Raw genomic sequence first — 69478 nt, forward strand, 5'->3', positions numbered from 1 at the left:
TTGGACCCACTTGACAGCATGTGGAAAAAAAGTACTGTGTGTTGGATATGTTTGCCATGAGTTATTTGTATACATAATAAAGGCTTGATAAACAAACAAACAATCAGACGAAGTGGAATACAGAGGCCAACTCTCTGAGTGCAGGGAGTGGCATGATGGACTTAAGTTGCAGCAGCATGATGTAACTCTTTGGGTGCAAGATACACTTAGTGAGTTCACACCCTCAGCAAAATATGTGGGCAGACGGGCAACCCACAATAAACTGCAAAGGATAGGAATCTGAGAATTGTGGACTCGTAGTGTGCAAAACATTATCAACAGAAATAAAGTTTTTTATATATTCCTTTTTGGTGTGAGGGCACCCATGGGTTAGTTCTCCTATCCAAAAGAAGCAATAGGATTAATTCAATTCAGAACAATTTGCAAATGTGCAGTATTGCTGGATTCAGCCTGAACAACACATAGTAGGGCACACTGTATCCTGGTTCCTATTGCTTCTTAAGTGTGAGATGGAACTGAGAGATGGAAATAGAACTTAACCCATCGGCTTGGTGTAGATTCTTTCTTTGCAGCTCACATCTGGTGTAATGGATGCTGCTTCAAAATGCAGGGAGTCATTATTTGGACCAACTTTTCCTGGATTGTTGGAATCCATTTCTGATGGGTCACCCTGCCCAAAGGCATTTTTGAGGTTCTGGAAGAGGCATTTAAAAGACAGAAAGACGGAGACAACCTAACAGACAAAATTAATTATTTATTCAAAATTTATGGGCCATCCAATGGACCATGGATGGCAAACAAAACTAAAAAAAAACATCAAAAGAGCTATAAACAATACATCAAACAGACGGCCCAGACTTAAATAACCTTACAGAGGAGAGAAACAAACAAGCATTGAACAAATCATAAAGAGCAACCCCAGTCCTGGGACCCGGGTCAGAACCCCAGGAAAATGATGATAACTTGATAATGATAACTTTATTGTCACTTCGAATGTACACCAATCGGCATACATCAAAATGAAATTTCGTTGCATACAGCTCTCAAAGGGTCACCACCTCCGATATATACTTGTTCGTGGCCCGCTCAAATTTCACATTGTCCATTTTAGTCTCTAGGGAGTGAACGATGGCACACAAGACAGATGGAAATGGGGCTCCATGTGGATTAGCCCTCAAGTTAGCTTGTATTCTGACAACCTCACCTTCTTTCCTTTTTCTGATCCTGACTCTTCCACCTTTTCCTTAAAGAGGCCTTGCTTCTTTTCACCCACCAACTCCTCCAAAAGCCTCTCTCTCTCTTCCTCTGGGCCTGCCGACAGCCTCATCCAGTTCCTTTGCTCCATAAGCTCCAGGTCCTCTCCTCCTCTGGAAACAGCCCATGCCAGCAAAGATTGTGGGTCGTATGTTACCTTAGTTCCACCATGTTGCTCAAACACATTAAAATCTTCCTGATCATGTGGCCTATAGCCCTTACTATCCCTCCCAAAACTATTTGCCTTCAAGAGCCAATGCAGCCGCAGCCATGCCAGGCTTCCCAGCATCCTCGAGACGCCCGCCACATTTAATGGGGGGGGGGGACCTGGAGGGACCCCACTCTGCTGGCAGAAAGAGTTGGAGGGCCTCTCCGGCCCTAGGCCTAAAATGGAGGCTCTATCCCAGCGACCCTTCGGAGGGGGCCAGAGTCAAAGCCGGCTCCTCTCCTTGCCCAAGGGTAGGCAACCTCGGCTCTTTTATGACTCATGGACTTCAACTCCCAGAATTCCTGAGTCAGCTACGCTGACTCAGGAATTCTGGGAGTTGAAGTCCATGAGTCATAAAAGAGCCGAGGTTGCCTGCCCCTGTCATCCGGGTCCTGAAACGACCCCCCTCCCCGCCGCCATGAACTAAGGAAGGGAAGCTGCGCCGGCCCAGCCCCGGCAGCCAAAGAGAGGCGATGCAACGCGGTAGCGAGGGAGACGCCGCCACGTCCCGGGACCCTCGAGCGGCTCCGTCTCGTTCCCGCGGCCGGGAAGGCAGCTGGAGGCCTAACCGAGACCGCCCCGCTTTCCCCGACCCTCCCCTTCGCCTCCCTCTCTGGCCGCCGCGAGCCTAGAGCGCCGCCTCCTGCGGGGACAGACGCTCTAGCCCGGCCCGCCGACTTCCGCTAGGCCGCGCGGAACCTTCCTGCGCGGGCGAGGGGGGGAACCCGGGCGCAGGGAGGCGGCTTCCGGGTACGCCGCCGCCCGCCGCCCGCCGCCGCCATGGAGACCATCCTGGAGCAGCAGCGCCGCTACCACGAGGAGCGCGAGCGGCTGATGGACGTGATGGTCAAGGAGATGCTGACGCGCAAGTCCACGGTGGGCCGCGGGCCGGGAGAGGCCGGGGGAGGCGGGCGGCGGCGGCGGCGGGGGGCTCGCGGGGCCGGGCCTAACCCTTCTCTCTCCCGGGCAGCTTCGGGACCAGATCAACTCGGACCACCGCACGCGGGCCATGCAGGACGTGAGTGGCCGGGAGGGGAGGGGAGGGGAGGGGGCGCCGGGCCTCGGGGGGGGTTGCGGGGCGGGGGGGTCGGCGGACGACTGACGCGCCGGGCCTCTTTTGCAGCGCTACATGGAAGTGAGCGGCAACCTGAGGGACCTCTACGACGACAAGGACGGGTAAGCGCCGGGGAGGGGGGAGCGGGCCGCGGGGAGGGCGGGGAGGGGAGCAGCAGGGCGGCCCCAAGACCCGCTTGTCAAGGTATCAATCACCTTAGTAGAGGGCGAAGGACCGTGCTTCAGAGAATTTGTATTTATTTATTTATTTATTTTAATCCCATTTATATCCCGCCCTTCTCCGAAGACTCAGGGCGGCTTACACTCTAAAGCAGCGTTTCCCAACCTTTAGGAACTTGAAGATGCGTGGACTTCAACTCCCAGAATTCCCCAGCCAGCATAGCTGGCTGGGGAATTCTGGGAGTTGAAGTCCACGCATCTTCAAGTTCCTAAAGGTTGGGAAACGCTGCTCTAAAGCACAAATCAATGTGCTTAGCAATAGCCTTCATTCTATGTATATGCCTGCTTATTAGGGCTTTCGCCAAGCGGCATTATTACAAAGTCAGCTTATTGCCCCCAACAATCTGGGTCCTCATTTTACCTACCTCGGAAGGATGGAAGGCTGAGTCAACCTTGAGCCTGGTGGGATGCGAACCTGCACTAATTGCAGGCAGCTGGGGTTACTTAAGGAGGCATTAGCCCACTGCTCCACATCATGCATGATGTGCATGAAGGAAGGAAATAAAACACGACGCGTAATCTTACTAAATACCTTTTAATTACAAAAATATAAAAACTAAATATACAGTTGCAAGAAAAAGTATGTGAACCCTTTGGGATTATGTGGTTTTTTGCATGAATTGGCCATAAAATGCGCTCTAAACGTCATGTAAGTCACAACAATAGAAAAACACAGTCTGCTTAAAATAATACTACACAAACATTAGCTGTTGTCATGTTTTAATTGAAGATAAAATGGAAACATTCACAGTGCAGGATGGAAAAAGTATGTGAACCTTTGGACTTAATAACTGGTTGACCCTCCTTTGGCAGCAATAACCTCAACCAAACGTTTCCTGTAGTTGCAGATCAGACCTGCACAACGATCTGGAGTAATTTTGGACCACTCCTCTGCACAAAACTGTTTCAGTGTAGCAATATTCTTGGGATGTCTGGTGTGAATCGCTCTCTTAAGGTCATGCCACAGCATTTCAATCGGGTTGAGGTCAGGACTCTGACTGGGCCACTCCAGAAGGCGTATTCTGTTCTGTTGAAGCCATTGTTTTGTTGAATTACTTGTATGCTTTAGGTCATTGTCCTGTTGCATCACCCATCCTCTGCGGAGCTCCAGTGGCGGACAGATGGTCGTATGTTTTCCTGCAAAATGTCCTGATAAACTCTGGAATACATTTTCCCATCAATGACAACAATCCGTCCAGGCCCTGAGGCAGCAAAGCAGCCCCAAACCATGATGCTCCCTCCGCCATGTTTTACTTTGGGGATGAGGTTTTGATGTTGCCGTGCTGTGCCATTTTTTCTCCACACATAGTGTTGTGTGTTTTTCCCAGACAACTCAATTTTGGTTTCATCTGTCCATGTTTGAAGTTTGCAAAAGAGCACCTGGATGTTCCACAGCATTACTGGCAAAATATACTGTGGACAGATGAAACCAAAATTGAGTTGTCTGGGAAAAACACACAACACTATGTGTGGAGAAAAAATGGCACAGCACAGCAACATCAAAACCTCATCCCCAAAGTAAAACATGGCGGAGGGAGCATCATGGTTTGGGGCTGCTTTGCTGCCTCAGGGCCTGGGCGGATTGTTGTCATTGATGGGAAAATGTATTCCAGAGTTTATCAGGACATTTTGCAAGAAAACGTACAACCATCTGTCCGCCACTGGAGCTCCGCAGAGGATGGGTGATGCAACAGGACAATGACCCAAAGCATACAAGTAATTCAACAAAACAATGGCTTCAACAGAACAGAATACACATTCTGGAGTGGCCCAGTCAGAGTCCTGACCTCAACCCGATTGAAATGCTGTGGCATGACCTTAAGAGAGCAATTCACACCAGACATCCCAAGAATATTGCTACACTGAAACTGTTTTGTGCAGAGGAGTGGTCCAAAATTACTCCAGATCGTTGTGCAGGTCTGATCTGCAACTACAGGAAACGTTTGGTTGAGGTTATTGCTGCCAAAGGAGGGTCAACCAGTTATTAAGTCCAAAGGTTCACATACTTTTTCCATCCTGCACTGTGAATGTTTCCATTTTATCTTCAATTAAAACATGACAACAGCTAATGTTTGTGTAGTATTATTTTAAGCAGACTGTGTTTTTCTATTGTTGTGACTTACATAACGTTTAGAGCGCATTTTATGGCCAATTCATGCAAAAAACCACATAATCCCAAAGGGTTCACATACTTTTTCTTGCAACTGTATATTATAAAGAGAGCTAGCTCACTACATCCTAACGTAACAGACAGTAACAGCAAAGTGAAACACAATAAAGAAATAACTGTGGGAACCTTTTCCTAGACATGCGCACTAAACAGACTGAAACCGTAACATAACTGGTCGTATGGGATTCACTATGGTTACCAGATAAGTTATCACAACAGGTGCAGAGAGCAGGGGAAATGTACAGTTAGAAATGAACTTTCTGACGAACAAAAAAAAAACATGCAGTGACACCGCTGACCCCCCCCTCCCCCGTGTTGGGCTCCCCCCCTCTCCCCCAGGTTGCGGAAGGAGGAGCTCAGCGCGATTTCCGGGCCCAACGAGTTCGCCGAGTTCTACAACCGGCTGAAGCAGATCAAGGAGTTCCACCGCAAGCATCCCAACGAGGTCAGCGGGCCCAGGCCGGGCAGGAACCCCCACCCCCGCTTGCCTGGGCTTTCCCTTAACACTCTGGCGATTTTGATCGTTTAAGCAAGGAATTCTCCTCCTGGGGTTTTTTTTGGGGGGGTGGGGGAATTGTCTCAATGCATTAGTTTTTATAGAAAACGGAGCTTTCTACCTTACCTTGTATGCATTTACAGTTTTGTTTGTATCGAAATATTTAAAACCAAGAGAGCTTCCCAAAGCTCTTGCACCTTATGACACAATGTAAACATTTCACAGTTGACTTGGAGGAGGCCATCTCAGACCCACTGGCAGTGTCAAGCAGAGGCTCTGTGTGCTTCCCTCTGTCTTGCAGAGGTTCTGGGCTTTAGGCCATCCAAGGCCCTGAAACAAGGGCTGAGTGTGACTGGCTGTAGCTTTCCGTTTAGTGCAGGGGTAGGCATGCTGGCTCAGGAATTCTGGGAGTTGAAGTCCATGAGTCATAAAAGAGCCGAGGTTGCCTACCCCTGGTTTAGTAGGACTGTTTCCTTTTTGCCAAGAGGTGTGAGAGAACAACTCTTGCTCATTGAATGGAAGAGCTGGAAGTGACCACAAAGATCACCTCATCCAGCCCTTTGCAAATGAATAGTTGTAAGTCTTAAGATTACCTATGCTACGCTCTCATTCTGTTATTCTGGATATTGGCCAGACCTCCAATGTGACGTTACCTGCAAATTAGATAAGCAGCCCATCAAACTTGCTGGCTGCATCTTAAAAGAAAATGTGGAATGGTTGTGGCCTCAAGAGAGATCCCCAGTGATGCTGTCCATCAACTCCGTGTAGAGCAGACATGTCAAACTCACGATGTCATGTGACGTGCAACGTATCGGGACGGTTTTGCCATTGCCGGCAATGGGGTGTGCGTGGCTTCCGGGTGACACATCCGGCCCGCGGGCCAGCAGTTTGACACCCCTGGTGTAGAGCCATTGATGTCTTTGAATTCAGACTCTTCTTACTGTTGTGCAGTCTGCCTTCTCTCTAAGAGATGGCCGTATGGAATGTTGTAAGACGTTTTGCTGCTTGATTATTTAACTTTACTGCAGTTCCCTTTTCAAAGGAAATAAGAATTATCTCATGCAATCTTCACAAAGCCACACTGATATTTCTTTAGTTGATAATTTCTAGAATCTTCTTCCCCCCCCCCTTTTCTGCAAGAGGGGTGCCATATTTTCTCTTGTCCTCTGGCACCTCCCCAGCTCTCCTGAAAAATAATTAAGATTCTGACAGCTGTTCAGCCTTTGGATATATAGACAGACAAAAGTTCCTCTGCTTTCTCCATTTGGAATCAACAATGTGTTCACTAACTCATTGGTCTTCCTCTTATTGTTGACATGTTTGAAAGAGCTCTTCTTGCTGGCAGAGCCAGTTTGGTGTCACAGTTAAGGCACAGGCTTATCCCAGTTCAAGCATAAAACCAGGCTGGGTGACCTTGACCATTTACTGTCCCTCAGCCTAGGAAAAAGGAGGCGAGGGCAAACCATTTTGAAATTTTGCCAAGAAAATAGCAGGGGTGTGTCCAGACCAGACAGTTATCAGGTGTCAAGTTTGACTTGAAGGCATCCTCACCACCTTTCTAGATTTTGCCTCTCCCACTAGCCTTAAGTCATTTCTGACTTTGTCCTCCCGACGTTATTTCTTGGTCCTTTCTATCATTTCCAGTAAGTTTGAGATGTATCTTCAGCTACATTGACTTCTTTGTGTGTCTCTTTGTTTTTGCTGTTGTTGATACTGTTTGAAAAAATGCTGTCCTTAATTTCCTCTACAAGAAGTTCTGGTCAACTACAAAACCTTTGCCTTTAAGGCTTTCTTTCCAGAACATCTTTCTTTTATTTCTCTTTAGTAAAATTGAACTTTCTAAAATCCATGGTTTGTGTCTGACTGCTTTTTAAAGAAGAATTTTGCATTTGCCTCCAAGTAGTAGTCATGACTTCAGTCTCTTTAGGCCACACTTGAACTACTGCTACGGTTCTAGTCACCATGATAGAAAAAAGACGCTGAAACTCTAGAAAGTGTGCAGAGAAGAGTGACAGCTATGATAAGGGGTCTGGAGGCTAAATCGTATGATGAACAGGTGAGGAAGTTAGGTGTGTGTAGCCTATTGAAGGGAAGGATTATGGGGGACATGATAACTATCTTCCAGTATTTGAGGGGCCATCACAGAGAAGAAGGAATTGACTTATTCTCCAGAAAACCAGAAGGCAGGGCAAGAAGTAACGCGTGGAAACTTATCAAAGAGAAATCCAGCCTAGAAATGAGATATTTTTTGACAGTGACAACAGTTAGACAATGGAACAACTTGCCTCCTGGAGTTACTCAAAAGTAGACTGGACAAGCATTTGACAGGGACGGCAGGCCCAAGGTCTCCTGCCTTAAGCAGGGAGTTGAACAAGAAGACCTCTGAGGTCCTTTCCGCCCCTACGTTTAGCCTCCTCCCAGTTAGTAAGGACAAATTCTAAAGAAGCAGCTTTCCTGTGTCAACTTAAACTCTTGAAGACAGTATTCAAATCAATTCAAATCAGTAATGTGCCTGACACGTACTGTTTGGCAGAATTAGTTTTCCAACAAATGTTGAAATCTCCCATCACAACCAGTCCATGATTTGCTGAGTTCAGTTTAGCTTTAAAAAAAAGTCTTCTAATTGCCTTGGTCTACAGCAGACTAATTTTTCTGTTGGCTTGCCTTTGTTCCAGATGCTTTAAACTCCCATGAGCCTCTATACTAGCTAAATTCATTTTTTTATATATGCAGTGCTGTACATCCTCTCTTGTGTTTCCTGTTCGTTTGCAACAGTTGACATCCATCAAGCTTAATTATTTCCCTGGTGGGATTTATCCCGCCCTGTTTCTGTAATCCATGTTATCTGACACTTGTTCTTGTGCCCCATGATATTCAGCACACCTTGCGTGTTAGCAACACTTTTTGCATTGGTCCAGAGACTTTTAAGGTTATGGATCAGAACCCCTGGCTTCAGTCTGCCTTTTCTTTTTGGCCAGATTTTCTGTTATTTCAAACCACTTTGCTAAGATCTTGTGTTCTCTGTCCTCTCTCTGAATAAAGTCCTCCTGAACAGGTTTCCCAGCCATTGTCCATCTCCTCAACAAGACATATTCAGTCTCTACAGAACAGAATTTCCTTTGTGAACTTTGTACTATTGTTGTAAAAACCCAAACCTCTGTTACTGGCAGTAAAATTCACTTGAACGACTTGCCTTGCCTTTCGGCTTCCAAAGTCAAGAAGACCCTTTGGTCATGGCAGTGGTTTTACCTTGCAGTAAGCCTTGTGCTCATGTGGAAGACAATGGTTTAATTGTGTTTAAACACGGTCGAGTGACTTCCTGCATGCAGCACGGGTTTTTTTTTTCTTTTTCTTTCAGTTCTTGGGGAGGGGGGTCATGAAGCAAAACCAAAAACCATTTGTTACCTTTGCAGATTTGTGTGCCGATGTCAGTAGAATTTGAAGAGCTCTTAAAGGCCCGGGAAAACCCAAGCGAAGAGGCTCAGAGTAAGTCCGTGTGGCAGGATTCTTGTTTGGCATTCTTTTTTCCAAACGGATAAATTATGTGCTGAGGGTGGCTGTCCTAGAGACACACGGCTTTTGCTTCCTCCTCTGGGTTGGTTCTGGGCCGTCTTTCATTCTTGGCTTCTCGCAGACCTTGTGGAGTTCACGGACGAAGAAGGATATGGCCGCTATCTGGACCTGCACGACTGCTACCTGAAGTACATCAACCTCAAGTCATCTGAGGTGAGGCTTCCATACTGTTTTTTTTTCCAGATTTGGGGGTACAACTGATGCTGTCTCGTTTTGCGGATTGTGTCCTCAGATTTATGCTTAATAGAGTTATGTAAAAGGGAAGCCCCACTGAAGCGGCACAAAATGTTCTGGGACTGGAGATGAGGGAGGGAAAAGAATAGATTGAAGGTTGTCTCTTGCTGGGCTGAAAGGGAGGGGTGACCCATGTGCAAGGCCCTTCTCTCCCCCAGCCATAGAAACCTCTAGAGAGAAGTTGCTTTGGCCCTAGGATTTCAGAGAATTGTGTCAAACTCCCTTCTCCTTCTTCGCGCTATTGCAGAAACTGGACTACATCACTTACCTGTCTACTTTTGACCAGCTCTTTGACATTCCAAAGGAGAGAAAAAATGCAGAGTACAGAAGGTGAGGATTTCCTGTGAAAGGGGGAATGAGTCATCCTCAGGGCTATTAAGGTAAAGGTAAAGGTTCCCCCACACATGCGTCCTAGTCGTTTCCGACTCTAGGGGCCGGTGCTCATCTCCGTTTCAAAGCCAAAGAGCCAGCGCTTGTCCGAGGACGTCTCCGTGGTCATGTGGCCGGCATGACTAGACGCCAAAGGCACACAGAACGCTGTTACCTTCCCACCGGAGTGGTCCCTATTTTTCTACTTGCATTTTTACGTGCTTTCGAACTGCTAGGTTGGCAGAAGCCGGGACGAGTAATAGGCGCTCTCTCTGTTACGTGGCACTCGGGATTCGACCCGCCAAACTGCCGACCTTCTGATTGACAAGCTCAGCATCTTAACTCACTGATCCACCGCGTCCCTTTCTGGGCTATTAAAGCTAGTCAAATTAATTGACTAATTGTGTTAGCAGAAGTGGGTTCACAGCATCATTTCTCATTTTCCCACCTGGGTTACAGTAGCAGGCACAGACAGGTTTAAAGTTGCTTGACTTCTTGCCTGTGCATCGTGTATGGCATGGTTGTGCTCAGTTGCTGCCAGTTGACAAGAGGGATGGGCAAGAAGCCCATCGGGGTGGAGAGCGCCAGGCTCTCCTGCCACAGTCCATCTGATTTTTACAGGTACTTGGAGATGCTGTTGGAATATCTGCAGGATTATACAGACCGAGTAAAGCCTCTGCTTGACCAGAATGAGCTGTTTGGCAAAATCCAGGGAGATTTTGAGAAAAAGTGGGAGATTGGCACTTTCCCTGGTTGGCCGGTGAGTGCCATTCTGTGGTGGGTGAGGCTTATGTGAAGCACAACTGTTGTAAACCGTGTTAATTGTTCATGTTTCCGGGAGAGACGCCTCCTCCCAGCCTGGGCCTCTGCGTCCCCAGTCAGCCTAAATGGCTGGGAGAGTTGGGGCTAAGTGCAGCTGGAGGCCACTGGCCTGCAGAACCTCTGTCCATATATCCTTTCTGTCGTTTGGCAGAAAGAGACCAGCAGCGCCCTCACCCATGCTGGGGCCCACCTGGACCTCTCTGCCTTCTCCTCTTGGGAGGTTGGTAGCCATTCTGAATCTCTTCTGCATCCGGGATGGGGTGGGGGTGGGAGGGGGACTCCCTCCCTTGGGGCCTCTGGGAGTGCAGGGGGCCAGCTTCCTCCATGGCCTTGCAAGGAGGGAGACGGCTGCTCCCACTAGAGCTTTTGCTCCTTGCCCACAGGAGTTGGCCTCCCTTGGTCTAGATCGGCTGAAATCTGCCCTGCTGGCCTTAGGTCTGAAATGTGGAGGGTAAGTGGAAACAGCTTTTAGCGTTCACGATGACCTGGCAGTCGGTGTGTGTGTGTGTGTGTGCGCGCGCGCGCGCACAGAGAAGCGGCACAGGCGTATCAGCCCTGCCCTTGGCTTTCCGTGAAAGTGTGGACTCTTTCCTGGGTGGGGATGGCACCCCCTTGCAAAATTAGCAGAAGCATTTAATCTCAGCAATTTTGAAAGCCGAAATAGCTCTTGCACAAAAGAATTGAGCTGTTTTCTCTGCTTCCTACCCCAAAACACATTCTGTATATCCTGGGGTGACAAGGAACTTCCAGCATTTTTCAGCTCGCCCTTCCCTAGTTACACGCCTGGCTCTTATTTGCAATGCAAAAATGTGCCTGAAGGGTTCGTGCTTTTCTTCTCGCCCAGGACGCTGGAGGAACGTGCCCAGAGGCTCTTCGGCACAAAGGGCAAGTCCCTGGAAGCCCTGGATCCCTCTCTCTTTGCCAAAAACCCGAAGACAAAAGGGAGCAAGCGGTGAGTTTGCCCTGGGTTGGGGTGAGGGTGAGTTCGCATTGCCTGCTCTGGCCCTTCTTGACCGGGTCCTCTCCTTTGGTTGCCTCATGTCCTGGGGTGAAGGACCGTTGGTGCCAGCTGGGGTTGCTCACTTGCGGGCGCCGTCATTGTCTTGACAGGGACACAGAGCGGAATAAGGACGTGGCCTTCCTGGAGGCCCAGATCTACGAGTACGTGGAGATCCTTGGGGTAAGGGCCGCCCCCCCCCACTCCTCTGAGCATGGAGGTCCCAGGCAGGGACTGCTGCATTCACAGCCCTCACTCTCCCTTAGGAGCAACGGCAGCTGACACATGAGAATGTGCAGCGCAAGCAGGCGCGGACTGGGGAAGAGCGGGAGGAGGAGGAGGAGGAGCAGATCAGTGAGAGCGAAAGTGAGGACGAAGAGAACGAGATCATCTACAACCCCAAGAACCTGCCCCTGGGCTGGGATGGTAAGGTAAGGCCTCTGGCAAGAAGGCGGGCCTCGGTCTCCCCCCGGGACTGGCCTCGCACGGGGTGACCGCTCTGGCTCCTTACCTTCCAGCCAATTCCCTACTGGCTCTACAAGCTCCACGGGTTGAACATCAACTACAACTGTGAGATCTGTGGGAACTACACATACCGTGGGCCCAAAGCTTTCCAGCGACACTTTGCGGTAAGAAGTGCCATGGCTTGCTTTCATCTGGGAGAGGGTGGGATTCCTGAGGCCGGGGTGGGGGCGGCAGATGGGCTTTCCTGACTGGCCTGGCATCTCTAGCAGTCTCCGTGCTGCTGCTCGGGGCCTGGGAGAGAGCTGCTTTGCCTCCTGCCTCTCTGGTGCCGCAGCATTCTTTCAGGAAGAGGCAGAGAATGCATGCATGCGTCTGGGATCCTTTAATTGGGATGAAGCTGGGGGTGGACTCTGTGGCCAAAATGTCTCCTCTACACTCTAGGACTCCTAACTTCCCCAGGCCGTTCTCGGCTGCCCAAGAGCAGTCCTTGTTTGTGCGGGGGGGGGCACATCCTCGGTTTGATGATCTCTCGTGTTCTGTAGGAATGGCGCCACGCTCATGGGATGCGATGCTTGGGCATCCCCAACACAGCTCACTTTGCAAACGTCACGCAGATTGAAGACGCCGTGTCGTGTAAGTGGGACAAATCCTCACCTGTTGGCCCTGACCTCAGGGGTGGGAAAGATCCTGGGGGTGTCGAGTGGCGGGACAGGCAGAGTCAAGATGGCTGGGCTTGCACCAGGGAAAAGACTTTGGGAGCACTATTAGCATCTCAGAGGAGCTTCTGGAAGCTCCCCAATTGGTGTGTAATTATTCCTCCCCTCAGCACCAACGCACGACTTGGTTTTCCTCTCTTTTTTCAGTGTGGGCAAAGTTGAAGCAACAGAAGGCTTCAGAGAGATGGCAGCCAGATACAGAAGTAAGTTGGGATAGGAGGGGGTTCTTCCTAGCCCTTGTGTTGCAGCACCTGAGCCCTTGGACCAGACTGGAGGTTGAGTGTAACCTAAGGCAGTGGTGGCGAACCTTTTAGAGACCGAGTGCCCAAACTGCAACCCAAAACCCACTTACGTATCATTGGGTGCTGGGTGGGCGTGACTGTGGTGGTAATGGCAGACTGGGTGGGAGTAAAAAGTTCAATTCCAACTTTGCGAAATCTTTTTTTTTCCCTGCAACAAGTTGAAATTGATTGATTGATTGAACCTTTTTTTTTCACATGGCGGTGGTGGCCTAAAGCGAAAAGGTTTTATAAAACCCAGCTGAAGGCCTAGGACTGGGGCGACGCCACGTGTGCCCACAGAGAGGGCTCTGCATGCCACCTGTGGCACATGTGCCCTAGGTTCACCACCACAGACCTAAGGGGTTGAGGCAGAAAGAAAACCATTTGTAATGACTATGGCCATTCAGATAAACAACTGTTGAGCTGCAGTAAGATACTACTTTGTAACTCTTCTGTTTCATTTTGAATCATCCTTGTTATATTGTGTTACAAACTGCCCCTTTTCAAAGGATATTTTTGTAAAAAATTAAATTCCTCTCCTCTGGTCAGGGTCTCTAGGTTAAAATGCTTGGCCTTTCTTATTTTCTTTCAATCACTGCTGTCCCCGCTTCTGGTCTAATACAGTATTTTTAAAAAACCAGAAGTCAGATACTCACCTTTACTTTGTCTATGACTTCTAGTTTTGCCAGTCTTTATATCCAATTGTGACTCCAAACTTGGGTTCATTTATTAGGACGGGAATGGGCAAAAGGTCTTAAGTTAACCAATTATTTCCACAGTTGTCCGTGTTGGTTTTTTTTCAAAGCTGTTATTACATCCGATCAGTTTCTTCCTATTGTTGTAAGGCAGATTCTCCTACAGATTCTGCCCTTTCCCCTTTTTAATACATTGGTCAAAGATTCGACTGTAGTTCCACTAACAAATCAATTTCCCCCCCCCCCCAAGGGGGTCTGCCATTATTTTTTCTTACAGTGACCAAAGGGACAAAAAAGAAGCAACTCTGTTTAGTAATGGAACTGCCTCCAGTCACCTTCAACATTTGCCTGCTGGACCTCATGGGGTTGGGAGTGGCGGCAGGTTCAACACAGAAACCTTGCAACCCTCTCAGCGTCAATAGGGCCATTCGTGGTGGTGGTGGAGGAGTGGGGGGGTGAGGAGGAAGAGGAGGAGAAATGTCAGAGACGTCAAAATATTGGGTTTAGATATTTCCTTGCATTTATGTATACATTTACTATTTCAATTCACAAACCATAGAACTTATGGTGTGTCACAAAAAGGGCACTGAACAATTTATCCTGTAGAAGTATCATAAATATCTAGGAAATAACGTTAGCTACTTTTTCCCTAGTAACTCAGCTATGATCTTTAAGTAGAACCCCAGCTTTAGGTTATAGAACATTTCTATATTTGCTGGTTGTTGGTGTACTGCCATCGATTAAAAAGTCAAATCAACAGACTTATTAAGGTTATCCTGTTCAACATTACAACTTAAGGCCTTACATTTTGTGTAGGGTAATAAAATGTATCAAAGACAGCATGCATTCTGACAAAGGAGACGCAACTCCAACCAAGACATATGCCTCAGTTTCTGAATGGTATCTTAACTTCCTATTAATACTGTGTAACATTTAGTAGGGAATAGCACAATGAGAAATATCATTATGGAATGGCGAAGTAACTGCCTTCAAAACATTAAAAGGGAGGGAGGTGAAAAGAGACATCTCGGGGGGGTGTGTGATGGACCAGTCAAGTTCAACAAAGGAGTCATAAAAATGGTGCATGTGGGTCAAAAAGTAGGCATATAGGAACAGCAGCAGGAAAACAGTTGGCTGCAGCAATGGGCGGGGAACCGGAAATTGAAAATGCCAGACAGCAGGTGAGGAAGAGCCCCTCCCCCAATCAAGTCTTGCACTAAAATGAAAAAAGGAAACTGCATTCTTCACAAATGGACAGGCCCAGGGGCATCATCCAGGAGCATTCCAAGGTTACACCTGCAGCCCAGAGAAAATAGTACAGAAATGAAAGCTTTTCCATTCGGATGGGTCAAAATCCTCGTGTTCGGTCACAGAAAGAGAGTGCCTTGCTGTTGTGCTGTGTTGGATGTTTGGCTTTGCATTTGGCCGTCAGCAGCTTCCTTTATTGTTCCAGGAGGAATACGAAGACTCCAGTGGGAACGTGGTCAACAAAAAGACCTATGAAGACCTGAAACGCCAAGGCCTGCTGTAAGCAGAGGAATAACCCACCCCCGGAAAATTCGCTCATCTCCCCTTGCCTCTCTCTCGGTGACTGGAGTCCTTGTGGGCGGGCACTCCAGAGATGCTCCTAGTCAACAGAATGGATTTTGTAAGACCCTTGCTTTATGTGGAAGCGATATACAGAAATAAACTACTTTTAAAGGCAGAAGGGATGGGCATTTGGTGTGGTGTAGCCTTGTTTGATGTCATTAAACCTTGATTCTCGGTATTTGGAGGCCCACACAGTTCAAACCCAACTTAGATTCCCTCTGCAGGAAACGTGGAAGGAAAGTTCCTCTTATTTTAGGTAAGACCGTAGGAATTCCGTGCTTGTGTTCATAGCTGAGGGGCTGCCTTTGGCCCTGCTATTTCCCTCGCCTCTCTTTGCAGCCACTGTTTCTGAATAGTCGCTCCCTCGTTTCCATTTGCTGAAGAGAGCAGAAAAAAGCAAGCACTGGCGTATTAGACAACCTTGTTGGGGGAAGAGCTAGTGACGTTTTGATGAAAGGCTGCCATGTAGATCTTTTCCCAAACCCTCACTGGTGGAGAAGCAGGCTTCTCTTGCAGATGCCGTGTAAGGTAGGAGGTGGGCAGTTGGAAAGGGGGATGAACGGAAGCTGCTGCCCTCCTTCCAAGCGTATAATTTAGGGGCTACCCAGTACCTGCTACCCTCAGTTAAGCCTGCGTCAATCTGCCCCTGAACAGTGTTTTTCCTTTGTTGACACCGGAGCTGCTACTCTGAGACCCCTGGGAATAGAAAGAGTGGATCATTAAGTCTAATTGGGGCGGGTTTGTTTCTGTAATTGCCTCAGGAAGCTGAGGGCCCTGGCGGGGGCTTCACCAAAAACGACCCACAGGGGTGGAGACTTTTCTGGGAAATGGGGCAAACTCTTGCTTCCTTTCCAGAAGCACTGGGCTAAGCTCAAGCAGACTAGCAGAGCCGGTTACCCGGATCCCCTTAGGTGGGGGCAGGGAGCAGCAGCTGTAAGCTAAGGATTGGCTTCATAGTATGTAGGAAGATCCGTCAGGAGGCTGAGGCTAATCTGGAGCGGAACAGTTGATCAGAGAGAGGTCTTAACAACAGTTCCTGTCTGCCCTTGATCTTAGTGGGCTGGTCTCTGAAAAACGGCCTTTACTGGGGTTCGTCTTCTGTGAGATTGCCAGGAAGCAGCTACTGCCAGCCCAAGGAGCAGATCGAGCCATGGTGCAAACTGAGACAGAGGCCCATGGCCGCTTCTTGGCTCTCAGAAAGGAAAGGGTTTCACCCTTGGAATGGAGGAGGCAACCTTGTTTGGCAGAACTCCCTGTAGCAAGTGGAGTTTTCGGATACTCTGCAGAAACAGCAATGGCGGGCAGGTGCCCCTCTCTGTTCCCTGCCCAGTTGCCATAAATCAGGTGGCAAACTGGGAGGACCAGCGTAGAAAGATTTCTTGGATGAGCCGCAGTTGCTCCAGAGGCAGGGAACATGTTGCCCAGAGCATCAGGGAGCCAGGTGCCTCTTCTCCCCCACCTTGGAGCGCTCTCGGCTGGTTGGCTCCATCTCTACCTGGGCGGAGATGAGGGCTCTCAAGGGGGCATTTCTTCTGCCAGTGCTGCAGGCAGAGAGCATTCAGACAGACACCAAGGCTCCCTGCGAGCAAGGTAAGTGAGCAGAGCAGGCACGGGGTCCTGTGCAAAACAGACTGCGGGGGGGGGGCTGTCAGTTACCAAGAATGTCCAGGTTGGGGAGGCAGAAGCTGAGCTGATAGCAAGCCAGAACCTACGCACTTGATGCTGGGAGGAATTCCCAGGGAATGAGTTAGCCAAGAGACTGATCCTCTTTCTTGTGCTTGGATTGTGCATGTCTGCAGAGGAGCCAAAGATAGCTTACATGTGGCTTCTGAGCTGCTGCTAGGCCATTTGTAGCCCTCCGGAGCATTAAGGCAGGGGTCCTCAACCCCTGGGCCACGGCATGCCAGCAGCCGGTCTGCACAAACAAGCAAAGCCCCATCCGTGGGATGCAGGCAGCACACAAAACCACACACTCTCCGGTCCGCAGAAAAACCTTTCCACAGAACGGGTCCCTGGTGCCCGAAAGGTCAGGCACCTCTGCTCTAAGGGGACAGAGGCAGGTGAAAGACTAGGCTGCTGTGTCTTCACCCGTGGCCTATTTACTCCGATGCAGGCTCAAGCAGCAACTAATTCAGGCCAAGGTTGTCACAAAATCTGAGTTGCGCCATTGGGAAGGGTCTGAAAGGCCCTGATTCCTGGCCAGGTCTCAGCCTGGTTCCTGAAATAGCCAGAGGACTGGCTCAGAGAGGTGGGGATGAATTTGGGACTGGAGAAGAACTTGCTCAGTCAACCCCAGCAGCTGGGCGTTGGCTAGCACAAGGAGGCAAGGGGCAAATTTCTGTTTTTGATGCCTGTCTGGGCGTCCCTCTCTTCCCTCTGGGGTTGAACCAAACATGCGTTGCTGGGCCAACGCCACGTGTCACTAACCTGCAGCCCTGGGCCTTCGGGTTTGTCATTTTCCTGTCTCCCTGGCAGCCACAAGTCACTTTGGGGCCTGCCGGGCATCCTGGAAGTGAGCCCAGTGCCATCCTAGACCATGCAGTTCACTCAACAGGTTGCAGGTTAGCTACCTTCTGAAGAGCCAGAAGGCTTCCAATGCCAGCTTATGGGGTGCAGGCTGATGTAAATTGATAACGCGAGAATGGAGGGAGCAGAAACCTGGAGAAAAGGGCAGTGCCGGCCTCGTTAATAGAAAAAAGATCAGTTGCAAACTGATCCAGCAGTGTGATAGGACTGCAAAAAAAAATGCAATTCTAAGCTGCATCTGTAGAAGTCTTTTTCCAGATTCAAGAGATGATTCCAATTTATTTTGCTCTGGCAAAATCTCATCCCAAATATTAAGTTCCGTTCCCCATTTTAAGAAACCTTCAGAGACACCAGAACAGGTTCAGAGAAGGGGCCAAGGAAGACTCAGGATGACCACTTACTAAGTGAGTTTTGAAGGAGCTGGACACTCTTAGTGGCCTTCAGACTGAGGGGAATGTGGTACCATTTTCTTCAAGCAGCTGAACGGATGTCAAGCAGAAAACCCCAACTGGATTCCTGTCATTCCATAAATGGGAATTTATCAACTTTATATGGAACGTTTCACTTCAAGCGGGCAGATTTTGACTGAATGGGTGGGGGGTGGAGGTGAGCCGAGCCCTTGCTGGGGGACTTTGAGTCAGGCCCTGCACTGACCAAGGAGTGGCTCAGCCTTCAGAAATGACTTGGTCAGCAGCCGCCCAGTTAATGTACCTTCCTGGTGGGCGCCCCTTAGTCCTGGGTAGAAAACTTTGACTTTGGATCTCTTGCCATATAATTGGGGTTGCTGCAGACATACCGGGGGAGGGGGGAGCTCTTTGGAGGGTCTGCTTGGCTCCGGCCAAGGAAAGACCACCTTATTTGACTTGGATTCTCCATTTCTTAGCCCTGTGTGGGACATCAGGGTTATGGCAGCGTTACTTAGCAAATGCAGACACAAGTTGTTTCCTCCAAATAATAGATATTCATGTTAGTAAAAAATAGTTCAGAAAGTAGATAAATAGGAGAAAAAGAGAGGGAGGACATAGATTGTACATAGAGTTGGGAGGGATCTTGGAGGTCATCTAGTCCAACCCCCTACTTAAGCAGGAGACTCTATATTATTCTGAGTAAATGGCTGTCCAATCTCTTCTTAAAAGCCTCCAGTGATGGAGCACCCACAACAACTTCTGGAGGCCAGAAGTTGATTCTTCTCACCGCCAGGAAATTTCTCAATTCTAAGTTGCTTCTCTCCTTGATCAGTTTCCATCCATTGTTTCTTGTCTTGCCCTCAGATGCTTTGGAGAGTAGGTGCACCCCCACTTCTCTGTGGCACCCCCTCAAGTGTTGGAACACTGTTACCATGTCTCCCCTAGTGAAGGAATGCAGAGGGTGCTTTGTCAGTTCTGGCCACCGGCCACTGGTGGGATTGGAGGAGCCAGGAAGCTCAACTACTTGCTCTGGACTTTTCCCTAGCTAAGCTGGGGAAATACAGTCATGACCCAAGCACAACAGGGGCTCCTCCTTCGCCCTGGCTGTGGTGGGATGCCTTGACAAACAGCATTCCCACCACTGTGGAGCGCCCAGCGCCAGCGCTTGTGGCAGGACAAGCGGTGACGCTGCAGCGATCAGGATTCAGGAGCTGGTGGGATTGCCTTGTCCCATGTATTCAGCAGCCTGGCTGGGCGGCAGCCTTCCCGTGGCCTCACCTGGCGTGTGGAACATGTCTGCTTTTCCTCTGCAGCAAAAGAAACCCAAACCTCTGCAGGGAACATTCCTCCCCTCCATCTAGAGAAGCCAGTCATGTGCTCCAGGATGATCCGCCCCAACCTCCAGATCCTTTCAGCCCAAGGTAAGAGGCCTCTTCCATAGGTCCTTGGGGAAGATGGCTGGAGGAACAGACAGCCTGGCGCCAGCCAAGACCGAAGCGTGAACTCTACCCTTCCACTCTGCTTCCATTCCTATTCTACCTCTGCCCTACTGAATTTCTGCCTACCAAACGCTGACGTCTTGTCCTAGGGGGATCCCAAAAGATACACCTGGACTTTGAAAGAGAGGGCCCTTCAAGTGGGCCCCTGTAGATTACCCTCCAAAGAACTGGGAAAGTTGTTCTCTGGTTCTCCCACCTCCCTCCATTGAAAGCCCACCTTCTCTGTCTGTCTGCAGGCCTCCTTCTCCTCTGCACTCTTTCCTACTTTGGCGCCCGGGGTCCTTACGCAGAAGCAGGTGAGAGGGATGGCTGTGAGACCCAAAGCAAAGGCCCAGGCAGGCCTCGGTGGGCAGGGGGGAAGAGGGACCACTAGGCCTTTCTACCACGATTTCCCTTGCCGCTCCGAAATGCCCAACCTCGCTCCTGTTCTACCCTGCAAGACCCCCGTTGGTCCAGCTCCTCATCCCTCTTTGTCTGCTCTCACTTTTTCCAGAGCCAGATGCGATCCCTGGAGCAGCCATTTTCTCCAACCATTCCCTGAACGGGACAGGTGTGATACCTGTAAGGAAACTGGGCCACTGAGCAGAAGGGGGGCAGAGAAAGGGGGCCCCTTTGAGGAAGGGGGAGGCTGGGCCGGGTGGGAGCAGGCACCCGGGAAGAGCCATGGGGAGGCTTGTGGGGTGCCACGGAGGCATGGCTGGCCCCCAGCGTGTCGGCACAAGAAGGGGTTTGACCTGGTCGCTGTGTACCTCCAGCTCCCTCTTCCGTGGCAGCTGACTTGCCAGAGTTTCCAGTGTTCAGGAGAGAGATGCTATCAGGACGAGGCCCATGGCAACAATTCCCAGCTCTGCCACAATGCTTCACACTGTGAGGTAAGCCTCCAGGGATGCCTAATGGAGGAGGAGGGGGGTGGGGAAAAGAACCGGGGGTGCTCCTTCTTGAGCCTCAGTAAGGACTCCTGAAAAGCCGCTTGCCAGCTCTGTTCACGTGCTGCGGCTTTTGCAGCTCTATCGTCTCAACAGCACCAGCTACACAGCACGATGCAGTAGTGATTGTGGAAGTGCCAACGCCACGGAGATGTGTCTGCAGAATGGCGGGCCGGGCCTGGAGCTCTGCATTATGGAATGTTGCAACTCGTCCGACTGCCTGCAGCTCAACGCCACGGCATACAGTAAGCTCCTCTTTGGGGGGGGGGGCTTGCTCCCCGGGGGGACAGATCCCCATGGGCTTTCTGCCACTGCCTGACCCGCTTTGCCAGAGGGGGGGTCTGGCTGGCTGGAACTGTTGGCCAGAGGCATTCTTGGTCTGGCTTTCCCTGGCTCGCTCGCTCTCTCTGACCTCCTTGGAACAGGAGCTGCCCGCCCAGTGGTTTCAGTGCTGTTGAGGGCCACCCTGGGGGGGCTTCCTGGGGGGCCAGGAGGCAAACTTTCCTTCTCTCTTCCAGGTGACGTGGCAGCCACCACCACCCCAGTTCCCACCACTACCACCACACCCACCACCACCACTGCACCACCCCGCAATGTAAGTGTTCCGTGGGAGGTCCTCTTCTCAAATGGGGCCACATGGGAACCTCTTCTGGGCCCTCTTGTGGTTCTAGAGCAGGGGTCCTCAAACGTGGCCACTTTAAGAATCGTGGACTTCCAGAATTCCCCAGCCAGCGTGGATGGCTGGGGAATTCTGGGAGTTGAAGTCCACGAGTCTTAAAGGTTGGCCACGTTTGAGGACCCGTGCTCTAGGGGAAGATCTCCCTGCCGCACGGCTGAGCTGAGCTGAGCTTTTCTTCCGGCCTTCCTAGGGAAAGGTTTGCTCCAGCTTCACCTGCCATGGAGAAGGCTGCTACAAAGGTCAGAAGTCCTCAACCAACTGCATTGTGGGCCACGACTTCTGTGAGGTAAGATGTCTGCCAGGACCTTTGAAAGCCAAGCTTGGCTCTGTCAGCTGCCTCTTTCTAAGGACAGATACTAGCACAGCGAAGGTCACCTTCTCTTGCAACCCCTCCCCCCCCCAAAAAAGCTGATGGCAGAACAATGTCTCAGGTTGATACCCTCCAAATGTGAGCAGGTGCTCCTCCTTAGATACATTAGCTAGTGGGCTTTTTGTTGACTGTAAAAAGTTAATCTTTCTGTTGTCTCCGGATTTCCTGGTTAATTAGACTACCCCAGACCTTCGGCATTTATGATTGAATTGTTCAATTAGTAGCTGATTTTGTACCCAGCAGCTGAGGGAGGGTGAGGCTTCGGACCACTGCATCTTCCGTAAACTGACCTTCTGGATTCATGCAGCCAGATCCACAAAAGCCAGAATCTCCCTTTCTAAAAGAAAGATCCAGCCCTTGGTTCCCCCACAGCAGGGGTAGGCAACCTTGGCTCTTTTGTGACTTGTGGACTTTGACTCCCAGAATTCCTGAGCCAGCATGGCTCAGCTTGGAAACCTCTCGCTTTCCCCTCAGCATGTCTGGCTCAGGAATTCTGGGAGTTGAAGTCCACGAGTCATAAAAGAGCCAAGGTTGCCTACCCCTGCCCCACGGCATTGCAGCTCATCTCCCAGCTGTCTTTTAAAGGGAACAGGCTCTCCCACCCACTGCCCGGCTCCCTGGAGAGGGAGCATTGGCCATGGGGTCTGCTCCTGCCTCATGGGGTCTGCTCCTGCCTCATTCACCAACTCTCTCTCTCTCTCTCTCTCTCTCTCTCTCTCTCTCTCTCTCTCTCTCTCTCTCTCTCTCTCTCTCTCTCTCCTTCCAGATGAAAAAAACAGGCTTCCATTTTGTGGCAGGCTGTAGCCAACATTGCAAAACCAAGGGCCACCCGTGCACCCACAAATCTCCTGCTGCCTGCTACCAGGAGTGCTGCCAGGCTATGCCCAAAACCAGCTGCCTGAAGCTGGACGGGAAAGTGCACTTCAACAGGGCGAGTGGCCTGGCTTTGCCTCCTCTGCTCCAGCTCCTGGCCTGGGCTGCCCTGCTGGGTCTCAGCTGCTCCAGCTCCTTCTTAACTGGGATCAACTGATCCACCGCTTGGTGCCTTCAGCCCTCAGATCAGCTGGGCAGGAGGGAACTCCTTCCCCATCCTCACCCAAGTTGCTTCCCTTCTGTTCTCCTCGGCTCCTTTCCCCCAGGACAGCAAAGGGCATTCAGGACCGTGCTTCTCTCCTTTCTATGCTGCTAGTGCTCAGGTTATTCTGTTTTCACCTCGAATAACAGCTGCGTGTGCACAACGGAGTTCAAAGGCTCAGCGGAGGCACGTCATGTTCTTCAGCCAGGCTGTAGGGACTCTGGCACGGGCTCAACCTGAATGGCCCGTCATATCCTTGGAGCTGGAACGAGGGATTCTCTTGCTGCTACCACTAGGAAGTGGTCTTCCTTGGGATGACTGTGCTGACCCCCCCCCCGCTCCAGGTAGTCCTTCTGACTCCCTCACTGCGAACTCTTGGGTTCAGGCTGAACAGCAGAAAAGACCCTGAGCCAAGGGAACCATGCCTTTGAATAGAAAAAGACGTCTAGCCAACTCTAGTCTACACCTCCGTCTCTATCCCTCACCCTCTTTCTTCAAAGCTTTGCTTCTGGCTGCTTCATTCCTGCTAATGCTTTAAGCACTTTTTTCTTTGTCCTTTTACAGAGCACCACCAACCTTTCCCCAGCTTTCCCTTCCCTCCCGATTCAGTCTTTAGTCATAACACATGCCACCATTCTTGCTACGTCCACTCCAGGTTCTCACAAGACATTCAAGCTTCTGTACTTTTTATCATGTGCTGTCTCTAAATAAAGCAACATACAAATAACTTGCTTTCTGTCATTCATACATTATCCAATGACCGGCTGAACAGCAAAAATATGATTTGCATACTCCCTGCCCGCTTCTTGTACAGTTACAATCCGAGTCGTGTCGCTTGTTTTCCCAGGTTTGCTTAGGAAGCTAATGCCCGGATAGGTTTGCAATTTCCTCTGGTTACACTTCTCTTTGTATGGCAGAGAAGCAATCTGTCAGAATCCATTTATATCCCGTTCATAAATCCCCATCTGTATGTTCTAAAATCTTGGGGTGGGACCTTACACAATCTTCACACACATTGATTGCACCGTTCCCACGACCGCTTTCCCAGGAATACAATCTACTAGTTACATCAAATCTCTCTCTAGCTGTGCCATTTGTCAACATTCTCACAGCATGTATGGCTTGCTTTCTACCTTCTGTTTTCACCACTCGCGTTTATCTCAATTCCATATTTTGACATGGCACTATTGTTGGAATAGTCCTAAAGGCAATTTGCTCACGCCACTTTGGTCCCTTCCCATATTTAATTCCATTCACTCTGTCGGAGGGTCCTTCTTTGGCTGTCTTCACTCATGTCCCAAAGTGTTAACTTTCCGCAAATATTGCACTGCATTTTCTCTGCTCAGAGTAATCCCTTGGTGCCTTCTATTTTTTTTTTATGCTTTATACAGCCTTCCCTCCATCTCATTTCCCCCCCCCCCCCCGCAACTGTTAATTCTGTTATTTGCATTTTTCCTCCTCGGGAGCCAATTTCATCCTGACGTTCCGCCGAGCGTTCTTTTTGTCTTTGCCAGCAGCTGCTGTGACATTCTGCAAGATCAGACTTTGCACTCTTCCTCCCCTTTTCTCAGCGCCCCTTTCGACCTGTTTCGTAGCGCTTTGGCAGGACCCCAAAGGAAGCGGCGCTTTCCAGGCAGGAGAGGCCCCCGCCGCCCCCGCCCTCCAAGTGCAATACTCCAGCCAGGTTACAACGCGGCCGCTCCGCTAAAGCGAGGTAGCATAAGGGGAACGTGGTGGTGGTGGGGATGCAGGAGCTGCTATCCCTCCTCCCTGGACAGGCTCTTCTCGTTGCTCGCCATTCAACACGCGCAGCTTCCTTTATTCACCTGCGCAAATAAAATATCCAACACCCTGCAGCGATTCGGGCGTGTGATTCGCCTGGGAATCCGGGCTGGGGAGGGGGCCGCCACACAATTAGATTTAGATTTAGATTTTATTAGATTTATATACCGCCCTTTCCCGAAGGACTCAGGGCGGTTTACAGGGCATTTTAAAATCACATCAATATAAAATACAAAGTTAAAAGAGAATTAAAAGTTTAAATTATCCCTGAAAATAAAACCCCAGTTAAAATTCTCAGCCTGGGTCAGAGAGCTCAAAGAGCCAAGTCTTCAGGTCCCGGCGGAAAGAGCGTAGGTCAGGTGGCACCCTGAGAAGACCCTCCCTCTGCGAGCGCACTGGACGAAGGGAACTTGATGCTGGCAGCAGGTGTTCCCTCAAATATCCAGGACCCAAGCCATTTAGGGCTTTATAGGTCATCACCAGCACTTTGAATCTCACCCGGAGAGCAACCGGAAGCCAATGCAGCTCACAGAGTAGAGGTGTTACATGGGAGTATCGGGAGACCCCCATCACAACTCGGCGCGGCCGCATTCTGCACCAGTTGTAGTCTCCGAATGGCCCTCAAGGGCAGCCCCATGTAGAGAGCATTGCAATAGTCTAAACGGGAGATCACGAGCGCATGAGTGAATGTGCGTAGGGCATCTCCGTCCAGGTAGGGTCGCAACTGGCGCACCAGGCGAACCTGGGCAAAAGCTCCCCTGGTCACGGTTCGTATATGATCTTCAAAATTGAGCCGTGAGTCTCAATTTTGGTACCGGTTGATTACTGTGAAGCAAGCGCGTGATTTTTACAACAATGTTTTAAAAGCAACTCCATTAACGCTCCTGGAAGCTAGGAAAGGATCTGGAGAAGAAGAACAACAAGAGGAGGAAACAGAGGAAAGTGGAGTGGGAGGAGATCAAGTTGCAACTTCTTTGGATGATCCTAGAGAGCAAAGAGTGACGCGTGCTGCTTTAAAACGAGCAAAGAAAATAATAGAACAAGATCAACAAAAGTCTTCAGTTTCTTCGCAACGTACATACAGTCAAGCTGTGGGAGGAGCTCGGCCTAAAGAAGTTAGTCCTATCAAGGCTGTGGTCCATGGGCTTCTGGAGAATATTCATGGCAACTAAATTCTTAACTTGGAATGTTAATGGACTGAATTCACCGCAGAAGAGGAAGAAAGTTTTTCAATATTTAAAGCAATTTAAGATAGACGTTATATGTTTGCAAGAAACGCATATTAGTTTTGGATCAAAAGTATTTATTGAACGCGAGACTGGGTACGCATTTTGTTGCCTCTGCAGAGAATAAGAAAAATGGAGTAGTTGTTTATGTTAAAAGTGCTCTAACAGCAGATTTAATTGAAGCAGATAAGCATGGAAGATATGTTATGATTGAGCTGCTGTTAGAAGGTAAAAAGATGCTTCTAGTTGGACTATATGCACCTAACCAACAACAAGCTGATTTTTTTAGCTTACTTCATACAAAGCTTACCCAGTTGGATTATAAATCTTTTATTTTTATGGGAGATTGGAATGGTGTTCTGGATGTACACTTGGATAAAGCTGGAGCTTTTAAGCGTGTTCCAAGCCACGCCAGATTGCCTAAAACTTTTTTTGAATTGAAGGATGATTTGGAATTGCGAGATATCTGGCGTGAGAGGCACCTGCAGGAGAAGGATTATACTTTTTACTCTGACAGACACCAATCTTTCTCAAGGATTGATTTTATTTTGTTGACTAATGACTTCTTTTTGAGAACTAAAAAAGTGAAGATATGTGCAAGAACTATTTCAGACCACAGTCCAGTTTGGTTGGAGATTGATAAGGAGAAAAGAGATAGGCGCTCGTGGCGCCTAAATGAGAACTTGTTTAGAGATCAGAAAAATGTGGAAGAATGTAAACAGCGGATGAAGGATTTTTTCGAGATTAATATGAATAAGGGTACCTCGATGGATATGGTTTGGGATGCTAGTAAGGCCTATATGAGAGGGGTGTTGATATATATGAATAATAGACGTAGACGTGTAATGGAAACTAGAAGGAAAGAACTGGAGAATGAAATAAAGGAAAAAGAAAGGGTTTTGATTTTGAATCCAGGGGACGTGAAGATTAAAGAGGCTATTAGGCTGTTAAGAGGACAATTTGATAAATTAATGGCAGACCAAGTGGCAACCAATCTGCGGTTTGCTAGGCATAATACTTTTTGCAACGCTAATAAACCAGGCAGATGGTTAGCCTATAGACTGAGGAAGAAACAAAGGGCCTCTAACATAGACAAGATTGAATATAAAGGAAGGGTTGTGTTTCAACAGAATCTGATTAAGGATGCTTTTGTGGATTTTTATTCGAAATTATATACCAAAGAGGAAATTGAGGTAAAAGACATTGATAAATATTTGGAGAATGCTAATATTCCGGTCCTTACGCAAGCACAAAGAGAGGGGATTAACCAACTGATCACAGAAGAAGAAATCCTTACAGCAATTAAGGATTTGAAGGTTGATAAGGCGCCCGGTACGGATGGCTTGTCTGCGGCCTTTTATAAAAATTTACAATTTGAGATGATAAAACCGTTAAAGGAACTGTTCCAGACAATCCAGAGGGGGGGAAAGGTGCCACCGTCTTGGAGAACAGCTTTTATCTCATTGATTCCGAAGGAAGATCAGGATGCTACTCAAGTTAAAAATTACAGACCGATTTCGCTTTTAAATACAGATTATAAGATATTTGCTAAGGTTTTGGCTAATAGACTGATGAGGGTTCTGCAACAGGTGATTCATGGGGATCAAACGGGGTTTATTAGTGGTAGGCAAATGAAAAATAATGTTAGACATATAGTTGATGTGTTAGAGTTTTTGGAAAGACACAACCAGATCTCTGCAGCGCTAATCTTTTTAGATGCTGAAAAGGCTTTTGATCAATTGAATTGGCAATTTCTGTTGAGAATGTTAGATAAAATGGATTTTGGGGAAAATTTCTTGCAGCCGATTAGGGCATTATATCAAAAGCAAACTGCCCGAATCATAGTTAACAATAGCTTGACGGCAGTATGTAATATTGAGAAGGGTACAAGGCAAGGATGTCCGTTATCGCCCTTGCTATTTGTATTAACTTTAGAGATATTATTGAACAAGATTCGGAATTCGGAAAAAATTAAGGGGATACAAGTTGGAGATCAAGATTATAGATTGAGAGCATTTGCAGATGATCTGGTTGTTACAGTGACCCAGCCAGAGAATTCTGTTGTGGACCTGATAGAGATAATAACACAATATGGGAAGGTTTCTGGATTTAAAGTAAATGTACAGAAAACTAAAATTTTGGCTAGAAACATGACAGTTTCACAGAAGGCCTTCTTGGAAGGATTAACTGGATTTGAGATTGTTAAAAGGGTTAAATATTTGGGGGTAATTTTGTCGCCCTCGAATACAAAGCTATATAAAAATAATTACGAAAAATTGTGGGGGAAAATTCAAAAAGAATTGGAGAGTTGGCAAAAATTGCAATTGACTTTGTTGGGACGGATTGCAGCAGTGAAAATGAATGTCCTGCCCAAATTTTTATTTTTATTTCAAATGATACCGATTCTTAAGAAAGATTCTAACTTGGAGGAATGGCAGCGTGGTATCAATAAATTTGTGTGGGCAGGGAAAAAGCCACGAGTTAAACTTAAGATTATGCAGGATATTCGTGAGAGAGGTGGCCTTAAATTGCCTAATTTCAAATTATATTATGAAGCTGCTGCATTAGTAGGAATAAGTGATTGGATTAATTTGACGCAATCGAGGTTATTAAATCTTGAGGGCCATGATTTGTTGTTTGGCTGGCATGCATATTTGTTGTATGATAAGAAGGTAGGTACCGTGTTTAGGACGCATATTCTAAGACAGGCATTGCTGAGAGTTTGGAAGAAGTATAGACATAAGCTAAGTTGTAAGATACCATTGTGGGCAATTCCAAAACACGCAATAGAAAATATACATGCTGGTTTCAAACACGATGAGACTACCTACAAGGAAATTTTAAGTTTAGAAAGGAATGTTTGGTGTTTGAAATCATATAGCTTCTTGCGAGAAGAGAAGGTTGTACAAACATGGTTTCAATATACTCAGCTACGGGCCAGGTGGAAAGAAGACCAGAAAATTGGATTTGCAACGATTGATGAAAATTTGATAAAGCAAATTAGACATCAGGGACCTGCACACATTAAACGGATATATCTTGCACTGATTGAGATTGATTCAGAAACAGAGCTTGTTAAGGACTGTATGATAAAATGGGCCCAAAATATCCAGGAAGTTATTACTATGGATATGTGGGAGAAGATTTGGGTGAGGAATGTGAAATTTACTCAAGCTCAAAACTTAAGAGAGAATTTTTATAAGATGTTTTATAGATGGCATTTAGATCCTAAAAAACTTGCAAGTATGTACCCGAATTATCAGCCTAAGTGTTGGAGGTGCGGGGCTGAAGATGCAACATATTTTCACATATGGTGGACATGTAAAAAGGTTAAGGCCTTTTGGATTAAAATCTGGTGGAATATACAGAAGATTTTTAAAAGAAGGATAAAGTTTTGTCCGCAATTTTTTTTGTTGGGAATAATTGTTGATGCTACAGTGGTGGACTCTAAGTTGATGCTGAATTTAATTACGGCAGCAAGACTTTTGATAGGACAATATTGGAAGAAAGAGGAGCTGCCGACCATAGAAGAATGGACTTTAAAGGTTTCCGACCTGGCAGAGATGGCGAAGATATCGGCTTATTTGAAAGATCACTCGCAAGAACGTTATATTATGGAATGGAGAAAGTGGATTGAGTTTATCCAGAATAAGTATAGGGTTAAGAAGTTTTATCTAGCATTTGAATAAGTCTTCTTTCGTGTTTTTTCTTTTCTTTTCCAATTTTCTTTTTTATATATATTTAATAATGTTAAGTTTTGTTTGTTCTTATACAAGTTAGAGGGTGATGGATTTTAGAATTTATGGTTGTTAGTATATGGTTGCTTATGATTGTTTTTATATATATATACCTTGTATTTAGCTCTGGGAAGTCGGGGGGGGGGGGAGGAGGGTGGGGGGAGGTACGGGGAGGGAAGAGGGAGGGGGGAGCTGGGGAGGGGAGGGTCGGGGGGGATGGGGGTTTTTAATGGAAAATTGTATTGTAAAACTTTTCAATAAAAAAAAAAAAAATTGAGCCGTGAGTCCAGGACGACGCCTAAGTTGTGAGCCCTATCAATGGGGAGGGGGGGGCTGGCGGGTCTCGCTGGGAGGGGGAGGTGAGCAGGGCGGGCGGGAACCGCGAAGGCTGCGCGGCGGCCGGTGCTCAACGGGAACGGAGGGAGGAATGACGGAGAGCGCTACCACCCTCCCCCATCATTAAAGGTGGAATAGTTTGGTTAGCCCGAGATGCCGGTCCGCAAAGCCACTCAGTCTTGGCAGGATGGAGACGAAGCCTGTTCCTTCCCATCCAGACCTGGACCGCCTCCAGGCAACGGGACGACATCACGGCGAGGGCATCGCTGGGTGGGAAGGGGGTGCTCGCCGACCCCGCAGCAGGCACAGGACGGCCGGAGAGGGGCAAGGAAGGGAGCCAAGAGGCTGGAGCGCCGGGACCATTCCCTGGACCAGGGGTCGGCAACCTCGGCTCTTTTATGACTCGTGGACTTCAACTCCCAGAATTCCTGAGCCAGCTCTGCTGGCTCAGGAATTCTGGGAGTTGAAGTCCACGAGTCATAAAAGAGCCGAGGTTGCCGACCCCTGCCCTGGACGGAGGCGTCGAGAGGTCCCGAGAGTGCCGCGCCATCATCCCTCCCTCCGTTCCCGCCGAGCACCGGCCGCGCAGCCTTCGCGGTCCCCGCCCGCCCTGCTCCTCTCCCCCTCCCGGAGCGAGACCCGCCAGCCCGCAACGCTTTCGTCAGCCTGCCCGCCCCTCTCCCTCCCCCCGACGCCTCCCTCCCCCGTTGCTGGCCGGAGACGCCGCCGCCGCCGCCGCCGCCGCTTGGCCGGGGTCTTCGCGGTCTTCGTGCGCCCGTCGGCCGGCATGGACCAGTCGGGGGTGGTGCAGGAGGCGCTGCCCGCCGGGCAGACGTGCCTGGCCGTATCCTTGAGCGAGGGAGGCGCCGGCGGGCAGGGGCCGAGGCTGGGAGCCCGGAGGGAGCGGGCGGGGAGGCTGGGCGGCTGATGTGGCGGGCGGCTCCTGCGGCTCTTCCGAATGTCTGCCTTGACCGTCCGGCCCAGGCCGTGCAGGGCACCCTGCTGGTGGGCAAGGCGCGCCTGGAGAGCCGGCTGCTGGGCCTGGTGGAGAGCGGCGAGAGATGCCTGTGAGTGCCCGGTGCCGCCTGCCCTCCTCGCCTAGGGAAGCCGAGCCGAGCCGAGCCGGGCCGGGGGTCTTCCAGGCACCAGCCAGCCGGAGACGCTCGGGAGGGGGCGGTGGATTGAGCAGCCCCGCTTGGTCTGGCGTGATGCGGCTCCTTAAGCCAGTGTTTCCCAACCTTAGGAACTTGAAGATGCGTGGACTTCAACTCCCAGAATTCCCCAGCCGGGGAATTCTGGGAGTTGAAGTCCACGCATCTTCAAGTTCCTAAGCTTGGGAAACGCTGCCTTAAGCGAGGCAGCCCCGGCTCCCCAGAGGCGCCTTCGCCCGCTTGCCCGGCCGCCGCTTCGGATCGCCATCGGCTTCGCGCCCAGCGAAGGGAGGGAAGCGGTTCCCGCAGGCGGCCCCTCGGTCGTTTCAGCCTGGGGCTGAGCGGGTGGCGGGGCCCTCCATCCCTGCCGGGGAGAGCAGAGGCGGCCGCTGCCGGGCTGGAGCCGGGCCTGCCTTGGGGCCAGGGCGACGGGCCCGCGGGGGCGGGGATGGGGCTGACCGGAGAGGGGCTCTCCTTGCTGTGCCCGCAGGATCTGCCTCTACGCCCACCGCCGCATGGCCATCGCGGCCGAGGACCTGGCTCTGGAGCGGGTGCTGCGCCTGGAGGAAGGCTTTGCGCTGGAAGAAGGTTAGGGCTGTTGGGATGCCTGCGCCTTCTCTCTCGCCGGGATTTGGCCCCTTTGGCCTCCGGGCCTGCCGAAGCCATCCCCCTTTCAGGTCTAGGGAGATGAACGCCAAGCCATCCGTCCCCGGAACTGGGCCCACAGAACAGCCTTAGCCGGTTCCCAAATCGATCCAGATTCTGGGCTTGCAGAATAGGTGAAAGCATAAAGTAACCAGAGCAGCATGCCAAGCCTGCTAAAACCAAAGCAAGGGTCAAAGGGGCCGAGGCTAGCCGATCAGGAAAAAGCTGCTGCTATGGTGTTTCACTGGCTTAGTTAGGCACACCCTACGTAGCCAGGTAGATGGCCCTGCAGAGACCAAGGGCAACATCAGCTTTTGCGCACAGGTGTGACTCTTATTCACCAGTGATCTGTTGGGCTGTGTGTGTGTGTGTGTGCATATGTATGTGTGCGTGTGCACGCTTGTGGCAGTTCCACTAAGGCAGACTAACTGTTCTCTCTCTTCTGGCAGTGGTTACGGAGACGGAGCTGCCCACTCTAGGTAAGCAGACAGCCTGCCTGCTGTAACTTTTGCAAATGAAAATCCTTTTTCTTTTTTTTGGAAATTGCAACCTCCCTCTCTTGCAAGAAGGGCATTCCTGTCACAATTATGCACCAGAATAAAAATTGCCCACCCCCGCAAATTCTGCATCCAGGAAAACCAGCCTTTGTAGCCTGTCAACCAATACGCACAAGGCTGTTCCCGAGCGGAAAAAAATCCAATTGTGCAAATCAGGAGAAAAGAGGCAAGAAACTCTGAAGTCATAGAAGGAAACCCCCTCCTAGAGGGGAGAGACCACTCTAAACTTCACCAAGCCCTTTTTTTCTTTTTTCATGAGGGCTAGAATCGATTTATATTTATCCCATTTGTTTAGAGAGTCACTTTTGTCTTGATAATTTGACTTCTATAGCACCACTCTTCTGTACAGTAGTCCTCGACTTACAACCAAAATTCAGCCCAAAATTTCCATTGCTAAGCAAGACAGTTGTTAAGTGAATTTTGCCCCATTTCATGATCTTCCTTGCCACAGGGTTGTTTACTAAACCACTGCAGTTGTTAAGTTAGCAACACGGTTGTTAAGTGAATCTGGCTTTCCCATTGACTTGGCTTGTCCAAAGGTTGCAAAAAGGGATTCCCTGACCCCGGGACAGTGCAACTGTCGAAAATACACGCCAGTTTCCAAGTGTCTGAATTTTGATCACATGACCACGAGGATGCTGCAGTAGTCATAAACATGAAAAATGGTCGTAAGTCACTTTTTCCAGCGGTGTTGTATCTTCAAACAGTCCCTAAATGAACAGTTGTAAGTTGAGGACTACAGAGTACACAGAGTCAGAGAATATTCACAGCACTCAAAGGCTGATAATGGTGAGTTTCTGTTTTTAGCTTTAGCTCTGCAGATCGTAAAATCTCAGAATTTGGAGGCATCATTTAATCATGAAGCCAGATCCTTTGCTTCACAAATGATGGTTGTCCGGGCTGAACATGAACACTGTGGGGAATAAAAAAGAGCGTACCATTTCTTTGGGTGGCTGCCAGATTTGTTCTTTCTGTTATTACACTTTTTCTAATGTTCCGTTGAAAGCAGCTTTCCTGCAGCTTAAACTGATGCACATCCTTGTCCCAATGTGGAATAGAATAAATCGTGACCTGCGTGATTTCCTTTCAGATAAATGAAGAGTTGTCATCATTTGACTCCCAAGTCTTGTCTCTGAAGGCAAAACATTTCCAGTTTCTTCAATATCTCTTCAGAGAACTTAATTTCTCCCTTTCTGACCATCTTCATAGTTTTTCTGTGAACTGTTTCCAATTTCTCCCAAATCTTCTTAGATATGGTAGTCAGACCTGGGCATCATTTTCAAGTTTGGGGTCTGAACAAGTAGAAATGAAACAGAGCCAATTGTATCCCGTGATTGTGTCCTCTTCTTAGTGCAGGATCCACCTCTGCAGCATTCCTTGGGGCAGGTGGTCATCATCAGCCTCTGCTGTGACATCTCCAGCAAAGGAAAGTCTGTGGCCACCTGAGGCAATCAGTTCCAATGTGTTTCACCCCTACTATTACAAAATGGTTTCTGAGATCCAGCCTAAATCTACTTATTGTAATTAAAATCTTGACCTTTCTGCTGGAGCAGCTCTGAACGGTTCTACTGGATCTTTTTAGCCCTTCAGATACTTTAAGACCAGGGGTAGGCAACCTCGGCTCTTTTATGACTCATGGACTTCAACTCCCAGAATTCCTGAGTCAGCATAGCTGACTCAGGAATTCTGGGAGTTGAAGTCCATGAGTCATAAAAGAGCCGAGGTTGCCTACCCCTGTTTAAGACCATGATTATATCTCCTGTAGTCTCCACCTCTTCCTCTTCCTTTTCTCTTACCAGGTACGCATACCTGGCGCCTTCAAGTGAAGTTCCTTCTATGTTGTTTGCTTTGGAATGCTCCACCTGATCAAGGTCCTTCCTTAAATATGGTACCCATCACAGAATAGTTCTCCAGAAACTTCCATGAACCTAGATAGGAACAAGAGAGTTACTGATACACTGAAGTGCCCCCCATGACAGACCCTGGAGAGGAGAGAGAGTACAGAATCTATGGCCAAGTGCCAGCCGCACAAACAGAGGCCTCTGCCTTTCTCTGCTTATGTTCCCCCTCCTATCCAGGGACGCTGGTGGCACGTTTTGCACTCGAAAGACTCCTGCTTTCCTACCTCCGATATTTCCTGGAGGTTAGATTGGGAAAGTTCTGTCATAAATGATGTTAAGTTGTGGGCTCTTTGGTGCAGGAAGGAAGACACGAGGCTGAGTACAGGATAACACATACTTTATTCTTGCTAGAACTGTGCTGAAACTTGGGCTGCAACCAGCCACAATATATAGTCTAGCCCCCTAGGTGAGAGCCAATAGGTTTGAACCCACTCTTGCCGCCTGGGGCTAGCCAATTACAGGACAGGAGACAGCTAGCCTGGGTTGCTGGAGAGCCATTAGCTGCTCCAGCAACGCATGTGGTGTATCACCACAAGCCCAGTACATAACAAATGAAGCTGGGTCAAGTTTCTGCCCTAAGGAGATGCAACTTATCTGCAGGGGTCAAGCCATCTGGGAGACTACAGGGCCGGTGTTTCTCTTTCTCCTTGTGCAAGGTTCAGACTCTCCCGTTGGACTTCCTGCAGGAAGCTGGTGCCCATCTCTCTTTCTCCCCTGAAGGCCCAACTGCATCCGTTTCTTCTGCCATAGCCTTAAGAACAGTTCTGAATTGCAGAAAGATGTCCCAGAGTATTATCAGCACGAGCTCAGACACGTCACACGCAAAGTTGCTCCTGTGCCTGTTCAGTCTCTGGTCTGTCTTTCTTCCCCAGTTCATTGAGAAGTGAAGTTGTTCCAGAGGAGTGCCCTTGATCTTTGCTGTATAGCTTCCCTCCTCTCTGGGCAGTCTGCAAACGGTTTACATCTCTTCCGCCTGCAGCTCCTCAGCAGAATTGGTTGCTCAGTCAACCACGGCAGGCCACCCCCTCCCTTTGCTCATCTGCTAGACCACCTCTTCCTGCCAGCTGCCTTTTCCTCTCGGCCCTCTTACTTGCTCAGAGAAGCCCCAGCTGAATCTTGAAAGAGCACTCAGCTCTGCACGCCGGATCGGAGCCCAGGGGCCTCTCCTGCTTGGCCCTGAGGGAGCAGAGGGGCCGCCGGTCGGATGGAGCTGGTCTGCAAGGAAGGACCTGGGGCCCTGAGGCAGAGCTCCATCGCACACTGATGTGGCTGCAATGGAGGAGGCCCTCTTGCACACAGCAAGGCCACTCTTCTCTTGCCTTATTCACATGCAGGATCAGATGTCACCATCCGGATTGTCTCACCTGAGGCCAACTTGCTGGTCCAGCTGCCTTTTGGCTCCCAGACGCAGACGTTCTTGCGGGAGGTTAGGAAACGCTGTGGTGGAGGTAGGAATTGCTGCTTCTGCTGCTGCTGCTGTTGCTAAGGGGATTTGGCTAGCATCTAATTCGGCAGTGCAAAAAGGCCTACCCCTCCCCCCAGGTCCCAGCACAACAGGGGGGCTGATTGGAGAGCCACAAATGCCAAGCCACCCAGCCATTAGAATTGCAAGGCGCATGAGAACTTGGGGATATGCACGGAGAGGGAGCTGGGGCTGCCAAAAAAATAAAATAAAATAACAACCCCAGTGCGGTATAGCATCAAGATCACGAGAAGTGATAGTGCCACTTTATACTGCGCTAGTGAGGCCACACTTGGAATACTGGATCCATTTCTGGTCACCGTGATACAAAAATAATGCTGAGGCCCTAGAAAGTGTGCAGAGAAAAGCAGCTAAGATTATAAGGAGTCTGGAGGCTAAATCGTACGATGAATGGTTAAGGGAACTAGCTCCGTCTCACGAAACAAAGAGAAGAATTGGGGCGACATGATAGCTGTTTTCTGGTACATGAGGAGCTACCCCAGAGAGATGGGAGTCAACTTATTTTTCCAAAGCTCCTGAAGGCAGGACAAGGAATAACAGGTGAAAGATCATTAAACAGGGATCCAACCTACAACTAAGGAGAAATTTCCTGACAGTGAGAATAATTAATCAGTGGAAAAGCTTGCCTCCTGAAATTGTAGGTGCTTCATTGCTGGGAGTTTTCAAGAATAGATTGGACAACCATCTGACCAAAATGATGTAAGGTCTCCTGTCATGATCAGGAGCTTGAACTACTAGAAGACCTCCAAGTTCCCTTTTGCCCTTTTGATATATTTTTTTAAAAAAAGTGTTTTATTAATTTTTTAACATAATCACCTTGATATTTGGTAGACAGTGTGTTGTCTGGGTTTACATTAAACAAACATTCACTAACAAATTCTATACTCTATAATCCACACGATAACTTTACACGATTTCCTCTTTTCCCCATAGTGTTCTCTTTTACCAACCTTAAGTTAATATTTTATTTATTTTATTTATTTTAATTCCATTTATATCCCGCCCTTCTCCAAAGACTCAGGGCGGCTTACAAGCTTAGCAGTACAATTCTTATTGTTTTAATAAATGGTAATTAAGTATGCAAGTTTTCTAATATTTCTAGAAATAATAATCACAGCAATATAGCATTCCTTTTCTATCGAATCCTTCTGCTTGTCTCATCATATATCCTGTTTACAATTCTTGTTCACATTTGTTTCTCCCACATTCATCTTAATGTAATATCTAACCAGAACAGTTATTCTGCTTCCCAGAAATAAGTAAAATCCCAAAGGAAAGTTTTCCGCTTCCTTGTCCTCCTCTGGCTCCTTTGAGTGATTTCGGTCAATTGTTACTCCTGGTTCAGGCACAGAAATCTCCTCTCTTGTGTGCCAGAATTCAGCTGCTGCTCTTCAAAGAACAACACTTTACTCAGAGAGGAGAGATTGAGGGAATCTCCTGAGGATATGTGCCCCAGGCCATTCCTGCGGGATGCTGCCTGGCTGCTGGGCTGACAAGAACATTGGCAATTCAGCCACCAGCCCACCTTCTGGTTCTGCCAAAGGAATGTGATCCAGTCCAGAAGTGGTAAATTACTCAACCCCCTTCTCAGGGAGCCGCTCTCTATGGCTCCACTTCAACTTCTTCCCCTCCAGAAAACCCTCCACTGTTACACACAGGCACCCATGTCTGCTCTGCACAGCTAGAAGTTGTTCTGGTATCCACACCTTAATTGCCAGCAGTTGAGATACAATCGTGCAATGTTGTCCTCTGGGTGTGACCCGTAGGTAAAAGAGCCACTTCAGTTAGTACTTTCCACTTCCAAACCCATCAGGCTGGTCTAGAAAGACCCAATGATTGACAAACACTGTAGGAGGGGAGCCTATTTTAGCCAAAACCCCAGTTGGAATCTGATTGCCTCTTTTCCACTAACAAACGCTATTGAAAAGCATGTTTTCATGACTTGCGTCTCCATTGATAGTGTCAGAAACACGAAAAACCTATTCCTCCTCTCCCAGTAAAGGGAACCGTGAAGGAAACACTGGTCTTCATCCTTTCAGAGGCTGAGGACCCAATTGACACTTGAATTTGAGGCCACCAGCTTAGTCACAAGTAATTGACTTAGAAGTGTATTTTTATAACTGAGCACGGTGATTATGAGGACTTGGGTCAAACACCTCGTTAAATACAGCCCCAGGAATCCATTGCATTAACTGATCCCCAGACTCAACAGGAGGCTCCTGGAAGGTTAATAAGAAATGGGTGAATCAGATTTAGAGAGTATTTGGTCAGCTGTATTGCGGCAAATGTCCTCGGTCCACAGGAGTGGGACTGAGATTGAGGGTAAAGATCAGCCACCAGAGCAGGGCCCTAAAGGTAATCCTTGACATATGACAACACCCCCCCCCCCCAAATTGGGACTAGAACTCATTGCTAAGTGATGTGGCTGTTAGGTGAGGCATGCCTGATTTGATGACCACTTTTCCCATGATCATTATCCAACTTCCCCCATTGACTTTGCCCATTGAGAAGGATGCCAGTGGTGGTCATGTGACCCCCCCCCCCAAATGCTGCAACCCTTGTAAAGACATGTCAGCTCGATCACAGGCCCACCAGGATACAGCAACAATTGTAAGTGTGAGGACCGGTCGTACGTCACTTTTTTAAGTGCCGTCATAACTTTGAACAATTATTAATGAACGGGTCATAAGTCAAGGACTACTGTATTGCCTAAACCTGATCTGGCTGCGCTTGTGGTGCCCTTGGGAACAATTTAGAGGCTTTGATATCTGTTGGGGGGCAAGAATTGGCAAACACAAGTTCTTCGAAAGAAATTGGGGTCCAAAGCAACAGACAGGAGGGTAGGATCTGCTCGTGATCTAGGAATTTTAGGAAGGGGATCCACCCAAGAGCATTTACTCATTCCCTCCAGCCTCCGCAGCCTTTTGGCTTTTGCCTTGCCAGCTTTGCTGCCCTGTTGCGCTGGGTCTATATGTGGGGGAGGCTGGCTGGCCTCTCCTCCATGCAGGCAAACCCACTCTGGCCCCAGGGGAGCAGCTCCCACGAACCCCCATCCAAAGGGAGCTATGTTGGGAGCCGGAAATGGGACAACTTGCTGTGGGACAATTAATTAATTTCGATGGAGCCGTGACCGATAATAATAATAAAAGTCAATCCAGAAACACAAGAGTTATAATAATGTCAATGAAAATGTGGTCAACAATATTACAAGTCACTGAAACGATGAATACAACGTTGAATTGTCCTGTGGCAAATTGGTCGCACTGAGTTGGACGTGGTGAGATGGCCCCAGCGAATTGACCATGGCAAGTTGTCCTAGATCCGTGGCAGCCTGCTTTACAAGCCCCCAGCTTCTTTGGTGGTCCTTCCTTCCTTCTCCCCCTCACCCCACTGAAATCCTCCTTCCTCAGCTGAGGTGCTCCAGGCATCAGCATCAGCTGCAATGTTTCCCTTGGAAAAGGAGCAGGCAGAGTGCTTTTATTTACTCACTCACTGAGAATTCTCCAAGGCTCCCAACTGAAAAGAACTTTTGTTCCAAGATCCAGCTTTGCAGACCGAAGCATGTAGGCCTTTTTCGAGCTTGAAGCAAAGGCCACGATGGAGCCAGCTGCCCCCAAGTCTGGGAATTAACCCCGAGGAGCTTTGCTCTTGGGACCCCTGCTACTTATTTGCAACCACTGCTGGAGTCCTGCTGTCCAGCTTCCTTCAGATCGAGTCAAAATTGACTCATTTCCTCTTCCTCATTACTACAACACTCCCTCCCCCCCCAAGTGGAGTCCTTCTGAAGCCTGGGGGGGCCTGCAAGAAGATCTGGCCGGGCTCCATCTCAGGGGTGTTTGGTGTTTCCAGGCATTGCTGAGAAAGAAGACCTCCCACCAGAGGGGCAGAACGTGCCAGGTGGGGCCCCCAGGTAGGTGGCTCACAATCACCCATCCAACCTTGCAAAGCATTCTCAGATGGCTTGCGTGTGTGTGTGTGTGTGTGTGTGTGCGGGCTTCACCCTGTTTTCACTGTGTCACTTTTGGGGTGTGTCCAGAGAGGGGCTGTTGTTGGGCAACTTTAAACTGCCATTACTTGACAGTATTAGATGCCTCTCTCCAGGGCTTTTTTTTCTCATAGAACGCTCAGAACGGAGTTCCGGCACCTTTTTGGGACGGAACCTTGTAGGGTAGGCAAGGCGGGTTGTATGACATGTGTGAGTTCCGGCACCTTTTTCTTTTACAAAAAAAGCACTGCCTCTCTCTGATCACAGTGTCCATAGTTTTCTTGTGGGGGCCCAAATCTTTTGGAAAGCAAACCTCACTGGCAGAACCACCCTTCCATCTGAGTGGTGGAAAGGCAAAGTCTGGGTACCTTCTGAATTAGTCCAAGCAGAGGCATCCTAGCGTTCTCCTTTTTTTTCTGTCTAGCGCTAAAAAACATGCCTTTTAATTGGTAGGCAAACTCTCCCTTGAGTCCTGTTGCCTTCAGGACCCAAGCAGCTCTAGAGGGTGTTGGCCGTTGCCTTCCTCCAGAATAATTCCACGTTCAACCTAGCCAGTGGCTTTCCTGGTGGTCTCCCATCCTAGCAGGGCCAGACCTGCTTAACTTGCTGCAGAACAGCAGCGAAGGAGGCCCACGTGTAGCTCTTCCGGCCTCTTCCAGGATCATGGGAACAGAAGCAGGCAGGGTGTGTGTGTGTGTGTGTGTGTGTGAGAGAGAGAGAGAGAGAGAGAGAGAGCGCTGACCAAAGATGAGGGGAACAATCCTACTCTTTTTAATTTACTGACTAAGCACCCATTTTAAGTTCATCTGTGCTTTAGGCTCCTCCTACCCCCTACTGCCTGGAAGACTGTCCCTCTCTCCTCCTCCCTCCTCATTTCTAGGCCAAGCGAGCCCCACAGAGAGGGAACTTCGCATGTGCTGGTGTCAAGCGAGACCCTGGACCAGAGGGGACCCACCCTCAGGTCCCAGCTCCTGCAGAAGGAGGACCTGTATGCATCCCTCTGCCACTTCAAGTAAGGGGGTGGGGTGGTCTTGTGGCTGCTGGCACATGCAGAAGCTACTTACCGCAGTTAAAACAGCAGCAGGCAGGAATGACGTTCAAATGCCTAGCAGAGAGAGCTAGCCAGAAAACGCCAATTACAGCCCGAGAAGTAAAAGCATAGTCCAAATATGTTCCAAAAGTCATCGAAAGCCAAATCAGGGAATCAACCAGTCAAAGAGTTACGAAGAAGTAGGAATGAGTCACAAACTAGTATTACAAATGGTTGTTTCCAACAAAAATTGTAAGCAAAAGAGCTACCTAATTCTGTCTCCAGGCAGTTACTCTTGCCTCCTCCTTTACTTAGCAAGTAGCCTCATGGAGGACCCTCTCTCTGCGCGCCTCTGTATGCATCTGTCTAGGCCTAGGCTTGGGGTGTGCCTCATCATTTGACTGCTCCAGGTGAACAGGAGATGCCTGTGTCTGATCAATCCCAATTGAATCCCAGCTTTGCTGGGTCCAGAGGCTGACAATCTTGAAGCAGGAGCTTAGTTGGAGCAACACTGTAAGATTCAAGCTCAAAGTCAGACTCTGAATCATGGGTCACAGCTGGTCTTGGGAGGAACACGGGATGGGCAGGATACCCCCTCCGCTTGCTTGAAAGAGGCTTGAAAGGTTCCCAACAAAGGGCTGGGGTCAGCATTCTCCAGAAGGCAGAGGGAGTGATCTGGCAAGATGGAGCAACAAGTGTTTCCCACAGATTCTTCGTTGGCTCCTACAATGTGAAGGGTCGGGCACCCCAGGAGAGCCTCCTGCCCTGGCTGAGTCATGACGTGGAGCCTCCAGATGTCTACTGTGTGGGGTAAGCCAGCCTCTTTTTCCATGCTCCTTGGACCTTGTTCCGAACGCTTTGCCCCAATCTTATTTTTGCTTCATGGGCACAGATGCTGCTTGGCAGTGCTCGTCATGAGGCAACAATGATTACCTTGGTTTTCTTTGCGGAGCTGGAGAAGATAGTTTCCTTCCCATAGGGCCCGTGGTGGCAAACCTAGGGCACGTGTGCCACAGGTGGCACGCAGAGCCCTCTCTGTGGGCACCCGCACCGTCATCCCAGTCCTAGGCCTTCAGCTGGGTTTTATAAAACCTTTTTGCTTTAGGCCTTCGCTGCCATGTGCAAAAAAAAGGTTCAATCAATCAATCAATTTCAACTTCTCGCGGGGAAAAAAAATCTCGCAAAGTTGGAATTGATTGATTGAACTTTTTAGTCCCACCCAGTCGGCCGTTACCACTGCAGCCACGCACACCCAATGGGCCACGTCCACTCAATGGGCCACGCCCACCCGGCACCCAATGATACATAAGTGGGTTTTGGGTTGCTGTTTGGGTACTAAAAGTCTCTAAAAGGTTTGCCATCACTGCCATAGGGAAGCAAGGACCTAACCGTCCCTCTCTGGAACCCAGCTTTCAGGCACTGGATCTGAACAAAGAGGCTGCTGTGTTTAATGACACGCCAAGAGAAGAGGAATGGTTTAAAGCTGTGACCAAGAGCCTCCACCCAGGAGCCAAGTATGCAAAGGTAGGGCTGGGGGCTTTAGCTGCCTAGGGACTGTTCTGCTGTTTGCATTGCCCATCCTGTCGCACTCAGCCAGGGGGCTTCGCTTTCTCCCTTCCCTTGCTAAGCTCACAAAGAAGTCACAGGAATGTTGTGTATTGCTTGCTTCCCCCATCTCAGACAGCCAGGGGACATGAGTTCAGGGCACCAGGTGCTTCTGGCTGGACCACTGGAATGCCGGGGCTGTGCTCTGTTGGCTGCTGGCAATTTGGTTGATTGAAGCAGAACTCTGAACAACCAGGATGAATTTGCCCATGATTTGTTGATGCCTTGTCTTCCTGAGCACTCTGGGAAAGGAAGTAGCAGAAAGGATGCACAAAACACTGCTGAAGAAGGGCTAGAGGTGAACTTCACCAAACCTGGTATCGGGTTGGCAAAATGCTTCTTCCCTTTCACACATTGCAGCCAAAGTGGGGGCTGCAGCAACCTTGTTCGGGTAGCCACCCTCTTCTAGAAGGGCCAAGATTTTCCCCCAGCTGCAAGTCTTGACTTTGCAAGGCAGAATCTTTGTTGATAAGAAAGCTGAGGTTCTGCAGGGTTATCTGGGATCTGTTCTATCCTGCAAATTCCAAGAAAGCATATAGGGATCAGCTCTTCAAAATCAGGAAGCAGATCTTTTTCTAGGGCACGAGGTCCTGGCTATGGGCACCCTGGTCACTTGCCCATTTGGTTACTGCCAGGCACCATGCATGGCACTGCTTCGGCGACATGCTTGGAAGCTGCAGTTGGTCCCCCTTGACTGCTTGTGGGAGGGCAGGAACGGCTCTTCATGCTGGCCAGAGGCTCTGCTTAGAACTGGGACCGGCCAGCCGAGGTCAAGCCTTCACGTCCACTGTGGGCGTCCCTGGCTGGGATGCTCTGGGCTCCTCTGCCCCGAGAGTCTGGGGCGAGTGAGAGAGCCAGCCCCACCGGGAACAGCTTCTCACCAGGCTGCCAGATGGCTCCATTGCTGCTGCTGACTTTTAGAAAAAGCCTTAACCCCTGAGCTCTCCAGAAGGAGAATTCATTTAAGATCCATCATCAGTATGTCTACTACTTTTGGTTATATACTGCTTGGTTATATACATTCTTGTTAAGTTTGGAGCAGTAACACAAACATGCATGAAGGCTACAATTGGTCCTTATTGGAATGGCAGACTGGAACAAAGCAAACTGGGGAAAAGAGGTTACTTGGGTCCTTTTGTACCTGTCCAGGTGGGCGCTAGCCAATGGATTCAAACCTGGTTTTCCCGCCAGGCTGTCAACCAATGGGCTTGCGAGGTTTTCCCACCGAACGCGGCTCCTTACCGGAGCTGTCCAGCACAGCGCCTCCTGTAGTTGTTAACCTGTATGTCAGTCACATACATTACAATCCTACTATTAAATACAGTACATTGTGTTGTTTTTAAGTGTTCCCTTTATTTTTGTGAGCAGTATATTTTATGATATGATTTAGCGTTTAAAGGAATTTGTAGTTACCAAGAACAAGTATGCCCTGAGGTACTTTTCTGAGCAGTTTAGTTGAGTAGGCAAATGTGGTGGGCAAAATATTGACTCAGCAGAATATTCAACAAAACCTGACATGATTATTAGCAGAGTAGATGGCAGAGTGTGAGTTTCCCACCTTAATTCGATGTGGTATTAGTTGAATGTATGACTGTATGTGTAAGGACCCACTTCAACTAACCACCCAAGAAAGCAGAACTCTTGAAACAGGCATCGTCTCAAAAGGAAACTTTTATTGGGGGTCAGTGACAGTAGGGAAGCCAAGGCGAGATCTGAGGAAAATCCCGCTTGAATGGTATAATTAAACCAGCAATATTCCTCCTCCCAGCAAAGTCATAATGTCCATTTGAAATTCAGCCAATCCACGGGTGGCATGATGTTTGGGTAACTGGCACAGTTGGCCGCACATCTCAAGGTCTTCTCCAGCTTTCGTTTCTCTGATAAGGGAGACACTTTCCTTTCTCAAGGATAGAGGCAGGAGAGGGAGAGTAGAAAGCGAAAGTTATCCCAAGCACCCCCTCCCCCCAGCAGAATGGCAGGCCCCAAAAGTAGAATATATATGCAAGGGAAGCACAGAGGTTTTGGGGACCTAACACTATGGGTGAGAATATGTCAATGGCTGCATCTCTTGCTGGAGGGAAGCACTGAGTGACTTACTGCAAAGCTCTGTTCTCAGCCTTGCATTAGTCAAATTGAGTTCGATGAATGGTTAGAAAACATGACTTTCAGAGGACACAAAAATGAGGGGATAGCAAGCCCCATATTCTAAAGGTTCAAGAGAATCTAGACAAGCTGGAAAACTGGGCAGAACATGAAATATGAATTCCAGCAGGGACCCAAATACAATGTCCATCATTTGGGTTAGAAAAACAAAAAGCCTCTGCATGTGGTGGTGGGGGAGTGGAGTCAGGAAACCATACTGTCGGCATTATCGGTAAACAGTTCTGTGTGGCTTAGTGGATCATTAACTGGATATGAGCCAATGGTGGGCTGTAGCTGCAAACAGAGCAAATGCGGTCCTAGGCTGCCGTGTCAAAATGAAGATCATTTATCGCTTATTTGGTATTTGGTTGGACCACATCCAGATGGCCTCAAAATTTAAGAAGGGTATCGACAAACTGGAGCCTCTCCAGAGGAGAGCAAGCAAGATGATGTGCTTGGAAGAAAAAGCATGGAGGAGCTTACTATATTTGGTCTAGAGATGAGAAGGCTGATAAAAGACCCGCGAGCGATAGAATAGAATAATAACTTTATCATCACTTTGAATGTACGTTAAAATGAAATTTCGTTGCGTTCAGCTCTCAAAGGGTCACCACCTCCAATATTCACTACATAAGGCTCTTCATGTACCTGAAAGGTTTTCGTGCCAAAGATGGGCAGGAATTGTTCCAGAAGAGGAAAAAAAATACTGCAATGTTTTTAAATTACAAAGAGTAGATTATTTCCAACCACGGGATTTATAATGTGTCCAGTCTCTTCTGCTCTGCAACTGAAGGGTGGGAGGCAGGCAGCTCTCAGCTAGACTGGAAGGAACAGCCCTGGTTGGACTGTTGCTGAGAAAACTGCTTAATTCAAAGCATTTTGTTTCTGTTTGGGATTAGGGTTAGGGTTAGGCTGGCATTTTGGCGACATCCCCCTCAATCGTTCTGTTTTGCTGTTGATGGCTTACAGATCAAAGTTGTTTGGCATGTTGGAATCTTGCTGATGCTCTGCATGAAGAAGGAGCTTGCTGCCAATGTTTCAGATGTGTGCGGGGTGACAGTCGGTCCCCTGGGTGCCATGGTGAGTCTCTTCTCAAGGACAATTTGAGCCAGGAGCCTGTCCTTCCCAAGACATGGGCAAAACTCTAGAATGGTCCTATATAGAAGGGATTGGGGTGGGGGGGGGCAGGATTCACCAGCTCTGCAGAGGAGAATCAAGCAAAGAGTCAGATTTTCCCTGCCTGGCTCACCCCTCCAGAAGCGATGCAGAACCTTAGCCTGGCCCAGCCTGGTATGAGTCTTTGGGGCACCACGTGTCTTGATGCACTAAAGGAAAAAAAAAAAGAAAATAAATACAGCTAGTCCTCATTTAGTAACTGCAGTTGATTCCACCAATTCAGTTGTTAAGCCAAATAGTCGCTTAAGTGAACATGTGGCTGAGAGAGCAAAGTGCAAAGATCACTGATTGTTGCCAAGATAAAGTTCAGTTTTTTAAAATAACTTTCATTAAGGGTTTCTACATAGATTAAAAAAACAAATTAAACATAGGTAAAGAAAGTGAAAGAGAGAAAAAGTAAGAGAAGGAAATCTACTTCAAGAAACAGAGAAGAATTGGGACAAAATTATAAAAGATTTAGTGACATAAAAATATCATAAAGGATTTTATGACATCATACAAAATGTCATAAAATATTTCCTGCATTAATTCCTGATTTTGCCCTTTCCTGTTTGCTTCCAAGCAAGGACCCCTTTTGCCATCTTCTTCCATGCTGTTACGTAGGGCTTACTCCCCTTGTGTCTTGCAGGACACCAAGGGGGCCGTGGCCATCCGCTTCAGGTTCCACAGCACCACTATTTGTGTGGTGAATGCCCACTTGACAGCCCACTCACCGGAATCTGAGCAGTACAACCAAGACTTCCACGACATCTGTGCCCATCTGCAGTTTTTCCAGCAAGATCCCAGCCTCCCAACCATCCCCCTCAGCCAGCACGAGTAAGTGGGGAAGCCTCTGAGGACAAACAGGGCAACAGAATGCATGGCTTTGCCTGGCTTGGACTTCCATTAGCCAAGTAGTAGACTCAAGGCGCTGATCTGGGTTGAAGTTTGCTGGCCATTTGTTTTGCATTGGGTGGATTCAAGGGCTCCTTGAAGTAGGACTTGTCGTTTGCTGGTGCGGAGAAGATGGAGCTGCAGCTGGTGTCGGTCATTTTCTTACCAGAATTCCTTCCTGATAGCATCGTCCTATGGCTGGGGGACTTGAACTCCCGGCTGAAAGAGCAGGACATGGAAGAAGTAAAGAAGCTGGTGGAGGACCAAGACTTCCATGCTCTTTATCAACATGATCAGGTGAGGTCAACTCTCTTTGTTATGTTCCCTTGAAAAGTTTGGGAGGAGCAGACCCTTGATAGCTGAGTTCATACAACATGCAAAACTGTAAATGGGTGGCACTACCCTACTCAAGGGAGTCTTCAGTTTGGGAGTTATCTTGTATTCACAACTTCTGAGTAGGTGGCAGGAAGGTCTTTGCCCAGATCATCTGTTGCATCAGTTGTACCTTTTCCTAGATTGGGGGTGGGGATGGGGCTTCAAATATTCACTCATGGTCTCGTTGCCTCATGGCTTGGCTACACAATGTGTTCTACATAGGGCTGCCCTTGAAGATTATCTGGAAATTTCAGCTGATCCAGAATACAGCAGCACAGGCAGTAATGGACATGCCTTGGTATGCCCATGGAACACCTCTGCTTTGTGAGTTGCACTGATTGCCAGTATGATTGCTTTCTGGTGTGATTCAAATGCTGGTTCTACATGGCACAGGATCTGGCTACTTGAAGGAGCGCCCGTCTTCCATAGTATCTGCCTGGCTGGTTCAATCTGGCTAGGTTGGCATACTCCAAGTTCCTTCAGTTAAACATCTGTTGTGATCCCGGAAGCACACCTTGTCTCTTGCATTACTTGCCCTCTGAAATGAGGTTCCCCCTGACATTTGAACAGCCTCCATCCTACCAGTGTTTCAAAGGACCCAAAAATTGGTGAGAGTTGAGTGATGCGCTTTTCTTCTTTTTCGTCATTTCTATCAAAGGCTTGTTATCTCAGCTATCTTTGTTTCTTTGTTTTTCTTGTATTGTTGCTAGTTCCTTGGTGAATTTGCTTCTTGGTTGCCCCACCCCACCCCAGCTGGAGACTCTCCTGGTTGCCTTCTCAGCTCAGCTCCAAAACTTTCCTGCAAGTCCCAGCTGTCCAGAGGATCCAGGGGGTTGATTCTGAAGGCTTCCCCTTCCCAAGAAAATGTTCTTCAGGATTAGAAATTGGTTAAGAAACTAGCCAGTGGAAAATCTAACAACCACTGCAAAAAGTGTCATAAAATTCAGGCTTGGTCATGTGATAACCCACTTACAACCAAAATAGGAAGGCTCCTTTTACAGTTGTAAGTCAAAGGCCACCTATGATTTTTCAACTTTTCATTTTTCAGATCTTGATACTTCACACTTTTCTCCAGTTCTTTGTCTTCTACTGTCCCCTGGCATTGCCACGTCAATTATCCACACTTTCTTTTTTTCACACCCAATTAAATCCGTTGTGTTATGAGCCAAGACTTTTATCAGTCTGTATTGGGAAATCCTACAATATTTTAACCTCTTTGTCAACTACTTATTCAACTTTATGTTCCCACCATTTTTTTATTACTGGCACATGGTAATTTTTACAGGATCCACAGCAGTGATGGCGAACCTTTTAGAGACCAAGTGCCCAAACTGCAACCCAAAACCCACTTATATATCGTCAGGTGCCAGGTGGGCATTGCCCATGGGGTGGGTGTGGCCAATTGGGTGGGCGTGGCTGTGGTGGTAATGGCAGACTGGGTGGGACTAAAAAGTTCAGTCAATTCCAACTTGGCAAGATCTTTTTTTTTCCTGCGAGAAGTTGAAATTGATTGATTGAAACTTTTTTTCCAGCACACGGCGGAAGCCTAAAGCGAAAAGGTTTTATAAAACCCAGCTGAAGGCCTAGGACTGGGGTGACGGCGCGCGTGCCCACAGAGAGGGCCCCGTGTGCCACCTGTGGCATGCGTGCCATAGGTTCGCCACCACAGATCTACAGTAAAATTGTAGCTACAGTATCAAATGTTGGCAAAACTGAATTGTTGGTATAGGGTAGGCAGCAAAAAATTTTCTATAACATGTACAACACCCTGGGGCCATCTAGTCCAAACTGAGAGCACAACAAATGCTATATGGCCAATCAGCTGTTTTTGGTATGGAGAGCAAGTTACACGGCTTAAAACCATAGCATTATTTTCAAGGTCAAATCACAGCCTTAAGTAACTAAGGGCTTTTCTGTTCAGCTTCCCTAAAATGCCCTGCCCATTGAAGGAGGCTGACGTAAAGAAATGCTGACTGCAAGTCCAGCCACTATTGTGCAAAAGAGGGACTCTGTCTTGTGGAGTATGTGTATATGTGGGGGTGGGGGGGGGAAAGAGAAATGCCTCCTTTGGTGCCAGGGACCTGCTTGTTGCCCAAGTGACAGATTGCTGGTGTGTGGAGCTATTTTGTCCTGCTGGCTCATATTTAAGTGATTGTCCACAGATTTTATTTTCCTGGGCTGCAAGATCACTGCAGATGGGGACTGTAGCCAAGAAATTAAAAGACGCTTGCTCCTCGGGAGGAAAGCCATGACAGATCTAGACAGCATACTAAAAAGTAGAGACATCATCCTGCCAACAAAAGTGTGTATAGTCAAGGCTATGGTCTTCCCAGTTGCAATGTATGGCTGTGAAAGTTGGACCATAAGAAAGGCTGAGCGCCAAAGAATTGAGGCTTTTGAGCTATGGTGCTGGAGAAGACTCCTGCGAGTCCCTTGGATGGCAAGGCGATCAAACCGGTCAGTCCTAGAGTAGATCAACCCTGACTGCTCTTTAGAAGGCCAGATCCTGAAGCTAAAACTCAAATTCTTTGGCCACCTAATGAGAAGGAAAGACTCACTGGAGAAGAGCCTAACGCTGGAAAAGATTGAGGGCAAGAGAAGAAGGGGATGACAGAGAATGAGGTGGCTGGATGGAGTCACTGAAGCAGTAGGCGTGAGCTTAAATGGACTCCAGAAGATGGTAGCGGACAGGAAGGCCTGGAGGAACGTTGTCCATGGGGTCGCGATGGGTCGGATACGAATTCTCAACTAACAACAACAACAACAAACCACTAGGACAGAGTTCTCCAACCTTTCCAGCTTTGAGGACCGATTGGGGGGGGGAGAGAGGATGGTTCTGGGTGAGCAGCAGGCAAACACATGCACATGCAGTTCCATTTGTGCGAGGGGTGGGCAAGCGCTTGCCTGTTGCTCGCGCAAATGGAGCTGCATGTGCACACGCTTGCCCATTGCTCACACAAGTGGGGATGCACATGTGCATGCTTGCTCACTTGCCACTTCTGTGGCCCTGTTCTGAATGGCTCAAGGCCCAGTAGTGGGCCTTGCCCTAGGACTCCAAAATCCCTCTTGCCTATCTTGTGAGCCTATCTTCTGGGGAGTTGGCTATTCCTGCCGGCTTGGTGTCATCTGCAAATTTTGATTGCTGAATCGACGGATTGATTTTATCACACATCCTGGCCTTCCTCCTAGGAGCTTAAAAACAGTGGTGTCCCATTTTATTCAGAAAACACCCATGTCAGGCAGGGCCTTCTGGTGGTAGAAGTAATACCAAGCGGTCCTCAAGCCAGCCATATTCTCCATTTCAGAAGAGCAGGGCAGAGAGCAGTTCCAGATTTTCAGTAAACTTAAATTAAAAGAACAAGAACTGGCCAGGTTTCCCCACCACCACCACCACCTTTGTTGGGTGCTTTTTTTTAGTATCTGGGTACAGTTCACCCTGGAACCTCTGCTGCAAGACTTCTAACTTGGGTATTAGTTTGGGTGAAGCCATACAATCAGGTTTGTAAAAAGCTGCCGTGTTTATATACCGTATTACATGCTGCCTAGAGGAACTTTACAGTTCAGTACTATTTGGGAACCGCAAAGCCATTTTATTCCCTAATTTTAATGGATTCCTAAGAAAGTCTATTTCCGGTAAACCTAAGCCTAAGTATTTCCGGTAAACCTAAGCCTAAGTATTTCTGCTTGAAATGAAGCCTTTGCTTAGGGTTAGGAGTTTTTTGAAGTAAAAATAATGACTGGCTTGAAGTTCTAGCGTGAAATGTTTGGCATGTTCCTTATTTTGTCTATTGAAAGTAAAATTGGGAGCAAATAAATTCCTAGGATTTCAACATGCTAGAGCTGAGAGAAGGTACTTGAAATTTGTCGTTGAAGCGAGGAGAGTAGAAACCCCTGTTGCTGGAGAATCTTTTGCCTGCGGACCTTAACAAGTGCACCAAAGCAACATGGGCTCCTCAGAGACCAAGAGACCAACCTAGGTGCTGTTCTCATCACCCTAACCTCATTTCTTCACTTTCTTCTCCTGCCAGCTGAAGAGCCAAATGGAGGCAAGGCGGGTGTTTGAAGACTTCATGGAGGGACAGGTCATCTTCCAACCTACTTACAAATACAAAATCGGCTCGGACGAATGGGATACCAGGTGTGGGGCAGAGGAAGGGCGAGCAGGGAGGCTGGGTGGGTGGGTGGTAGGTAGCTATCATAGAACTTTGCATTCTTCCAAGGAGACTATAAATATTTTGAATTACTTCGGTTCTTTGCAATGGAAGAGAACACACCCATACAGCCATTTATTTATAAACAAACAAACATACATTTATTTATTTGTTTGTTTGTTTGTTTAATTTGTCAAATTTATATGTCCCCGCATTTAACAAATGACTCTGAGCAGTGTACAACAGAGCTAAAAAAACAATATATACAAAATTTATTATTATTTTTAAAAGTTTGAAACAATAAAAAATACAGTGCTGAAATAGAAAAGACCCAAAGCTAACACAGGGATAAATATTGGGCGAAGAGAAAATGTTAATTATAATGGAGCCATCTCAATATTTCAGCTGATTCTGAGGGACCTTCAGGAAGCAATAGGGGGAAGCTCATTAGAAGGAGATCCAGCCTGGAACTAAAGAGAAATTACCTATTCTGGATCGAAGCTGTTGTGCTTTAATTAATCTCTTGTAAGACTTCTACAGTATGGTCGTGGTGGCAGCACATTACCTGACAGTGAGAACAATTAATTAGTGGAATAGCTTGCCCTGTGGAGCTGTGGTTGCTCCAACACTAGACGTTTTTAAAAAGAGATTGGACAAACATTTGTCTGGGGTGGTGTAAGGTAGTAAAGTAGTAACTTTATAGAGTAATAAAGTAGTAACTGTGAGAGGGATCTCAGAGTCCTACTGGACAATCACTTAAATATGAGCCAGCAATATGCTGTAGCTGCCAAAAAAGCCAACACAGTGCTAGGCTGCATTAACAGAGGGATAGAATCAAGATCACGTGAAGTGTTAATACCACTTTACAATGCTTTGGTAAGGCCACACTTGGAATACTGCATTCAGTTTTGGTCACCACGATGTAAAAAAGATGTTGAGACTCTGGAAAGAGTGCAGAGAAGAGCAACAAAGATGATGGGGGGGACTGGAGGCTGAAACATATAAGGAAAGGTTGCTGGAATTGGGGAAGTCTAATTTAATGAAGAGAAGGATGAGGGGGGACATGATAGCAGTGTTCCAATATCTCGGGGGTTGCCACACAGAAGAGGGAGTCAAGCTATTCTCCAAAGCGCCCGAAGGCAGGACAAGAAGCAACAGATGGAAACTAATCAAGGAGAAAAGCAACCTAGAACTGAGAAATTTCCCAACAGTTAGAACAATTAACCAGTGAATCTACCTGCCTCCAGAAGCTGTGATTGCTCCAACGCTGGAAGTTTTTAAGAAGAGACTGGACAACCATTTGTCTGAAATGGTATAGGGTTTCTGCCTGAGCAGGGGGTTGGACTAGATGACCTCCAAGGCCCCTTCCAACTTTATTATTATTATTATTGTTGTTAAGTCTCCTGTCTTGGGCAGGGGGTTGGACTAGAAGATCTCCCAAAGTCTCTTCCAGCCCAATGATTCTGTGATTCAGTGCTGGGAAAGTCCTAAGCAGTGCTTTACCTGAGAGGAGCTTTGTAGCTGAGGCCCCATGAGCAGTTTCTGTGGCTTGGATTCAGGGGACAGAGAGGTCTGCAGCTTGAGCACCATCCCCACAAACCCTCCCCTTCAGTGAGGTTGAGACACTCTCTGTCCGTTGCTTCTGTTGGCAGAAAATTACACTGTTTGAGCTGGGTGGCCTTATAAATCTTGTTAATATATAATTTTATTTTTTTTAAAAAAAAATGTTTGTTTTTAAGACGACTGGTTTTATACGGTGGTTGTGAGCTGCCCAGAGTTGCGGTTGTAAGATAGGTGGCCATACAAACCCTTTCAATTAATTAATTAACAGAACGTTGAAGCTTCATTCGGGGAGTTGTGATTTGTTTCGAAAATGACTATCCGTGGCCCAGAAACTGCAAGTCTCAGGACTTCCAAAATGTCCAGTGAAATGCCTCAGACCACGCACAACAAAAGTCCTTGGGGGGTGGGGGAGAGGAGAAAGTTCATCTTTAACAGCAGAACAGCCAAGGATAACTTAGGGCTGCCTCATACAAGGGTTGGGGGAGAGGAAGAGGCCCACATTCCAGAAGGGGCTGCTAGAAGAAGTGCCAGAGAGAAATGTTGGTGGAGTTACACTGAGTTGGTAGACAGAGGCGGCTTCTGCTTTTCTTGCAGCGAGCAATGTAATGCCTTCGCCTGGTGTGACCGAATTCTCTTCAAAGGAGAGACCGTTTCTCAGCTGGACTACCGAAGCCACCTGTCCTTGAAGAACAGTGACCACAAGCCAGTCAGTGCTGTGTTTGGCATCGGGGTATGTTGACGTAGGCTCGGCTCAGGTCCTCCCTGCCTCTCCCATCTTCCTGGGCCCTTGTTGACATCTTCGGTTCCTCACAGTCCTCAGCTTTGCAGGCCGGCATAGCCATTCAGTCTGGTCACCAAGGCTTCGGAGTCTTCTGCTGTTACATTCTGCCCACTTGCACGCATTCAAGTTGCTATTTTGCTTTTCTGCATGGCATTTTGGTAACGTTGGTAAACCCAAGGAACCCAGCCCCTTGTTGCGTTTAACAAAATGAGAGCGACGTCCTCCTCAAAAAGGACTTTTACCGCAGTGGAGTTTGGCTAAACAAGGGTAATTCTTGTGGCTTAGCTTCTCTGGTGATTGTGGTGGAAACTGGAACTGAAGTGAGCGGAGAAGTTAAGAGACTTGCTAATTTGGAATAGTTTAGGTTGTAAAACTATGAAGAGATATATAAATCTAAGTAATATTGCTAAGTGCTACTGGATAAGCACTACAAAGTTTAGCGAGGATCTGCTTTTTGTTGCTTCCAGGAGGAAGCAACGAAAAGCAGATCCTCACTAAACTTTCTGGTGCTTATCTAGTAGCACTTAGCAATAGTGCTTAGATTTATATCTCTCTTCATAGAGTTTAAAAGCAGATCCTCACTAAACTTTGTGGTGCTTATCTACTGTAGTAGCACTTAGCAATAGTGCTTAGATTTATATATCTCTTCATAGAGCCCTCTGGAAGCGGTTTACAGAGTCAGCATTTTGCCCCCAACAATCTGGGTCCTGATTTTTTATTGACCTCGTAAGGATGGAAAGCTGAGTCAACCTTGAGCCAATTCCTGGCAGTGGGCAGAGTTGTCAGAACCCACTTCAGCCCACATCTGAAGAAAGAAGGACTCTTGGAGATGAGATTTTCCAAGCAGGAACTTTTACTAAGAAATAGGAGATAGCAGGCATAATAGACAGGATCTGAGGAATCCCCTCAGTGATCGATATTTTTAAAGTGTCCCCAAGCAAACCCCATCCCACGGTTCATTTGGTCAGGTCCGGATCAGCCAAGCTCCAGGTGGTAAGACCATCATGGGAAAGGAGACATAACAGTCCGTTTGCAACAGGATCATTTCCACCCTCTTCACACTTCATTCGGAGAAACAAACCAGATTCCAGAGGGTTGCATTCCCCCCTTTCCCACCCCCTTTTCTAGTTTCCTGTAAGATGAGAGGGAATGCCTAGTGAGAAAGCAATTGATTATATTGTGATGGACAGCAGGCAAGTGGAATAAACAAAGGTTACATTTAAGGGAGGAGGTGAAAGCCATAAAGTCCCATGCCTGTTCCCTCTCCCCCTTGGGAATGGCAGAATCCAGGGGAAGATGAGATTTGCGGTTAGCTCAGAGGAGATAGTTAGAAATGAAATATAAATGGATTCTGACAGTTAGCCTGCAATACTGCATTCTAACCACTGCACCACCATTAGCAGTTTCTCTGGTGAGGGCAACTGGACTGCCAAGAATCCAGTTAATGGGCAAGTAGCCATATAAACACACCATTCTGATCAGCTACCCTTGTCATCCTGGTTCCTTGTGCTAAAAAGCAATTTTACCGGCATTGATTGTGACTCTATGTCCCTTCTAGGTGAAAGTGGTGGATGAAGAGCTCTACCGCAAAGTCTTTGAGGAAACCGTGAGCTCCCTGGACAAGAGGGAGAATGCCAGCATCCCGTCCGTCACTCTCTCCAAGAGGGAGGTAAAAGAGTGCTACCCACACAGAGAGGGAGCTTAGCATAGGAGCTGAGTTCAGGCAGGAGAGGTCCCTCAAAAGGTCCCTTTCTTTGGATCAAGACAGTCTTAACTAGTTGTAGAACTGGGAGCCTGATCTGCGATGCTAGTTCAGAGAACAGTAAGGTCTAGTCATCGGCCAAGAAAAAAAATTCTTTAAGAATAATAGATAAGTAATTTAGAATCAATTTCCCACTGGCTGGAGATCCTCAGAAATGAGGGGGGGCAGTAAAACCAGGGGGTTTAATCAATATTAACCTGACCTAAACAAGAATACCACCATCAGATGACAAATCAGATGACAAATCAGAATAGAAGCTGTAGGGGTTAGAAATGATCGAAAATATTTGTAGCTCGGGTGACAGATGTTGGTGGTAGTTTGTTCTCTGGGCTTGCTGTTCAGTTTCCGTCACCAGGCTAGGTGACATCCTCAGTGGGACTTCACTTGAAGCTTCAACCAAAGTGCCACTGAGGATGCCACCTAGCCTGGTGATGAAATATTCAGAACGTAAACAGCAAACTATAGGGGTTGCCTGGGGAATCATTTCGGCACTTCAAGGATGGATGAATAGCAGCTGAACTAAACTGTGGGTCTTTGTTCTATTCTCCATCTCCAGTTCTTTTTCAAGGATGTGAAGTTTATGCAGCTACAGGTGGACTTTTTCACCATCTGCAATGGGCCAACCCCTTGCCAGTTTGAGTTCATCTGCAAGCCACAAGAAAGCAGCTATTGCAAGCCATGGTTAACAGTAAAACCCAGCAAGGGCTTCTTGTTATCAGGTGACTTAGGGGTTGTGGTATGTGTGTCTACCTGTGTGTTCTGTTCCAGTTTATGTTTCTGCTACAAAGAGGAAGTATAGGTCTTGCTGTTTGGTCTTAGGTTTGAGAACATGCAATTCATTCTCTGCAACCTATCTTTTTTTTTTCCTGAAAAGGTGGCTGAGCACCAGACCTGAATAACTTTGGTTGTTTGAACTTGAAGCATTTTGATTTCGGGTCTATATTTCTGGCCTTAGGTAGTGTTTTTGTGCACTCCATCGCTTTTGTGAGACCTCTGATATTTTTAATCCCAACCAGATAATCAATAGGATCTGTTTATTATATTTTGTGCCTGGAATATTTCAGTTTGCTATTTCCATTAGGCTACAGCCAGAGTTTGCAAAAAAATTGATCTTTGATCATCTGATCTTTCTTTGTGAATCTCCAACAACTCTTTTCCACTTGTGCATGAGATGTGTGTGAGGTTTTCAGTCTTGATAGTCTTAATTTACATCTTTCTTCTCTCTTGAGATGCTGAGGTAACCGTTGTGTTGGAAGTGTTTGTGAATAAATCAACAGCAACCCATTTGAACTCTGGAGAAGACCAATTGGAAGATGTCTTAGTTTTACACCTTGACCAGGGCAAGGATTATTTTTTATCCGTGACAGGAAATTACCTCCCTAGCTGTTTTGGGACCCCCATACACGCTCTCATTCACATGAGACAACCTATCCAAGATATGTTGCCAGAAACCATCAGGAAGTTGGTAAGATCTTCCTGTCACGATACTGCCCTGCTATCCTGTGATACCCCGATCTGTGCAAGAACAAAGGCTCTTTGTTGCTGTTTTTTATTCAGACACTGATGCCATTGTGGTCAGGAGAAGATTCCTTCTGGGATGAGAAGCCCTTGGACTTACCCAAGGAATTGTGGATGATGGTGGACCATCTGTACCGTAATGCTTGCCAAAAGGTAGGTAGGCGCCTGAGTCTATACATCCTAACTGTGACAGGAGTATCCTGTCTCAGTAGGCAAGTGTATAATTCTGAAGTTGAGGATAGAAAAACTTGAGTGTTGGGAATGTTTCTATAGATTATTTGACTCAATCCTGTTCCTTATGGGTACTACTCGTTTAATGACCACAGTTGTGTCTGGCAACTCAGTCGTTAAGAAAAGCATTCACTAAATGAACTGTGCTTATGAACTTACTTCATCTTTCCTTTGCTTTACAGACGTGCAAAGGTTGTAAATGCAAATATTGGTCACACAGTTATTTTTTCATCACTGTCATATCTGTGAAAGGTTGCTAAATGAGGCAGTTATAAATGAGGACTAGCTGTATGACAGTTTGATGTGCAAAAAAAAAAGCCTGGCTATGGGATGATGGGGCAGGTATGCACACGTGTGTGTGTGTGTGTGTGTGTGTGTTTGTGTATGTGGATGCGAATAAGAGGAATACACTTTCAGAAGACCAGACAAAATGCAATTGTTTTCAAGTAACTTCCATCTTCCTATGGTTACGCTACCACTGCTGCTCCTCACCTGCAGAAGGACCTGTTCCAGCAGCCTGGTCTGCGAACTGAGTTTCCGGAGATCCGTGACTGCCTGGACACAGGGATGTTGGACACACTCGGTATTCTTTGGGGAAGGCCTTTTCCTTTCACCCTTGCATGCAGTCCACTGTTGCCCCTTAAGGCTGCTTCTGTGCCAGTGTGCAACACAAACTGGAGGATGTGCCAATGCTGCAGAGGAGTCACACTGCAGCTTCTACCTATCGGTGCCCCAGTCTTACCCCCAGACCGCCTTTTGCTCATGGATATTTGTTCACCAAATTTGTGGGCCCGCAGATTGCACCAGTCACTCTGCTTGGCCTTTCAGACCTGAGGTTATCATTGCCTTTTGCTGCGGACCTAAGCTGTAGGTGCTGAATGTGCATGTACTCCGCCCCCAAGGGAGACAGGGGGGGCTTAGTAACCCCAGGCTGAGTAAGCAGCCTTTTTCCTTTCATCAATCATTGTCAGTTGGCAGCAGCTGCTCTGTGGCAGAAGCTCTGCTTCTCTTCTTGGAGAGTCTTCCAGAGCCAGTTATCTGCTTCCAGCTGTACGACCGCAGTGTGGAGAGTGCTGGCAGCTACAGTCTGAGTAGTCAGGTAAGGGACCCCAGGGAGGAGCAGGAATGTGTAACCGCCCCGGGCATCTCTGGCTCAGCAGTGGCTCTCTGCCTCCTTTCCAGGTAGTTTCCATGCTCCCCGCGTGCCACAAAAATGCCTTCAATTATTTGATGGCATTTCTACGGGAACTGCTGCAACATTCTGGGAAGAACCACTTGGATGGGCACAGCCTCGGTAAGCAAGATGGAACCCACTCTGGGAGTCCAGCATCATCTGGGTGAGGATGAGGGGTTTCTTTTGCTCTGGGATGACTTGCAGCACTGCAGAATTCAAGCCCCTGGCTGTCCACTGCTGCTTCCTCTCTCTGGGGCAGCATTATTCCCCACCTACAACCCAAGCCCCCGTGCTCTTCAATACCTTCATAAGTGATCTAGATGAGGGGATAGAACTCATCAAATTTTCAGACGACACCAAGCTGGCAGGTAGGCTCAAGATCCGGAAGGATCTTGACAGACTTGAACGCTGAGCCTTATCCAACAAAAGGCAATTCAGTGGTGAGAAAAGCAAGGTTTTACACTTAGGCAAGAAAAACAAAATGCACAGGTATAGAATAGGTGGTACCTGGCTCAATAGCAGTAACAGTGCCTAAGTATCTTAGTGGGCCACCACTTGAATATGAACCAACAGTGTGCTGCAGCTGCCAACCCTCCCTCCCCCCCAAAAAAGCAGTCCTAGGTAATATCAACAGATAGTTTCAAGAGCACATTAAATACTAGTAGCACTTAATCCTGCACTGGTAAGACCACACTTGGAATACTGCATCCAGTTCTGATCACTATGATTAAAAAAAATTCTGAGGTCTTAGGAAGAGAGCAGATGTAAAGGGTCTGGAAGCTAAACCATATGATGAACTATTAAAGAAATGAGATATGTCTAGCCCACAGGTCTGCAACCCGTGGCTCCGGAGCCACATGTGGCTCTTTCAGCTGTCTCCTGCGGCTCCCAGTCCTCTGCCATGTGCAGTCCAAAAAAAAGTGGGACTAAAAAGTTCAACCAATCAATTCAAATATGTAGGGTAGGTGCATATCTCGCCTTGGCTCCACTCTTCAGTCAAACCCTGTTCTGCGCATGCGCGCATGTACGCACATGCGCACACATTTTTTGCGGCTCCCAGTTTTTCCTTTTGTGAGGGAACTGGTTCCGAGTGGCTCTTTCACTGTTTCAGGTTGCTGACCCCTGGTCTAGCCTAACAAAGAGAAAGATCAGGGGTAACATAATAATTGACTCCCAGTACTTGGGGTGGGGTGGGGAGAGCTGTCACAGAGAAGAGGCAGTCAATTCTCCAAAACAGCCGACCTGGAACTAGGGAGAAGTCAGACAGTGAGAACAATGAATCAGTGGAACAGCTTGCCTCCAGAGGTTGTGGGTGCTCCATCACTGGAGGTTTTCAAAGAAAAGTTTGGACAGACATTTGTCTGGAATTGTATAGAGCCGTGGTTGCGAACCTATGGGATGTGTGCCACAGGTGGCACACAGAGCCCTCTCTGTGGGCCTGCATGCCATCGCCCCAGTCCTAGGCCTTCAGCTGGGTCTTATAAAACCTTTTTGCTTTAGGCCTCCGCCACCGTGTGCAAAAAATAAAAAAGGTTCAATCAATTAATCAATTTCAACTTCTCACGGGGGAAAAAAAAAGATCTCGCAAATTGATTGATTTTTTGAACTTTTTAGTCCCACCCAGTCTGCCGTTACCACCGCAGCCATGCCCACCCAATGGGCCACGCCCACCCAGCACCCGACGATACATAAGTGGGTTTTGGGTTGCAGTTTGGGCACTCGGTCTCTAAAAGGTTCGCCATCACTGGTACAGAGTCTCCTGCTTGAGCAGAGGGTTGGATTAGAAGACTTCCAAGGTTGCTTCCCGCCATTCGATTCCATGTTCTGGAAGGTTGCGAGACCTGGCTCTTCCCTCAAACCCTCCTAGTGGAAAGCTGCTCTGACCCGCTGGGCATTCTGTGACTCATGTTTTGTATTCCCTGAGAGTCGTTTGCTATTTGGCTCTGCGTAGATTCCTATATTGCTCTTTTAGCCCAAATACTTCCTTGATAATTGCACAGCCTTACATACCCAATAACTAAAGAACTAAGTGTGGACCCTGAAGGCCCCCTTCCCCAATGCCAGCCCTCACCGCTTCCTTCTTTCTCTGGGCAGCGAGTGTCTTTGGGCCTGTCCTGCTGCGTCCTCCACCTGGCCGCCCAGCGCCCGAGACTGCTGAGAAGCAGAAGGCCCAGCATTTCCTCCAGCACTTCCTGTTCCAAGAAGGAAGCCCATCTTGAAGGCTTTGGGCCTGTAAGATCGTCAGTGGGATTCCTGGGAAGATGCTTCGGTATATTCAGAACGTTACACGGTTTATTACTTTAAAGCTGTTTTAAAAATAAAAATATTTTTTTAAAAAATATATAAGGCAGTTATGAAGAAGCAGTTTCCAAAAACTAGTAGCGGGTTTTGGTATTAAAGGAGCGACTAGGGTGGATTCTGACTCTTCATTTTTAAGAAGAGACTGGACAGACGTGGGTTTCCTGCTTGAGCAGGGGTTGGACTAGATGACCTCCAAGGTCCCTTCTATTATTATTATTATTATTATTATTATTATTATTATTATTATTATTATTATTATTATTATTATCATCATCATCATCATCATCATCATCATCATCATCATCATCATCCCAGATTCTGTAAGGAAAATTCATTCTCCATTGCTTTTCAATTTAATTTTCAACTCTAAGGTGCTTCAATTTAAATAAACGAATTCTTTTAAGATGTTTCCCACTCTTTGCAATTCAGACAGAGCTTCTGTAGGGGCATACAGGTAGCTGTTTTAAGGAGCTGCAGTGTAAAATGGTGAAGATACCAGCCTTCCCTTCCCTGTTCTCTGCCACCCAGCCACACAGTTCCCCTTGCTCACATGAGGCTATGTTACATTCTGGGTTACACTTTGGATTTCAGTGGGTCATTGGCTGCATGAAAGCATCCACAAGATGAGGAATTGGAAGGTCTGACTTTGGGACTTTGCCTGGGCATCTCTAGCCTGGCTTGGCTGCCCTCCTCCGCTATCCTGTTTGGGCATCTCCCAAATTTAAAATGAAGTGAAATAAAGAGACCAAGGCAGAGTCATCTCCAGAGGGAAGGCTAGCCAATCCTCGCTGGGTCTGGTGGGCCTGAAGAATGGAACCTGGGCACCTAGATACCATCTTTCATGAGGCACAACCATGAAGCAATGTAATCTGAGCAGTTCAGCACTCTTCTGAGTCAATGTCTGGGTACTGCGATGAAGAAAGATGAGTGACTGCATCTTAAGCTGTTTAAAGATTCTGAAACATATATAAAGAGGACTAATGCGAAGATCCCTTTTTGTCCCCTAAATCAAAGAGCGGAGCTGTGATGTACCTGCAAAGAAATTGGTGTCAAAAACACTAGCAAGGGGGAAGGGTGGGGAGGGGCAGGTTTGAACAAGGAAACAAAGCCAAGTTAATGGAAAGGCTGAACTCCAGGAAAGAGGAGCTGGCCTGGGGCTGTTTGCCACCAGAGAGGACAACCACTGCTGCAACACACTGGTCACCCTCTCCAAACATGAGAGAAGAGCATTAAAGCAGTGTTGGAGTAGTGTCAGTGCAACGGGGAACTGCTGCTATAAAAATGGTATGGTTTAGTTAACTCCTGGAATTTTGAGGGAAAACTCACATCTCTTTATTGATGACGTTGCATGGCTGCCCATCTACCATATTTGGCAGCAAACAAGATAAAAGACAGAATCAACTTCACAATCCATTAAAGTCGAGGCCCCTAAAAATCTCAATAACTGTAAAGCACACACCCATATCCTCATCAGCTCTCCAATAATCCCCTGGCCCCAGTGTCGGAGACTTGGCAACCCTTGAGGGTCTTCTGGAAGGCCAGCAAGGTCATGAATTGTGGGGCCACAAGGAAAGGCTGGGGTGGTCAGAGCAAGTTTGTAAAATACTCATGTGCAGAGAAGAGACTCGGAGGAACAGTGCAATGCACAAATTACATCCTATCGTCTCACCATACTTCTATAAGGAGCCCACTGAACATTCCCCTCTTGGGTCTAGGGGATTTGAGGAAAAAGTGACTTACCACTGTTTTTCACATTTACAACTGTTGCAGCATCCCCCTGGTCATGTGATCAAAATTCAGACCTTTGGCAACTGATTGATATTTATGAAGGTTGCAACGGCCCGGGCTCATGGAATCACCTTTTCCAATCTTCTGACAAGCAAATTCAATGGGAAAGACAGATTCACTTATTTATTTATTTATTTATTTATTTATTATCGGCACTTATATGCCGCCCTATCTCCCGAAGGACTCAGGGCGGCTAACAACAATAAAACACAATAGTACAAATGTTAAAAAAAAGATTAAACTAACAAGCCCCAGTGATAAAATAAAAACCCCTATCGTCAGTCCAGGTCAGCCTGATGGAAAAGAAACGTTTTGAGGTCTCGACGAAAGGACCGGAGATCCGGGGCCATCCAGAGCTCAAGGGGAAGCTGATTCCACAAGGCAGGTGCCCCCACAGAGAAGGCCCTCCCCCTGGGGGTCGCCAGCCGACATTGTCTGGCCGACGGCACCCTGAGGAGGCCCTCCCTGTGTGAGCGCACAGGGCGATGGGAAATCGTCCCCGGCAGCAGACGGTCCTGCAAGTATCCCGGGGCCTAAGCCATGTAGGGCTTTATAGGTAAGAACCAGCACCTTAAATATCACCTGGAGAGCAACCGGTAACCAATGCAGCTCACGCAGGAGGGGTGTAATATGGGAGTATCGGGATGCTCCCATCACAACCTGCGTGGCCGCATTCTGCACCAGCTGAAGTCTTTGGGTGGTCTTCAAGGGCAGCCCCATGTAGAGAGCATTGCAGTAGTTGAAGGCCCTCCCTGTGTGAGCGCACTGGGTGATGGGAAATCGTCCCCGGCAGCAGACGGTCCTGCAAATATCCCGGGGCATAAGCCATGTAGGGCTTTATAGGTAAGAACCAGCACCTTAAATCTTTATAGGTAAGAACCAGCACTTAATAGCCATGTCCACTTGCTCTGCCTGGCTGTGGACCTTGAAGCCTGCAAGACAGAAAGCCTGGAGCTGCTGCACTCACCTTCCTTCTGCACTGACTTTCCAACAGGACCAGGGCTTTGCCAGAGAAGGACCACCAATTGTACAGTACACATTAACGCGCAATCGCATTTCCTCACATTCAACGAGGAAACTGTAGAAAACAGTGAAAAAAAATCCAACATTGGTAAACCAAAAGCAAAAAAAGGGAAATGGAAAGAAGAACTCCAAAAAGCTCAAATGGGGAGTCTGGAAATCAAAAGGGAATATTGGGAAAGAGATTCAGAATGAGTTGAAATTGGCCAAAGAGGCCAAGAAGAAACAAAAGCCCTCAAATTTTTCTTGAGCTGTTTAGCAGTTTGGCCAGCCAAGGACTTGCCTTTGCTCCAAATGCTCAAGCTTGATCTATCAAGAAAACTTCTATTTGGATTCTTCCACTGAGGAGGGAATTACCGTAAACGTAGTGGCCTAAAGGGCTGGGTGGCGTAGCGTAGGTAACATGGACTCTCACGCCACTTGCGGCATCCCCTGCCCCGGAGTCCACAGATGTGTGAAGTGGGCCACTTGCTGGTCTCCTTCAGGGGATGCTGCCTTTCTTCATTCCTCCCAGAGGGCGACCTTCCCCCAGCTGCATTTCTTGCCTGTTTTTCTCCCTCCCTTACTGCAAATATCTTCCCATCACTCTGCTCTTAAGGTTGTGCAGCTCTTGTCCAGGAATTTACAGTGGCCTTTCAAGCCATGGCCGCACTGGCAGCCTCTCCCCCTCCCCTTTTCCCTTCCTGGGCAGGGAGGGAGGAAGGAAGGAAGGAAGAATGGGAAGGAAGGAAGGAAGGGAGGGAGGGAGGGAGGGAGGGAGGGAGGGAGGAAGGGAGGAAGGAAGGGACAATGGGAGGGAGGGAAGGAAGGAAGGGAGGGAGGGACAATGGGAGGGAAGGAAGAATGGAAGGATGGACAATGGGAAGGAAGAAAGGAAGGAAGGAAGGATGGGACAATGAGGGGAAGGGAGGGAAGGAAGGAGATCAGAATGAGAAGCAGGGAGGCAGGGAAAGAGGGAGGGTAGGGATGGAGGGAGATTGGAATGAGAGGGAGGGAGGGAGGGTCTGAGGAAAGTCCTGCCTTAGCACTTGGCCACCAGCAGCCCTGCTGCCCTTTCACCATCCCCTTGCCCCCTCCTCCTGGCCTATCCTGATGGTCTCCCATCCTATTGCAAAGGATGCTTTGGTTACAAAGCCGGGTCTCCTCACACGGAGAGGGAGTGGGCCTCACTCTGACCCACGTAGTTTGCCCTCCTGCACTCCCATGAGCAACCTGGACAAGGAGAGTGGGCATATCAGCATCAGCATCCTTGATGAGTTAAACCCAGGCAGGCATCTCCCGGGGAAGTGGGGCTGGAGTAGGTTGGGCTGCAGGGTCCTGGTGCCCCGGGAACTTGAGGGCCAGGCTGGGTGCTTGCCCTCCACTGCCCAGGGCTCTGGGCAGCCCATGCCACTGTCCGGGAGTCCCACGCACGGCCCAAGAGGGACAGTGAGGCTCCTCCAGTGGACCATGCTCTGGCGCCTACCCCAGTCCCACCCCCCTCCACCAGAGACCCATGGATCCCCCCACAGCCCCGCCCACACCCCTCACAGGCGCCCTGCGACCTGAGTGTCATTGAGCTGGCCATGCCCCCTCAGTCACTGACTTTGCTTGTCAAAAGGTTGCAAAAGGGAATCACATGACCCTGGGACACTGTGACCATCAGAAATAGGAATCAGTTGCCAAGCATCCGAATGTAAATCACTTGACCCTGGGGATACCATTGTAACTTCAAACAGTCACTAATCGAACTGTAGTAAGTTGAGGACTGTTATGTACTGGGCTCATAGTAATACCATGTGGGTTGCTGGAGCAGCTAACGGCTCTCCAGCAACCCAGACTACAAGTCTCCAGGGCTATAATTGGCTATTCCTAGGCGGCAATGGTTGTTTCAAACCTATTGGCTGCCGCCTAGGGGCTAGACTATATATTGAGGCTAGTTGCAGCCATCTGCTCAGTACAGATTCTGCACGAAATAAAATATGAGTTTCCCTGTACTCAGCTACCTCGTCTTCATTCCTGCACCAAAGAACCCGCTATTTAACAAGGACTATCATTTTTTTCCTCTTTTTTGGGTCAAGTTTTTAATACCTTGCTAGGCGTGGTACTCAAATATTGCCATATCCTAACAGTGGTACAATGGGTGAAAAGGTTGAAAAGCCCTGTACTAAAACAGGGCTTTTCAACCAGTGGTATGGGCACCACCTGTGGTACATTGGCACCTGGCAGGTGGTATGCGATTGTAATGTATTGGGATTTTTACTTGAACTGATTCACGTGTCTGTTTGAATGCTGCTTAAGGTTGCTCAATGGCGTGGCTGTGTAAAGGTCACTGACTAAGCCAGACTAGTTGTCTCCAAGAAGATCATTGGATGATGTGGGGGCGAGAATGGGTTCCTTTAAACCTATTGGCCGCTGCCTAGTGGCCAACCGTATAAGTAGCTGCTCAGCAGCCTCTGTTTCAGTTCTCTTCCTGTTTGCCTCAATAAAGCATGTTCCTGTTTGCAACCTTCCATCTCGCTTATTGCCTGCGAAGAACTGGCTACACAACAGCGACCATCCTAGAAAAGTGGTAGCGGGGGAGGGGAATGAGCTGGACCGGTGGCAGCACCACACAAGCCTGAGCAAGAGATGACTCGAGCTGCAGGGCTGTCAGGGCTCAGCGGAAGCACCAGGATCAGCGCCAGGCTCCAGCTGGAAATCAGCGCTGATCCCGGCACTTCCGCTGAGCCCAGAAGAAGCGCCGATCAGCTGGAATGTTGCAGCATCTCCAGGGTCTTGTGATTTACATTCAGATGCTTGGCAACTGATTCATATTTATGAGGGTCACAGTGTCCCAGGGTCATGTGAAGTGACCAAAACCTGCTGCAACCTCCCAGCAGAGGGGGGGGGGAATAAAAACCAAACACCCCCCCCACCCCACCCCCGCTGCCAATCCTCAACAGAAATGCTCACAACAATGAAAACCTCGGACAGGAGGAAGAGCGCCACTGGGCGGGCAGGCATGTGGCTTGCTTGGCTGTGGCTTGGGGGGCACTTTTTTCAGTGCAATTGTAACTTCGAACAGTCACTAAGCGAACTGTTGTAACTCGAGGACTGCCTGTACTTCATTACTTTTTTCCTTCCCCCCCCCCCCTCATCAAGTTTTTGACACCTTCCTAGGCGACTGGTGGTACTCGGATGTTGCAATATCCTAGAAAAGGGGTAGGCAACCTCGGCTCTTTTATGACTCATGGACTTCAACTCCCAGAATTCAGGAATTCTGGGAGTTGAAGTCCATGAGTCATAAAAGAGCCGAGGTTGCCTACCACTGTCCTAGAAGACCTGCAAGGTCCCTTACAGCTCTATTCTGATTGATTGATTGATTGATTGATTGATTGATTGATTGATTTTATGTTTTTAATCGCTTTGCTTACACTTCGTTGAGTAAGGGTCCATCTAGACCAGGGGTAGGCAACCTCGGCTCTTTTATGACTCGTGGACTTCAACTCCCAGAATTCCTGAGCCAGCATGGCTCAGCATGGAAACCTCTCCCTTTCTCCTCAGCATGGCTGGCTCAGGAATTCTGGGAGTTGAAGTCCACGAGTCATAAAAGAGCTGAGGTTGCCTACCCCTGCTCTAGAGAACATAGTACTATATTTTCAGTTGGCACAATATATTGGATTGTAAATTAGGGTCGGACACTGAACCTGGGCTAAAACGTGGCTGAATAGTTTTTCACTCAGTGCGTTTTGCAAAGAGCAACTTCCTTCTTGTCCGTCTTTTATTTCACATTATGCTGCCCAGTTTTCATCACGGAGCGCTTCTAAAATATATGCTACTATTTAAAAAACTGAAATGCAAAGGAACTAGGGAAAAACAAGCTCAGCTACACTAAGATATTTATTTATTTATTATTTATTTATTTATTAAATTTGTATACCGCCCTTCTCCCGAAGGACTCAGGGCGGTGAACAGGGCATATATAAATAGAAAATACAAAAATTAAAAGAGAATTAAACAATTGCCCAGATAAAAGCAGTAGCAGTATAAAAACCCATTAAAAACCCTGACGCCCCCCATATGGTGGGGGGGACGCAATAAGACGGAAAGGTAAACCACTTTCCAGCCCCCCATCCGGGGATGGGACCCGGGACCGACAGCAGCATCTCGAGGGAGGGAGGGAGGGAGGGAGGGAGGGGGGATTCGTCTTGGAACGGCGCACCAGCACAGGCTGGCAGAGGGGAGACGCCAGGCGGGAACAGCGCCTCCTGATGGCCAGGGGCACAAACAGGACGCCATTGGCTGGCCCAGGGAGGCGGGGCGGGGCCCGGGCCGGAAGCTTGGCGTCACGATGGGCTGTCCCGAGGCCGGAAGCGGAAGCGCGGAGGTCTGCGGCGACCCTGCTGGCGGCGGAGAGCGGAGAGAACGGCGCTGGCGGAGGACGACCCAGCATCATGGCGGCGGCCCGGCCCGGCCCTGACCCGGCGCTGAAGGCACCGGGTGAGGCGACGGCTTCTGCGGGGGGCTGGGCTGGGCTGGATCAGCGCTGCTGCTGCTGCTCTGGCCAGGCCTTCGTCGGCGGCGGGCGGGCGAAGTGCTGCGGTGCGGCCGACGAGCCGGCTCTCCGAGCGCCTGGGGCCTAGGGCGGCGGCGGGGCGGAGGGTCGGTCGTCTGGGTCTCGGGCTGGGCCGCCGGCTTCTGGGTGACGGCGGCCTGACTCCTTCCCGGTTTTCCCTTTCCTTTGCAGACAACCCGCACCGTCTTCCTCCCGTGGCCGTCGCTGAACTCCGCTAAGCCATGGGGGAGAACAGCCCGCGGAATGTCATCTACTACGAGGTGGAGGCAGATGACTTGGCTCGAGATGACAAACTGATTAGGTTTGATGACCAGAATGGCCTGGCCTCACCTTCCACCCGGACAGTTTATGACAGGACGACCGTCCTCATTGAGCAAGACCAGGAGCCGTTGGAGGAGGAGGAGGAAGAGGAAGAAGAGGAGGAAGAGGAAGGGCAGGGCGGGCATCTTCTGCCTTTCTTACAGGAGGACAGATTTCATTTGATGGCCGATCATGAAGGCATCTCCCAGGGCTACGTGCAGCACATTATTTCGCCAGATCAGATCCATCTGACGATCAATCCTGGCTCAACTCCCATGCCGCGGAACATTGAGGGGGCCACCCTCACTCTGCAGTCAGAGTGCCCGGAAACCAAGCTTAAAGAAGTAAGTCACCAGCTTAAGTGGGACCCTCTTTCCGAGAGTCTTCTTGAATAAGTTCTTCATTGAAAGGATTTCACTTCCTGTTAAAAAGTTGTTGAGCGTTTTCTGGTTTGTCTGAGAATATTATTTTCTTTTGCATTTTGGGGGCTTAACATTTGCCAAGCCTGCAGCTACGTAAGTTAAGGTGCCTAAATTTCCAAGCCAATTTTGTTTTTGTTTTTGTCTTAATTTCTGTTACTGCCTATTTCAGCTACTGACTCTGGACAGCATCATAAAAACATAAAAATATACACTATATTTATTCATGAGTAAAACTATTGCCATAGATGTTAATATAGCCAAGAAACGGGGCCCTTAACACACTTGGGGCCCAGGCCCGGGCACACAGCACAAGTCTCCACAACCAGCAGGGTCCCGGTCATCCCACTCTCTGAAGGAAAGATGTTCCAGAGGAGAGGGAAAACCAGAGAAGGGACATCTCCTGGTTCCCACCAGCCAATATTCCTTGGCTGACAGGACCTGTAAAATTGCCCAACCTGCCAGACTGAGTAGAAACAGTTTTTGGGTAATGTATTATGGTGGATGTAAAAAGTCTACACGCCCCTGTTAAAATGCCATGTTTTTGAGATGTAAACAAATCAGACCAAGATTAATCATTTCAGATTTTTTCCGTCTTTAAAATAATATGTGAGCTGTATAATTCAACTGAAAAACTGAAATATCTTAGGGAGGGAAATAACAAAGTACAATTACATAATTGCACATCCTTAAAGTAATATTTCGGTGAAGCGCTTTTTGATTTATGACAGCATTCAGTCTTTTGGGGCAGGTGTCTGTCAGTATCAGTCTTGCCTTGGGAAGCCTCCTTCAGGTCCCCTCACAATTGGACTCAGGGCTGGGCCATTCCAAAACTTTGATCTTCTGGTGAAATCATTCTTTTGTTGGTTTGGAGGTATTCTTTGGGTCATTGTTGTGTTGAAAGGTGAAATTCATCTTCAGCATTTTAATTAGAGGCCTGAAAATTTTGTGCCCAAGTTGACTGGTATTTAGAACTATTCATAATTCCCTCCACTTCGACTAAAGCCCCAGTTCCATCTGAAGAAAAGCAGGCCAAAACCATAATGTTACCACCAACGTGCTTCGCTGTGGGTATAATGTACTTTTAGTGATGCACAGTGTTATTTTTGTGCCAAACATGTTTTTTGAAACTATGCAAAAGGTCCAACTTGGTCTCATCAAAGATTCATTTGCTCACATGGCTTTTGTCAGAAATGCAAAATGTAGCTGGGCTTGGATTTGTGTTTGTTTGAAAGAGAAAAGCTTCTGTCTTGCCATCCTACCTCAGCCCAGGCATGTGAAGAA

General features: G+C 48.2%; 4 protein-coding genes across 6 annotated transcripts in view; all 4 read left to right on the forward strand.

Annotated features, from left to right (window-relative positions):
• Nucleotides 1-1883: 1883 nt before the first annotated feature.
• SF3A3 (splicing factor 3a subunit 3) lies at nucleotides 1884-15281 on the forward strand. Of its 2 annotated transcripts, none has more exons than XR_014493314.1 (17): nucleotides 1884-2338; nucleotides 2433-2480; nucleotides 2586-2638; nucleotides 5265-5370; nucleotides 8835-8907; nucleotides 9056-9147; nucleotides 9476-9558; nucleotides 10219-10357; nucleotides 10571-10639; nucleotides 10803-10870; nucleotides 11264-11371; nucleotides 11530-11599; nucleotides 11683-11842; nucleotides 11935-12045; nucleotides 12424-12514; nucleotides 12745-12800; nucleotides 15027-15105. XR_014493314.1 is itself a non-coding variant. In XM_083369732.1 (17 exons), the coding sequence occupies exons 1-17, from the start codon at nucleotides 2243-2245 to the stop codon at nucleotides 15102-15104; spliced, it is 1506 nt and encodes a 501-aa protein (XP_083225858.1). In that variant the 5' UTR covers nucleotides 1908-2242; the 3' UTR covers nucleotides 15105-15281. The 2 variants fall into 2 exon arrangements, 1 of the variants encoding a protein (XP_083225858.1); XM_083369732.1 differs by having other exon boundaries at nucleotides 1908-2338; nucleotides 11683-11847; nucleotides 15027-15281.
• Nucleotides 15282-18790: 3509 nt separating this feature from the next.
• LOC310644505 (uncharacterized protein) lies at nucleotides 18791-23366 on the forward strand. The gene is made up of 8 exons (XM_083369580.1): nucleotides 18791-19517; nucleotides 19832-19891; nucleotides 20089-20156; nucleotides 20351-20467; nucleotides 20601-20766; nucleotides 21040-21116; nucleotides 21391-21486; nucleotides 22337-23366. The coding sequence occupies exons 1-8, from the start codon at nucleotides 19469-19471 to the stop codon at nucleotides 22598-22600; spliced, it is 897 nt and encodes a 298-aa protein (XP_083225706.1). The 5' UTR covers nucleotides 18791-19468; the 3' UTR covers nucleotides 22601-23366.
• Nucleotides 22839-60499, forward strand: INPP5B (inositol polyphosphate-5-phosphatase B; the record flags this gene model as incomplete). The annotated part of the gene is made up of 23 exons (XM_083370076.1): nucleotides 22839-22989; nucleotides 24217-24329; nucleotides 30360-30793; nucleotides 31368-31465; nucleotides 31972-32001; nucleotides 35315-35428; nucleotides 39313-39373; nucleotides 40329-40460; nucleotides 41187-41288; nucleotides 41888-42002; nucleotides 45195-45305; nucleotides 46030-46217; nucleotides 46460-46571; nucleotides 50678-50787; nucleotides 52958-53093; nucleotides 54703-54813; nucleotides 55463-55625; nucleotides 56136-56371; nucleotides 56464-56577; nucleotides 57154-57238; nucleotides 57627-57754; nucleotides 57838-57949; nucleotides 59924-60499. The coding sequence occupies 23 exons, from the start codon at nucleotides 22839-22841 to the stop codon at nucleotides 60046-60048; spliced, it is 3081 nt and encodes a 1026-aa protein (XP_083226202.1). The 3' UTR covers nucleotides 60049-60499.
• Nucleotides 60500-67217: 6718 nt separating this feature from the next.
• Nucleotides 67218-69478, forward strand: part of MTF1 (metal regulatory transcription factor 1) — a 17882-nt gene continuing 15621 nt past the window's right edge. For both annotated transcript variants that reach the window (XM_083369923.1, XM_083369924.1), the window contains exons 1-2: nucleotides 67218-67399; nucleotides 67647-68119. In XM_083369923.1, coding sequence (XP_083226049.1) covers nucleotides 67697-68119 — 423 coding nt within the window. In that variant the 5' untranslated portion in view covers nucleotides 67218-67399; nucleotides 67647-67696. The remainder of the gene's footprint in view (nucleotides 67400-67646; nucleotides 68120-69478) is intronic.

This window comes from Vipera ursinii, assembly GCF_947247035.1.
Source record: "Vipera ursinii genome assembly, chromosome: 9".
NCBI lineage: Eukaryota > Metazoa > Chordata > Lepidosauria > Squamata > Viperidae > Vipera > Vipera ursinii.

What these genes read in the sequence shown, in the direction of transcription:
- SF3A3 (XM_083369732.1), top strand. Translation starts at nt 2,243, where the DNA reads ATGGAGACCATCCTGGAGCAGCAGCGCCGCTACCACGAGGAGCGCGAG. An exon ending in GCACTTTCCCTGGTTGGCCG is followed by an intron (nt 10,358 to 10,570) that starts GTGAGTGCCATT and finishes GTCGTTTGGCAG; the next exon opens with AAAGAGACCAGCAGCGCCCT. An exon ending in CCCTGGGCTGGGATGGTAAG is followed by an intron (nt 11,848 to 11,934) that starts GTAAGGCCTCTG and finishes CTTACCTTCCAG; the next exon opens with CCAATTCCCTACTGGCTCTA.
- LOC310644505 (XM_083369580.1), top strand. Translation starts at nt 19,469, where the DNA reads ATGTGCTCCAGGATGATCCGCCCCAACCTCCAGATCCTTTCAGCCCAA. An exon ending in GGGTCCTTACGCAGAAGCAG is followed by an intron (nt 19,892 to 20,088) that starts GTGAGAGGGATG and finishes CACTTTTTCCAG; the next exon opens with AGCCAGATGCGATCCCTGGA. An exon ending in ACGGGACAGGTGTGATACCT is followed by an intron (nt 20,157 to 20,350) that starts GTAAGGAAACTG and finishes GTGTACCTCCAG; the next exon opens with CTCCCTCTTCCGTGGCAGCT.